Source organism: Dioscorea cayenensis, chromosome 1, assembly GCF_009730915.1.
Source record: "Dioscorea cayenensis subsp. rotundata cultivar TDr96_F1 chromosome 1, TDr96_F1_v2_PseudoChromosome.rev07_lg8_w22 25.fasta, whole genome shotgun sequence".
Classification (NCBI taxonomy): domain Eukaryota; kingdom Viridiplantae; phylum Streptophyta; class Magnoliopsida; order Dioscoreales; family Dioscoreaceae; genus Dioscorea; species Dioscorea cayenensis.
The window spans coordinates 22,625,875-22,697,963 of record NC_052471.1 but is presented as its reverse complement, the minus strand read 5'-3'; the positions used below and the strand labels follow the sequence as shown (position 1 = coordinate 22,697,963).

At 34.1% G+C, this 72,089-nt stretch overlaps 2 protein-coding genes, 2 long non-coding RNA genes and 1 other non-coding gene across 6 annotated transcripts in view; 3 read left to right on the top strand and 2 right to left on the bottom strand.

Moving 5' to 3' along the window:
- LOC120279517 overlaps positions 1-758 on the top strand; it is a 4,719-nt gene extending 3,961 nt beyond the window's left edge. For both annotated transcript variants that reach the window (XR_005541953.1, XR_005541949.1), the window contains one exon: positions 599-758. This is a non-coding gene — a long non-coding RNA (uncharacterized LOC120279517). The remainder of the gene's footprint in view (positions 1-598) is intronic.
- Positions 759-3,541: 2,783 nt separating this feature from the next.
- On the bottom strand, positions 3,542-7,503 carry LOC120257866. Its single transcript, XM_039265156.1, has 4 exons — positions 7,485-7,503; positions 5,054-5,108; positions 4,074-4,312; positions 3,542-3,768 (listed from the first exon to the last, which is right to left on the bottom strand). The coding sequence occupies exons 1-4, from the start codon at positions 7,501-7,503 to the stop codon at positions 3,542-3,544; spliced, it is 540 nt and encodes a 179-aa protein (XP_039121090.1).
- Positions 7,504-23,563: 16,060 nt separating this feature from the next.
- Positions 23,564-25,341, top strand: LOC120278425. Its single transcript, XR_005541735.1, has 2 exons — positions 23,564-23,752; positions 24,884-25,341. It is a non-coding gene; the product is annotated as an uncharacterized LOC120278425 (long non-coding RNA).
- Positions 25,342-41,879: 16,538 nt separating this feature from the next.
- LOC120265843 lies at positions 41,880-41,999 on the top strand. The gene has a single exon (XR_005537772.1). It is a non-coding gene; the product is annotated as a 5S ribosomal RNA (ribosomal RNA).
- A 16,286-nt stretch (positions 42,000-58,285) lies between these two features.
- LOC120257859 (receptor-like protein 38) lies at positions 58,286-61,515 on the bottom strand. Its single transcript, XM_039265147.1, has 4 exons — positions 61,364-61,515; positions 60,767-61,076; positions 59,801-60,149; positions 58,286-58,377 (listed from the first exon to the last, which is right to left on the bottom strand). The coding sequence occupies exons 1-4, from the start codon at positions 61,513-61,515 to the stop codon at positions 58,286-58,288; spliced, it is 903 nt and encodes a 300-aa protein (XP_039121081.1).
- Between the last annotated feature and the right edge of the window lie 10,574 nt (positions 61,516-72,089).

The window sequence follows — 72,089 nt, the reverse complement described above, 5'->3', positions numbered from 1 at the left end:
GGCTGGAGATAAAGTGAAAGCATGGCATACTATCGGACTTCCGGAGCTGTTGCTTCATTCTCACATCATCACATGATATGTTTAGGGTTTAGATTTGACAGTATTTTTAAAATGTTTTGAGATTAAAAATATCTGTATTTTTAGGATTTTATACATATATCATTCTTCATTAGAATTGTATATTGCTATATAAAATGTTCTGAGATTATCCCTTGGTGAAAGTTTCTATATATTACCTTTATAGGTTAAGAACCCATGGCCCAGTGTTAATATACTTAGTGGAGTATCACTGAACCATTTTGATTTAAGTGAAGATAGGTGAGAGCTAGCTTCACATCAATAAGTATATGCATTATCATTTCTAAACCTACTGGCTTTATCTCCTGACCTAACCAAAAAATTTGGCCTATTAAGAGGCCCAAGAGTGTGACCTTAGACTGGCTTGAAAACTACCGCAAGAAATCTGCTTATTGTCTGCAAATGTAGTAATTAATATCTGCAGCTTCCTGATTATCATGATGTAATAATCAGAGAGTTGTTGGGGAGTTTTGAAGGGTGCTATGGTCGTGATTTTGTGTTGGTTGTTTTGTTTTTGCAGGTTCCTGTTATCATGATGTGATTGAGCATCCAATGGACTTTGGGACAATAAGGAAGTAGCTTGACTTATGTGATGAGCCTGAGGAATTGTTTTATAGTCGTGTAGAAAACTCATTGCACGAGTGAGCACTAAAATTATTATTAATTAATTGGATGTTTTGTTATTATTTTCATTCAATTTCTACCTATTTTTTTTTTGAGTTTTGTCTTAAAGTTGTTAGTAAATTTGTGATTTTAGTAACATTTTTGCTCATTTTGCCAATAAATCAATACAAAATATATTTTAATAAAATTAATTTCATATAAATTATTTTTTTTCACAAAATAAACAAAAGCTTTCCTAAAGCTATAACAAAAAAATCTTGTTAAAAATTGTGCCAAATACCGTGAAAACACTATAGCATGTAAAATTGTGCTAAAAGTGTGCCAAATACCGAACCAATAAAATCGTGCAAAAAACTGTGCCAAATACTGAACCAATAAAATAGTGCCAAAATCGTGACAAATATGGAACCAATGTCTGTGCCAAAAAATCAATGGTAATGTTAGGCACAATAGTAAAAAAACCGTGCCAAAAATAGTGACAAAGTTTGGCACGGTATTAAAAAACGTCGCCGAAATATATTTGTCACGATGGCTATAGGCATGGTTATTTTTTGGTGTCAAATACGGTGCGAAACTTATTTTGCCACCGTTTTTAAATTCATTTTTGTGCCAATTTTACCGTGCCAATTTGAGATTTTTCTTGTAGTGGATCATAAGTTTCAGTATTTAATAAAACCATCAGAGTTAAGTTTTATTGGATGGTAGGTATGGTTTTTTCAATTGAAATAAAATCATTATAATGGCTTTAGAGCTATTTCAAAAGAAAGTTCCATAATTAATGAGTACCATTATAATTAGATGATGATATTTAGAGATCGCAAGAACATTTGTTAGATAATTCTTAAATTTATTATAATGGTTGCTATTTATTTAAAATAAGATGTCAATATTTTAAGATTCGACAAATTCTCTATTTGTTTTATTTCTCTCTACTAATTATTTTTTTCCTTTCCTTAATAGTTGATCGCTCAAGTAAAAATTAATAAATTGTACAAAGTTATGTATTGTGACATATGCCAACATAAGCAAGAAGAAAGCTTTTGAAAAGCCAGAGGAAGTGTTGAAATAGTGGCAAAATAATACGTCGGCAATTGAGCTACTTAATCTTGAAATATCTCTTTTCTGATGAAAAAAATATTGGAGAGGTGCGCCAGAAATCCACTTGCAAATTTATTCAATTCATGAACAACAAGAATAGAGCAGCATTAAAAGTCAAACAATGAAAATCGTATGAATGATTCCCACTCACCCTTTACCAAAGAATCAACAAATGGGAATGAAAGGTACTAACCCTATCTCGAGTCTTCTAATGAATTAAATGGTATCACGGCAGAATAGAGTGACTCCAAAACATCTTGCTAACCATTTAGGGAATTGTCATGGTGGACACAACCTATACAAGTTACAACAAAAACATTATATTGCAGTCAATTCATAGTGACTTAGATAACATACGGAAGAGGTAGATTAAGAGGAGAGATCATCTTGAATTGACTCAATTTGTAGTCTTACATCTCTCACAGTCCTCTACTGACATGGTGAAAATTTTGTCTTCATAAATCGGATTGATCTAGAGTTAAATGGAGTCTTACATAAATATCACATGGTGAAAATTATATGTACACAGATGGCAACTTATATCGACCAATTTAAAGTAATCAACGTACATGTGAAAGAGTTGCTTAGCATTATATTTGATACAAGATAATGGAAAAATACACTCAAAATCAACAATTTCCAATAGCCATTGTTAAAGGAAAACATCATCTGAAATTTATGCTTGATAAGTTTTTAAATGAACGTATTTGATTATTATTATTTATAGCACTTTGCATCTATAAAATTACTGAATATATGATTAAATTTGGTGCTTAATTTGGTTTTATTTAATATTTATATTGGTGCTTAATTTGGTTATATTTTTGATGCAGCGGTATACTTGAGACCGTTTGATTCGTGCACTAATACCCGATAACAAGCCTTCCAACACCTGTTGATCAAAGATACCCAGGAATCGGGGAAAGAGTAAAATCTTATTACTCAATGAAATGATGATCACAAAACTGATTTTCTCTTGCTTGTAAACTTACATTAAATAGGCGAAAATAGCACTAAGAAAGGAGATAATTTGAAAATTTACCAAAAATAGTAAATTCTCAAATATCAGGAAGAAATAAAAGATTTAACAAAATAAAGACTATTGCCACAAACGGGTCACAAATCAGAGATTTATATCCTAAGATATAACGAAATCAATTATTACCAAAAATGACAAAATTAGGGTTTTCGAGACCTGAACGATGGAATTTGGCCAAATTTTGATACGACTCACAAGTTTGTGGGACACAAACTCATGACTTTTGTTTCTTGACCAATTTCCCATCAAATAGACCCGGTATAACTGTAAAATCCAGTCGCCCGCCAAATTATCGAAATATCCTTGCCTCGAAAATTCTCCATGTGCGCACATGCCAATTCATCTATAGGCCCGTTATCATTCTTCCCTGGGATGGAGAGAATTCTCCCTCGAATTGTCATCGTCTAAGGAGTCACCGTAATAGGGTATCAAGTGATTGACATTGAAGACATCAGCCGTTCGGATGTGGCTCGGAGCTGAAGTCGGTATGCATTGGGATTGATCTTCTCAATGATCTCGACGGACAAAATTTTATTGGCTTTAAGCTTGTTGTACTCTCTAGTTGGAAAATGCTCCTTGGATAAGACAGCCGACACAAAGTCTCCAAACCTCAAACACAACATGGCAGCACCACTGGTCAGCATGTTGCTTGTAACATGTGTTGGAGGCGTTCAAGTTGTCGAGAACGGTCTTATGAATGTTCTATAAGCTCGTTACAAAGTCAGTAGCATGGTTGAGGCGTTCAAGTTGTCGAGAACGGTCTTCCCGTGGATCCGAGTCTTCGTCGGTAGGGGAATCAAGTCGAGGGGATCCATGAGGAATTGCTGAGTATACCACCTGAAATGGACTGAACCCCGTACTCCTGTTTGTCGCATGGTTGTGAGCAAATTCAGCCTGACTCAATCTCACATCCCACCCTTTAGGATGATCTACACAAGACAACGAAGCAAGTTACCTAATAAGAGGTCAACGACTTTAGTTTGTCCATCCGTCTGAGGGTGATAGGCACTACCAAGGTTGAGTTGGGAGTTCACCATCTTCCACACACTTCGCCAAAAGTGGCTAAGTAACCGCGTATCTCGATCGGAGACAATTAAGGATGGTAGGCCATAGAGACGATAGATATCATGGAAGAATAGCTGGCCTACATTGATAGCATTTATCGTCTTCTTGCAGGGAATAAAGTGCACTATCTTGGAAAAATGGTCTGCCACCATAAAAATAGAGTCGTTACCACATTGAGTACGCTCCAGTCCTATCACAAAATCCATACTGATGTTCGTCAATGGCTGAGAAGGTACTGGCAATGGCATATAGAGGCCAGCATTGGTTGCATCTCCTTTGGAGATCTGGCATATTCGGCATCGTTGAAAAAACTTTTCAACATCCTTAGGTATGCCCAGCCAGAAGTAGAAAAACTGAATCAACTGGAGCATTCTGTCCCTCCCCACATGGCCCTCACCGTGTAACTCTCTGATAATTTACACCCTTAAACTGTAATATAGAACACATAGTTGGTTTCCCCGGAACAAGAAAACATCCTGATGTAGGAAATCTGTCCGTCTTGCACCCATATACATCTAGGAGGATCTTTGAGAAATATGGGTCAGTCACAAACAAATCATGAAAAGAGTCAAAACTAGGTACCTCGACTCACAATGTGACTAGAAGATTGCTTTGCCTACAGAGTGCGTCCGCCACACGGTTAGAGACCCCTGCTTTGTGCTTCAAGACAAAGGTAAACTCATTCAGAAAATTCACCCATCGTCCATGGCAGGATGACACCTTATCTTGTTGATGTATATACATAGGGAGGCGTGATTTGTGTACAAGATGAACTCCTGATGAATCAAATAATGTCTCCATCGCTTGATGGCCTGCATCACAACATAGAATTCAACATCGTAGGTGCTATAGTTCAATCGTGCTCCCGACAGCTTCTCACTGAAAAATATAATAGGCCGCCCTTGCTGGCTAAAGACTCGCCCAATTCCCACCTTGGATACATCTTTGTGCAGCTCAAAGGTGTGGGTGAAATCAGGAAGTGATAGGGGCAGTGGTCAAGTGCTCCTTCATCAACTGGAAAGTAGCCTCGGTTTCAGTGGTCTATGTAAATTTGCTGCCCTTCATGTACTCAGTCAATGGTGCCATGATGATGCTAAAGTGAGCGATGAACCGCCGATAAAAGGATGTAAGGCCGAGGAAGCTTCACACCTCGGTGATAGTTGTTGGAGTCGGCACGAATACCCAATAACAAGCCTTCTAACACCTGTTGATCAAAGATAGCCAGGAATTGGAAAAAGAGTAAAATCTTATTACTCAATGAAAATGATGATCACAAAACTAATTTTCTCTTGCCCGTAGGCTTACATTAAATAGGGGAAAATAGCACTAAGAAAGGAGATAATTTGAAAATTTACCAAAAATAGTAAATTCTCAAATATCAGCAAGAAATAAAAGATTTAACAAAATAAAGACTATTGCTACAAACGGCTCACAAATCAGAGATTTCTATTCTAAGATATAACGAAATTAATTATTACCAAAAACGACAAAATTATGGTTTTGTGGCCTAAAGATGGAATTTAACCAAATTTTGGTATGACTCATGAGTATGTACTCGTGACTTTTTTTTCTTGACCCGTTTCCCATCAAATAGATCCGGTAGAATTGTAAAATCCCATCACCCACCAAATTAAGGAATACCCTTGCATCGAACTTCTCCTTATGCGCACATGCTAGTTCATCAATTTCATATTTAGGCTAGAATGATGACATATAGATCACGAGGAATAATTTGATGCAATTTGAGCTAATTTTGGAAGAAACACAGAGTTTTTAGAGTGACTTAAGGTCGGGATTATGAGTGTTATTATGGGGCTATTATTGTAGCAGTGTAATATTCATGGCGATGTAGCAAATCACTATTACGGGCACTGTTATAGATGTAACACTCAACAGAAATTGTTATGGGCACTGTTATGACTGTAAGCATCTGGTCATATGGACCTATTATGGTTATAAGAACTAGGGCTTTTGGGGAATCTTCTTCTCTACTCTTTGTCCGCCCTTTGGGTGGTGATTTGGTGGGCTTCTACTGCATATCTTCTCTAGTGGAAGAAAGCAAAAGAGAGAGACTACATGAAGGTTCAATACTTCAAGGGAGCCATTCGTGGAGAGATCTTTGCGGTGATATCAGGGGATCTTCGAAGAAGTTCATTTATCCAAGGAGATTATGAGAATTGAGAGAGTTTTATTATTGTCTTTAATTATTTAATTTCATTTGGATTATATTATTGTTCTCCATTAATGGAAAACTAATTTTCATGGTGTTTGGGCATAGATGAACTCTATTGTTAGATTTGATTGACATTGGTTGTGGATCTTTTATGCTTTACATTGTAATTGCAACCCATTATATTTGAAATCAATCACGTGTTATTGTTGTCATGAATGTTATTGAGGTAAAAGCCCTAGTTTCATATATTATTTTCTTGTGTGATGAGTTGTAAGACCCACCAGCATAGGCAAGCCGCGATGGAAGAGATTGTGAGTAAGCCTAGAAATAGGGTACTTTGCAGTCAAGAGTTCTCCTCCCATAATTCTTTCAAGTGAATTAGCAAGAAATTAAATGTTCTTTACAATCATAGGGAGTAGTTATTAGGAGAAATCACATTTCTATTTTGTATAAGATTAGGGACAATAGCTTCACAAGAAGCATTGCCTACGTATTGAATTTTTGTTAATTCACTTTGAGATTTCAAAGAGTGCAATGCAATTGTGGGGTGCTTGTATCAACACTTTACTAGATTAGTTACTATTCACCCTTGCAAGAGGATTAGTATATTTTACGATTTCTCTTGGTTTAAATAAGATTGCTAACTAACAACCTTTGTCTTGCACTTATAAAACCCTAGATAGATTCTATGCCCGAGCATCCCATTTCCCTTTTCTTATTCACCGATTTTATTTTCGTATTCTTAATTTCTATTTTTGATTTTTTTTTTTACTTTCACGCATCACAACTTTTGATAGGCTAGTTTTCAGAGTTAGGATTTATAGTAGTACTATCTAATTTTTAGTCTGGATCGATACACTGCTCTTGAGCACACTGTACTATTTGATCAGCTCTTACCCTTGCATCTCCTATAGCTCTAGGATAGCGACCCGTAAATTTCATGCAATGAAAATTATCTGTAAATACAACTATAATGTATAAGTGATCAAGTAAGATGATTAATTTCATCCTAAAGCTAGCATCTATTTTGTTAACTTACGTATACATAAACTGATAAAATACCCAGTACAAAGGCCTTCAACAAACAAAACTATCTTGTAACCATGCCATTGCAAGAAAAAGTAATAGGCACTATCCACACCATTAAACAAATCAAACTAACGAGCATAAAGTGTAAGAAAAACAAAGCACATGAAAACATCCCAAAAATTTGGCAAGCAAGCAAGGGGTTCTCCCCCACCTTCTCAGCCTTACTATGGCAAGCAAGGGGTTCTCCCCACCTTCTCAGCCTTCCTAGGCAGATATCGTTTAGAAGACTCGTTCATTTATTTCATCTCTACAGGACCAATCGGTGTTGAACAAGCTCAAAGCCAACTCTAATGATTTTATCCGTATGGATGGTGATACCATGGCCAAAGCCCGTCATCGTTTCCAAAAATCATTGTTTGGGAAATTTTTTGGAAAGCCACCGGCCTTCGATCAAGTCAAGAAGATACTGCTAACTATGTGGAGTAATTTGGGTGAAATTAATTATGATATCAGATCTACCGAACGGTTACCTTCTAATTAGGTGTGCCTCCCAGGAGTTGATGCAGAAGATATTATTTGAGGGTCCATGGGCTGTAAATGGTATTGTTTTGAAGCTTGCTCAGTGGCAACCTTTCTTCAAGCCAGCATTCTCCAAGCTTACTACGATGGTTGTTTGGCTGCAATTCCATAATTTACCTATGGAGTTTTGGGATGGAGAATCCCTGGAAACTATAACTTCTTGTTTAGGTCGATTGTTTAAAATTGATGAGTTTACTTGTTCTCTATCCAGGTCAAAATTCACGCGGGTGTGTGTGGAGATTGATTTGGCCAAACCACTCAAACAAAGCATCTGGATTGGAGATGATAGCCACAAAGTGGTTGTGGTTGCCCTCTATGAAAGATTGCCAATGTTTTGTTACTCGTGTGGTGTCATAGGTCATGGAACTAATACCTACAGCCGCCAAAACTTGGAAAACCAAAGCTTGCCATCTCTACCTCATTGTCCTGACCCTGGTGTCGGACAAAGGATGGCGGTTATGGAAGCACATGGTTTCTAAGGAAATGGCATGGAGGTGGGTGTTGGTTCTAGATCGATTGACCTGGAAAAGGTTCCAGAAAGGCTGAACAATTGTTATTGATATTGAATTTGTTCCAGAAAGGCTGAAAAGGTTCCAGAAATGGCATCTGGAGTCACGTGAGGCGCATGCGAGAATACCAATGTTGCTATCGTTCGTTCAAAAGCTGCGCATTTACCACCTGATGGTTTGGTCAGAAGGAGAGACGAGCACATCTCGCCTAGGTCTCGTAACTCGCTAGAATAGTGTGCTAATGCCTCTTAGTCACTTCTAAATTAAATCAATACACTGTTCAAGCTCCTCTTTCAACGGTCTTGTCTCCAACTGATGCTTTGGAAACAGATAGGGGTGGTATCTCTGCTCCTTTCTCTAGTTCCAAGGGTTCAGCTAGCTTCAAAGGTAGAGGAAAAATTGGTAATTATGATGATAATATCTCTCCAATACTAAGATCTTCAATTGATCCAGGTCTGGGGTTGGAGCTTGGTGAGCCCTCCGTTACTCATATTATGGCTGTTGATCGTCTAGCTAATATTCTCCAACCCTCAGCTCCCCCTCAATCTAACACTAACATTGAGATGAGTGACTCTGAAGATTCCTCGAGCTAGGTATCTGACTATGAGGAAGATGATTAAGAGAATGATGCAATGTCAGATGATGTAGATATTGATGAACCTGATGATTATATGACTTTGGATCATTTCTAGAATGGTATTTGGAAAGAAAATATTATCCGCCGGGTCCCTCCTCAGGCTTTGTCTTCACTGAAGAAAGGGAGGCTTGACATGGGTGTTGAGGATGCCTGATTTTTAACCTTTCCTTCTTGTGTTAGACTTATCCATATGTTATTTTTTAAATATTTTTCTTCTGGTCTCTTTTTTATCATGTCTTCTCTTATGATGACTGAAATTACTAATATTTTTTGTTGGAATTGTAGAGGTGTGTCAGGACGGGACACTACTTCTCGTATCTTGCACATGGTAAGGAAGATCAATCCTCTGATTTTCTGTTTGGTTGAGACTAGAGCAGATTCAGTTCATTTGGAGAGATTCTTTTCAAATTCTTGGTAATTGCTGGCATTGGACAGTGCTTCTTTCGTAAGGCTATTCAGGTGGTATTATCATTTTCGGAGGAATAACATAGGTATTGTGACTCCTTTGGCTAAAACACGGTTTGCTCTTCATCTTGTTATTACTACTTTTCAGCAACATTCTTGGGTTTCTCCATTATTTATAATTCTAATCATATTCATGGCCAACATATTTTGTGGAAGGAACTTTCTAATATTGTTGCGGCTAACTTACCTTGGATTGGTGTAGGTGATTTTAATGCAGTTTGCACTAATGATGAGATAAGAGGGGGTTCTTTCTATAACTATCATCTCAAAGCACATGAGTTCTCTAATTTTATCACTATTAACAATCATTTTGGATGTTAGATATATTGGTTCTGATCATAGTTGGTGTAATAACCAATTAGGATTAGTTAGGCGATGGGCCCGTCTGGATCGTTGCCTAGTTAATACTAATTGGGCTACTCACTTTAATAATTATGTCATCAAGCACCTTCCTAGAACCTGTTCAGATCATGCTCCTCTTCTCTTTACCATTTCTCCCAGATCAAGCTCTTTTTATAAGAAAATTTTTAAATTTGAGAATTTCTGATTAGATTACTTTTGCTGCCACTCTGCAGTTAGAGAGGCTTGGAACGTCTTACCCCATTCAAACCCCTCACATGCCTTTTCTCATCTCTTAGCTCGTACTCGTACTAATTTATTGAGATGGAAAAAACAGGTTTTTGCTCGCTGGATTCTGAAATCAAAAAGACTGAACAAGAGATTGACGAGGTGGAAGTAACTGAGGATATTAATAGAATGGATACAATTAATCATAGTAGTTTAAATGCTCTTTATAATAAGTTTTCTACCCTTCAGAGACAAAATTCTATGAAATGGGCTCAACGGGCCAGACTTCTTTTGGTTCAAAGCGGTGACTATAATACTTCCTTTTTTCATAATTCTATTCGTATTAGAAATCATGTAATCTCTATTATGCACATCTCTGATTATAATTGTAATTGTTTCACTGATCGGTTTGGGATTGAGAGTATTTTTATCAATTTCTTTTTTGATTTATGGAAGGACCCTAATGAAATATCTTTTAATGATGTTTTTCATGCTCTTCCTGATGATTTACCTTTTGTGGATTCAAAAGACAGAGATATGCTTATCAAAGAGGTAACTAAATAGGAAGTATTTCAAGCTTTGAATTCTCTTCCTTCAGGTAAAAGCCCGGGGCTAGATGGTATGAATGCTAAATTTTATCGTTTTTTCTAGGATAACATTGGTGATTCTTTATTTATGGCTATTAAATAATTCTTTGAGAATGCAACTTTGCCTAAGTCCTGGGGTCAAACTTATATATGGATAATGACAATTCCTCCCCCTCCCACCTAGAGGATGATATATAATCAAATTGGATATTGAAAAAGCCTATGACACTTTAAATTGGAATGCAATTCTTGCCACTCTTCACCGAATGAAGTTTCCTAGAATTTGGATTTCTTGGATCAATAAGTGTCTTAGATCCACTACTTACTCTCTTCTGATTAATAAACATCCTACTAGGTGGATTAATGCTTCTAGGGGTATTAGACAGGGAGATCCTATCTCCCCTTACCTTTTCATTTTGACTGCTCAGAATTTGACTGCAATTCTTAATTTTGCTTTGAATCATAACATAGTTCTAGGTTATAGCTCTTCTCTATCAAATTTTTTTTAACCATCTTATGTATGCCGATGATTTAATTCTTCTTACTCAGGCTTCTAGGAAATTTGCTCATAATATCAGGCTTTGTTTTTCCATTTATCAACGTCTTAACGGTCAACGGGCTAATAGTAATAAATCTGAAATTTACTTTCCCACAAGATTCAACAAGAGACTGCAAAAGAGTATTACTTCTATTCTTCAATTTAAAAATGGAACTTTTCCTTTAAACTATCTTGGTATTCTAGTTGCCCCAAAAAGACTAGCCTTAAGTCATTTTAACAACATGGTTGACAAAATCAGGAGGACTATTGCTTTATGGAATCATTCTAAACACTCTGCAACTGGTAAAACTATCATGATTAATTCCTCTATTTTATCTACTTCCCTCTATTATCTCTCTGTTTATCCTGTTCTGGATAGTATCTTAGATGGCATTGCTAAGTACGCTAGATTCTTCTTTTGGTCTAAGAGTGGCAATCGAAAGGGCATGAACTCGGTAAGTTGGATTCATACTATGCTTGATAAAAGCTGAGAGGGATTATCCATTAGGAACTTGCACTTCTCTAAAATCTCATTGATGGCCAAAAATGTTTTCAATTATTTGAATAAACAGAATGCTATTTGGGTTGATTTGCTTTATCATAAATTTGTGGATTTTCATTGGAACCTTCATGCTTTACATAATTTTTTTGGTGGTCACTTAAATTTTGATACTCTCCATCTTGGGAAAATTAGTTTTGATTCTGATAACTGTTTGGTGTGGTTTCCCAAATCCAAAAAATTCAAGCTTTCTTCCATTATTTACTCTCATCTTTCCAACTCTCATGTTCAGCAGGATTTTTGGGATGGGTGGGGTAACATTTGGAAGCTTCGTGTGGCCCCTAGAACTAAACATTTCATCTGGCTTGTATTTCATAACGGGGTCAAAACTTATGACTACCTTTATCGTTTAATCTGGGACCTCAAAATAATTGTCTTTTGCAGTTTGGAGTATGAAAACATTGAAACATCTTTTATGTCTTTGTCCTAAAGCTTTGCTTATTTGGTCCTATATCAAGCTTCTTACTGGTAAATCTTTCTCTTTTAAGGGTGGTTTTATGTCTGGGAATTGGCTTAGCCCCGATGTGGCTGGTAAGGACTTATTCATTCGATCTATTATTGCTATGACTGTTCGGTATATATGGAAGGCGAGATGCAACAAGATCTTTAAAAATGAAAATTTGGATTGTTGGTTGTTGGCATCTAAGGCTGTTGCTCATACAAAAGAATATTTTTCTACATCTGTTTCTAAAACAGGGAGGAACCTTTTCTTGAATAACTTCACTGCTCTCGACAGTCCTTTTCTTGTCATTTCAGCTGTTTGGCACTCTGAGGTTTTTTATTCTGGGGCTGGTTTCTATATATGTGATTATAATGCCAAAATATCTTTTGCAGTTAGCTTTGGTTTTCAAGCTGATACTTTATTTGAAAGCTGAGGCTGTGGCGTTATGCACAACTCTACATTATCTACAACAAAACAATTTGAAACCTAGGCAAATGTTCATTACCCATGAGGAGTTAGCTAGAATCATTAAGCAAGGGGTGCAACTACCATGCTGGAGAACCACAACTTTGATGGAGAATATTGGTGCCATGATGAGGACTCTGGGAGACATTCAACAGCATACCATTCCTAATAGCTGGGCCAGAGCTTCCTCTGGATTAGCTGTTCATGGATGTCATTTGCATGATTTGACTCCTTTTCATCAAGTTCGTGAGCTTCCAAAATGGATCATGAAATTATTTCAGACCTTGGGACTTCACTTCTAATTGTTTCTTATTTCTTTGTGTTTAGCTATTTTGTGTTCAGTTAGTTACTCTTTTCTTAGCTCTGTTCCTTTAGGTTTTGTTTAGATCTTCCTTTTTATTTGTTTGTAACTATGTAGTTGTATACTCTATTTTAGTTTTCTGCTAATAAAGAGCTTTTGAGCACTCTTTTTATCAAAACAACCCAAAAATTCATTTCACTGAGCAATATCTTTCATATATCATATATATATATATATAATTAGCTATAATAGGAGGGAAAATACCTAATGTGAAATTATTGTTATAAGCTTAAGAAATTAAAGCAACTAATGATGGGAGGAATAGAATCTTTTGCATTGAAGATACCTATAAGGTTGTTCTTTTGGTTTTGGTTCACAGAGTGGAAGAGAACTAGAGGTTTCTATATAAGTTAATGTTTAGAAATTCATGCATATATTTATATAATAGACACATAAAGGATAAGGTTCCCAATTAACTAGTAAAAATAATATTGCAAGAGGGTTGTAAATCATCTCTTGCACATGTGTTCTAATAAAGCATGTGGCAGTACTTCAGTGAAAATAATTATTTGGTCATGGACATGTTATATAATTATTTGCCATGGCATTACCATACAACACCCAGTGTGTACCAACTAGTAATCAGCACCTAGTCAGCAACATTATGTTTAAAATATGATACTGCTTGCTCTCATAGATATTAATAAGTTTACAATAATCATCTTTTTTTTTTTTTGAATAATAGACGACAAGCGTTTTTTTTTTTATGAATATAAACAGTACTAAACAGTACTGAAACCCGGATGTACAGTATATGTACAATATGAGAATAATATAGGAATCCCGGATGAACAGTGTATGAACAGTACAGGGAACAGTACTGTTGGGGGAGAGATTTGAACCCATGACCTCCCCTTTACACTTTGATGTCATACCATTGGGCTATCCAATGGTTGACTACAATAATCATCTTTCTAGATAAATCAAGCTTTACAAAAAATTTATATATATAAGAATAATTGAAAATAATAGTGACAAGAGCACCTGCATTAAACATAAGCATATCTAAGGTTCAAAAATACAAATTGCTATCATGGATCATACACAACATAAATTCAACAGGAAAAAAGTAACATTTAGCACAATGAACAAACTAAAACAATTAGTCTTTCACAAGTCTAGCAAATAACCATTAAGATACTAGTGACTTTCTCATGGGACTCTTCTGAAGGAACCACACACACACAAACCAAAAAAAAATAACTTAACATATTTTCATTTTCTTGAGATCTAGCGCTGGTCATCGCTAAAATATGACTAATGTAAAAGAAAATTTTAATATAATCCAAATGTTTAGAAACATCCAGAAATATGCATACTTCATAAGCTATGTAAACCATCTAAGTAGTAACATCCGTATTTCTTCTACTTTCCTTCGACTCACTTGAAAATAACTTGAATTTATCATACAAAGAATGTTAACTATCAATACATTATTATCAATAATGTTTCAAAATAAATGATCTCTTACTCAATTACTAAACAAGAAGGTCAATAACTTTATATGCAAACTTTTTTTTTTTTCTTTTTTGAAGAACTTCTCAACCAGAGAAGCTAAATTTTATTAAAAAGAAAGGAAACAAAGAAAGTAACAAAAACTCAAGGAAAACAAGACAAGTGAAACTAAATTAGAAGACAAATCCATTATCAAAAAGAGAACGCATGATCCAGTATGGAAGATCCTCTCAAATAGAAATAGATTGAGGCGCCGGTGCTTGAAACCGATGGAAGCCAGATTAGCTGCTGGAATCCCCCATGAGAGTGGAATCATATGGATGTTGGGACGGCTGCACATGTCCATTAAGAATTTTAAATTATTGATCTGAGGAGAAACCACCAAGCAGTGATGTGATCAGAGCTACAGAGGAACTCCAAGATGGTGTGATGGGCGCTGAAGATGTGATTGACTGGAATATGAAAGTAGATCACAGTCTGAAGAGCTACTTCAAGAACCATAATTTCATCAGATGAATTGCCGTTCATTGGCTGAGAAATACAACCTGTAAGAGAGATCACATAATTAGCATTGGAAAAGAAGAATCCAACCGATTTTACCAGTGTGGTGTGATTGGAGGTGGCGTGGATGAAGAGGAAGTAACCATCAGCACTAGAGAAATTATTTAGAATTAATTTTTTGCCGAGAGGGTTCATAGTGCTAATGGAGAATTCATGAACGTGTGCAGCAGCTTTGTTCACAATGACAGAATAATTGGGACGAAGGTTTTTGAATATTGCGTTGCACCAGCAAATCCAAATGAACCAATCACCTGCAGTAATTATAGCAAGAGTATGCATTGAATGTCTGTACTTGATGATCCAATTCCCTGAAGAAAAGCCGTCAGGGAAAGAAAAAGACAGATTCTCTCTAGTGTTGATCTGATCCGAAACATCTTCAGTTCTTGCACACTCACCCAACAAATGATCAATTGTTTCACGATGAAGTCCACAAAAAATACAGGGATTATCTGGGCTGAGATGAATACTATGAAGAAAGGCGAAAGTGGAAAGACGGCCTCTGAGACATATCCAAATGAAAAGTTTCAATCGAGGGGTGACTGGGATATGCTAGAGGAGATGCCACCCAGCCCATCTATCAGGAGGTAAATTCTGAGTGTTTAAGAAATGGTATATTGCTGGTGAAATTTTTGGACAAGAAGATTTAGGAGCCCAAATCCAATAATTATCAGCATCGAGGTCGATTGCAATCAAATCAATGTCTGAATTTTCAAAGAGATTACCAAAAAGGAAATTGAGGCTCTAATGATCCCACTGGTCACCTTGCACAAGATCAGAGAGATGAATTTGATCAAGGTTGACATTCATGTTAAGGAACGTTGGTTTGAGGGCCACAGGGATATCGAAACACCAAGGATTCCAAAGAAAGGATGCGCTGGTGAGATTAACTGAATTAATTTTACAATTATGTTTAATGAAAGCTGCGAGAATTACATAATCCACGTAAAACCAGGAACATTTAGCAGGAGCACGGTCATGCCAAAAATTAAGCTTTCTTTATTTATCGTTCAAAATTTCCACCCACAAGGTATCATGATTGTTCAAGTATTTAAAAATATGTTTGGACATTAAAGAATGTTTAGCAATAGCAAGGATTCTGATACCTAAGCCCCGTTCAGACTTAACCTTCAATTAAGATATTCCAACTCACATTATGGATGCCCGTTCCATTGCCCTCAGACTTACCTTCAGTTAAGATATTCCAACTCATATGCAAACTAGTTTTAGAGTAAGTTTTGAAACTAGTAGAAGAGAACTAAAATTCTTCTGAAAATTCTTCAATAACCAAGAGAAGATTCTAATTTTATTGGTAAAATATAATACATAACATATGTCTTAAATTTTAAATTTAAATTATAAATCTAGTTTACCATGTTTTATTTTTAAATATCATTATGCTATAATGCCATTTGATTTTATTTAATGTAACAGGAACAATGGACAACACAACTAAATAAAAAGACAATTAGATGTCACTATGGAGGCCATTTTACATTTTTACAAGGCAAAAAGTATGTAAATAAAAAAGTGAAGGTGTCTGATTTTGACGTTGATTTTTCTGCCATATTTTGATATGTTGGATTTCTGAAGAAGGAATGCGAATTTGACATTTTGAGAGGTGACAAGTTCTACTATCTAAATCCATCAAGCTCTTTTGAGAATTTTAATGCATTGGTATATACTAATTAAAGATGATGGAGATGTGAAAAACATGTTTGATTTCTATGCAATATTCAAATGGAAACCTATTGATATATATACTCTCTTGAAGTATATATTATGATATTATATATACCTAACACTTCTCTTGAGGAAGATTTCAAACAAAGTAATGCAGATGTGATAAACAAATTGAGCCAATATGTAAGGCATGCACACTGTTTACTTCAATCTCCAGATATTGCGCCACAAACCTGAAGTAAATTGCGCCAATATGTAAGGCATGCACCCTTGCTTGAAGTTCCTAGAGAATTCCAGGCATTCCATGCTGATGGTTTTTATGGCATCAGACTTGTTTCTTGATGTACATAAATGTCACTGCCGATAGGGAATTTCTTTTTAAATTGTGAGTGAAGCATAATTAAAGGGAAAATAAAAAGAAATCTTAGAAATCAAAGTACCACTAATATTGTAGAATATATATGTAAATATATGAAACCTTAGCTTCATAAAAATAAGATGAGTTCATTTAATCAGAGGTAATTTAATGTCCTCTTGGTGATGATTGGTGTTGAGCATACTGAAAAGCGCCGAGTATTCTGGTTTCCTCATATGTAGTTTGATTTCCTAAAATTTTCAAAGCATCAGGCGTATGAACACTGATTACACATGCATCATATGTTTCTTTCGAACGTTCTGCACCATGCACACAACAACCTGCAGGAACAATACACTTCAGCTGAAGAGTCTTCTCTTGTCCTCTAAATAATTTAAGGCAGAAATTTAATTTATTAGATGATTGTACAGTTAAGTTCATATCTCTGTCACAATAAACCTTTCGTTGGACCGACATAATTTTCACTCTCTAAGAACATGATATATAAATTAAACAACTTGTTCAAGAGACTTCTTACCAGCATATGTACTTGTTATGGATTTTACTTCAAATCCAGTTCTTATTTGGCATGATCTACTCTCCAGTTTTTCTCTGACCTGCCATAATTTTTACTGAATACAGATCATTCACAAAGAAAAATCCAGTTCTTCGAGAGAGTTTTCACCAACATATGTACAGTTTTTTTATTATTATTTTTTTAATTTTTGTTTTTGTTTTCAGTTGTTGTTTGTTTTGTTTCTTGTTTGTTGGCTTCTACGCTGTTAAAAAACAAAAAAAATTCAAAATGGAGGAAAGAAGCTATTTTTGGTCATATGAATGCTTTATATCGAAATTATAGACACAAAATGAAGAAACAATATTTTGATTCAAAACAATTTATCATAATCGCCAAAAAATAAGTCTAAGCATGTTACCGTGAATGATTGGAAGTATTTGATTAATCTTTGGAGTGATAAAACATTTCAAGTTACTACAATTAATCGAATTACTTGATTTGTTATTGTTATATAACTATATTGCTTTTATTAAATGAATTTTTTTTTCATTTTTTTATGGAAAATAAGCATGAAGAATAAAAAAAATAGGGAGAAGCTAGTGTTCAATGTCTCCATACATAGGAACTAAAAGTTATGCACTACTAAGATACCAAATAGTATGAACAACATCAATATTAATTTTTTGATTTGTTTATTGAGTTGGTAGTAAATTAAGTTGTGATTCATATACAATTTATTATAATGGTAAAGATTTTTTATAGCAATAATAGAATAATGTTTTAATATGTTGTGTAAATTATTTTTTATTGTAAAATTTCTTTTAAAGAAAAAATTAAAAAAGAAAGGTACCTTCTCGTGTTGAAATTTAAGGATTGAATTTTTGAAAAAGAAAGAAAGACAAATTAATTGATCCTTCTTCAGAAAATGTCATTGTGAGTATTATTTTTTATACTAATTTTCTACTAATATTCCCTTTCTATGTTTTCTAATATAGAATAACTACTTAATTGTTCTCGTATTAAAGTCATATCACTTGATTTTGTCCTTTCGTCTTAAAGCTAGTTAATGTGAGTCTACCAAGGTCATGGAATGTGTTTGGTATACTAATCCACTCATTGAAGTCACTTCCATGCATGGTACTGAATTGGCTTTTCCAAGCTTTTAGAATTGATGGGGTAATATCACGGAATTGGTAGCCCATCTGGAGCTGTCATGATCTTCATAAGGCCGGTAAAGAGGCTTTATCAACTCGTCTTTTATAGTGGGAGCCACTGGAAAAGCTAGAAAAAACTATAAATGAATAAGTTCCGAGGTTATTTTAGCAAAAAAAAAAAAGGCTAAGATAAAGGGAAGAAAAATTACAAAAAAAAAAAATACGAAATTTTTTAAAAAAATTAAAAATTAAAAATACCAATAAATATATTTTGAAGATGTTTTTGTGAATAAAATAATAAAAAATAATTAAAAATTGTGCAACAAAAAAAAATGCAACAGAGAGCAAGCCACTCATGGACTCGAAAAGCTATGGTTTTTCAGATAATGGATTAGAGTTATTCAATGAGAAGTGACAAGCTATGCTTATGTGAAAAGGCTACCATATGGTTATGGTTTGCATGAGATAGACAGGGTTTGTATGCGAAAGACAAGCAAACATCATTAAGGTGGAGTTTGGTTCCCGGGCTTGGAATGGGAATGAAGCTTGAATGGGTTTAATACTTTGTTTGGATGTGCAGGCATGGGAGTGAAGAAGGCATGATGGAGGAGTAAAAGCTTGTGTCAGCTGTAATCATAATGCCCCCAAAATTGAGAGGATTCTGCATTCCTGGCTGATACCTGATGATAAAATGAAACTTTTGCCTTGCATTAACATTTACATGAGAGCAAACTCTGTTTCCCATCTCCCTTCCTCTCTCCTTAATCTTTCCATTTTCTCTTCTCCTCCGATTTCGGCGAGCTCCGGCAGCGGTGAAGGACTCGTCTCCATCCATCCTCTGAAGGTACTTTGCCTTACCCTCCTTTTTTTACTTCTTCTTGGCTTGTACGTCTCTGTGCCGATCCACGCGCCGACGGGAACCGAGCGTTGATCAGGAACACTGGCTCGAGCTCTGTGATAGGTGCTGTATTTTTTTCTCAGAACGGATTGGTTTTTGTCAGTTATTTTTTATCTGTGTTGTGGCGGTGGAGCGAGCTTGGATGTGGACACATGCCGATCCGGTGGTGGAGGACCTCCTTGAGGTTGGATTTGGGTGCTCAATTGAGATTGTGATTTTTCACCATTTTAGAGGATTTAGGTTTTTTTTTCCCTTGGAGGTTCAGTCGGTTAGAGATTTGGATTGGTTTTTTTTTTTGACACCAATTTATGGTTTTATGTTAATTTTTGTAAAATAGATTGGATTTTGGATCTATTTCTTTTTGTGAAAACGAAGACGAAATCTTTCATTGTAATGTGGCTATTAGCAAGTGTGAAATATATAGCAAATTAATGTCATTTTTTCAGCTATATTAAGTTCATAAAGAAAGAATTGCGTAAAAACATTACTTATTATAGCATTTTTGTAATTTAATTTATCTTTTTATTTTTAACGTTCAATTGTTCATGTTAAAGCATAAAAAAATTTAAAATATAAAAATTTATTATTAGCAATTTAATTTTTATGGAAAACTTCTCATTTTTAATTAACGATAATTAATAACTAATTAATGATTCCAATGAGCTATTAAAATTAAATATTTATTTATAATAATTAACTAATTTTAATATTTCAATATTTAAAAAAATTATCACTTAAAAAACTAATTATTATATGTATAATAATATTTATTTGTAGAAGGGTAAAAAGGTCATTTTATCATATTTTTCTTTATTTATTTTTTCATTTCCAATACACTACCCTCCCAATCCTTCATAACCAAACATAGTTTTCATTCCCATTACTTTTCCAATCCCCTCATTAACGTTACTTTTTCACTCCTCTCCATTCCATTCCTTGCAACCAAACGCCTCTTAGGAAAAAAAGAAAAGGACAAGCTGCATATGGGAGTCAATAGATTATGGTTTGTAACAAAAAAGTAAATAAATAATAAATAAAATTGAGAGAAAAAGCTTCCGACATAGTCCAGGTGAGCAAAATATCATATATGGTAAAGATAATATTAAAATATGCAAAAAATTTAAAATTGAATTTCAATAAATTTGAAATTCAAAAAACAAAATTGAATTTAAAAAAATATAATTTAAAAAATTGAATTAAAAAAAAAAACCAAATCTCGTAAGAGAGGGGACATGCGAACAAAAGGAGTTTGAAAAAAAAAAAAGGAAAGACAAGAGAAGAGAGAGGGGAAAAGACATGGTGCTTGGTCGGAAAAAAGGAGAAAGAATCCTCGGAGAAGACAACAAAGGTGAGAAATTGGCAAAAGTGTGACTGGAGTTTATTACACCTAGTAAACAAAAAGGTACATCTTTATAGAGTAGAAACATGTATATAATTGCATAGATTGCATGGATTCATGATGGTTCCATGTAAGGATTAGTTTCCATGAATGGAGCAATGCACACATGAATATTGGCTCCATCCAATGCTCTCCATGTGTCACGCCCTAAACCCGGCCCGCTAGACCTGGTGCGTCAACAAATGGCGCACACCTACAAGGCCAAGGCTGAGACCCTAGTAGTGGTGCAAGGCCTCAAAACCTGATTCTCAAAGCGGTAAGCTATTAAACTCCTGATCTGAAAAAAAAAATTAAACAACAGATTATGAGCTTGACAGCCTAGTAAGTACTCACTAAAAATATCGGGATCATGAAAGTTTCAAAATTTCAAAACTCAAACAAGTATAATAAAATACAAGTTTATTAGAATCAAATTTAGAATTCAAGTTTTTTTCAATAAAACATAACTGATCAAAAAAATCAAGCATATATGTCCCACAAATAACTATTGCCAAAACAAAATGTCGGAGGTCATATGTTTACCGTTGGTGCCCGGGCCAGAATATAAGAGGTCATATGTTTACTCTTGGTGACCCGAGCCAGAATTATCAGAAGCCGTTATTCTTCACCGACGGAACGGTGGGAAACTATAGTTTCTATTTTACAGATACATGTCGACACGGTCAATGTTTAACCCCCAATGACAGGGTAATTATAAAGTTAGTTGGGGACTACAAGTTGTTATGTCAAAATACGTAATGTGCAAACAAACATTTATCAGAACAGAATACGGAAATTTAATGATCCCATTTTCAGATTAAAATAATCCCAATTCATTTCCAAAACTAAATGCTTACATACGAATTGCAAATAATAAATAAATAAGTAATTCAAAATATAAATTGAAATAATAAGTATTTTTCTCAAAAATTCAAAAATTCAAAAAACTAAAATTTTCAAGTATATACATATACTTGGATATATATATATATATATATATATATATATATATATGTGGGATACTTACACGATTAACGACCATATTTCAAATTCTTTCACCAATCGAGTTTTCTTAGGAAGTCCTATATTTGGAAATTAACCCATCAGAATTATAAGTAAATCAAATTCTAAAATTTACATGAATGCAAAAACATTCGAAGCTACAAAAGTCGAGACTAATAACTAATTCTCCTTAAGATTGAAATCGGCATAGCTTTGCGAATCTAACTCAAATCAGAAACTTCTAAAAAACTAGACATCTACATTTATAACATAACCAAATCTCACAAAGATTTGAGAACTGCACAATTTAAGCGATCACTTTTAAAAATCATAATTATGCAAACCAATAATTTCAGACATGCCTCTTCCAATAAACGTATCTCACAACATATAACTTCAAATAAGATCAAAATTTAATATTATATAATTAACTCAAAATGGAACAAGTTTCTTATTAAACATCAGTCCGGATTCAATCTCTAAGATCATCAAATTCTCAAATCAATCTTCATGCTTTCGGCAGAAATGCCATTGAGCACACTAATAGAAATCTTATCATACCTCACAATTTACAAGGGTAAAAATTCTAAATTTTATAGAGCCAAAGATAACATCTTATTCTACAACTTTATCATATAAGTCTAAATCTAAATAAGAATCTAAAATCATGAAATAAATTAAACAATTCTTAAGGGCTGAACAGAAAAGATGTCCGTGTCACTTGAGTTTAAAGGCTATAATTCACAGGATACTACTCCAAAAATTTTGAAATTTCTAAGGTTCTTATCTAACGTCAAACTCTACAAGTTTCTTATTTTACTCTCCTCCAAATTATGCCCTTAAGACCCCTAAAATAAAAGTGGAGTTTCTACCATTATCAAAAATGAAATCTGAAACCTATCAAATTATTCTCAAACTCATCAAACAAGAAGCTAACCTTACCCATCCATCACTAATATCTGACATTAACATATCAAGATCTACAAAAATAACAATAATAATTCTACAATATTTTTCAAAGATCCGAGAAAGAGGGTTCTTATCTCATCAATAACAGTGAATCAACCAAATCCATGACAACGATATTCTTCTCTTTTCCTCGTCGCTGACACCACCTGCAAATAGGGAGAGAAGGATAAGAATAGGTCTTTCTCTTTTCCTAACGGCGATCTAAATCGAAGGAGCCAAAGAGGTGTCTATGGTTTTGAAATTGAAAACACAATCAACGGCTAGGATTAAAAAAAAATAATATCAATGGCTAGGATTAAAATTAAAAACAACAGCTAGGATTTAATTAAGTGGTGGGGCTCACACCATGGGTCAACATGTAATGTATTTATGCACTTCAATGTAATAATTGTCATCATGAATCCCTTCTGTTGTAAGCATTCATGTCTCCTAAAAAAATAAAATTTTAAAAAGGGAAAGCCATACTACTACTCCATAATGTGCTAAAACAATCTTTTGATCAATCTGAGCTTTGCCGAAAAGTCATCAGGTTTCATAAGAAACTTATCAGTGGAGGGAAAGAAAATGGAAGCAAGGAGATTGAGTGGGTGGATCTGAACAAACAAGACAAGATCAAGGATCATTACCTGACAAGTGGTTTAGATTAATGAGATGAGAATTGTAATATTGGCCATTTGTTCACCACGTTGACTAAAGCATTGGAAACCCGACAAGCCCTCCCCCACATGTTTGGCATTATCACCAAGATTTGTGGATCTGGTTGAAGCCTTGAGCTGTAATAATTGAGGGTTTATTAGATGTTTATTGAAAACAAGCCTCTTCAAAGAATTCTTCTCCTTCTTCAAATTAGCCCATCTGTCTATGGAGGCTTTTGGTGGCTGAAGAAAGCAGCAACTCAACATTCTTTATGGAAGTTCGGTGACTGAAGAAGAAATCTCTCTTCTGGTAGCTCATCAGCGAGTTTAGAGGTAGGTTTTGTGGCTGATCTTCATGTGTAAAACCAGCTTGTTGATCTTGTCTAGTTGTATCTCTAAAGCCTATGATGCATGCTTAAACTTTAGTTGGTTTCATGTTTGAACTCTAGATCAGTTGTGTGTTTATACCTTGTATTTGTGTGTCATATTTTGATTTTGTTATCGGATGTGGCTGTATTCCTTTGATTTTTTTTCTCAATGCATTAGGCAAGTGATTCTTGGTATTCTGTTGAGACTTGAACATTTTTACACACTTATGTTATTGGGGCAGGATTTGCATCTTAGCATGAGAGTTGTAAAGAAAATATTTTTTTCCTTCAAATATTTTTAGAAACTCTTGTCTTTGCTTTGCCATTGATCGATTTGAACTTCAATGGTTATATTAAATGCTTTAAGTAATTGAGTTTATTAGTTTTTAGTAAAGTATTGCTAGTGTTATTTTGATTTCTTCCCCACAACTATTTGTTTGGCTGGATCCACGTTGAAGGCATGGTTTTAAATGCTTGTTTATTTTATTTTACATTATTTTGTGTTATTAAATTAATGTTGTGGTTTAAGTGAATGGATGTTTAAAATTGTAATATTATCATATTTTCTAATTCATCCTCTTGGGTTTTCATTGCTTTGATACATTTATAAGTTTTGATTTTTTGGTCTTGTGTATGAGAGTTGTTGATTGCTTAGTTTGACCCTCTTCAGGCCATGGGCTTTAGTTGTAAGTTTAGGTCCGGCCCAAGGTTTGTTATCTAAGTATAGCTTCTTCTGTTTGGGTAGATCCCGTAGCGAGCCTTAATTCATGGCATTTGGTGAACCAAACTTCGTAGTTCGGAACAAGGTAGGCTTTCACACCCGATCAACTCTGTATTTTTGGTGTATGGGTAGTTATCTAATTATTTAGAAATTTATTTATTCTTGAAATTCTTGTATAATTTCTATTGGTGCTTTTATTGTTATTATGTCACTTGCTATTTATTTATTTATTTTATTTAATTATATTGTAAAATGATTTATTCGGTATTTCACTGTCTATACTCTGTATTTACTGTGGTTTTATTACATCTCCATTTATGGCAAATTGCCAGAGAGAAGGAGTAAGTCCTAACCATGTGCACATGTTTTCTGTAGTAGCGCTACCGGACATGCGTGTCTGTTTTGACTGTGGTTGAAGATTTGGCTTCGGCTATTGATATTCTATTTATTCTGACTTCACAGTCTAAGATCCAGCCTTGAGTTGTTGATTCTGATTATTGTCAGGCAGATGTACACTTCTGGTTTCCACATATTTTTTGTATTATGATTATATTCTGTATTTCTATCTGTTGTATTATTATTTCTACAGTTAACTTGTATTTTCTGTTATTTTGTGATCCTACTGGGCCCTTATGGCTCATGTACTCTGTCGTTTTTCTTTTTTTGGGTAACGAGTAAGCTTAGGATCGGAGTGTGCTTGGGTTTGTTTGTTGTAGTTGTAATCTTTTAAATAACTGAACATTGAGGTTGTATACTTCGTAGTTTATTGTCTATTTGAGTGAGACTTGTATCCTGGATCATTATTGTTAAGTGTGGCATATTGTGTTTTTGTAGGACTGTTAAAGCCCATACTTTTATTATTTCTATCTTCAATGACTTGTCTGTATTTATGTATTAATATTCCCTATTTTATCTAAGTATGGTTATGTGATAAATGAAAAGATCAATTGATAAAGAGTTTAATACTGTTATTATATGCATTTGTTTGATCAACCAATGTGGAATAGAAGAAGCTATAAATAAATTTGTATGTCTCAATAGTTAAAATGAAAAAATTTATATCTTTTAAAGCCTAAATAAATATGTTTTATACACAAAATGAATATTGTTGCCTCAAAAAAACATTTTTTTTGAATATTGACCAAAAACTTCAGAGACCCTGTCATTGTCAAGATGAAGTGCATTATTCAAATATCAAGATGAAGTGCATTATTCAAATATTAACCAATAATTTTTTTTTTTTAACAAAGGAGATAGATGTAGCCCTATATTAAAGGTTGTTAAGGGACATGCAGGTATGGTGGTGCATTATTTATGGTGATTTATAGACATCTAGTAATTTATTGATCTGGCCATACATCACATGAGGAGATACCAGTGGACCTAGATTCGACCCTGCACTTTGACCATCATTGGTTGGTAACAACACCATTGGGTTACCAGTGGCTTGTTAAGCGATTAGTATTTTATTATCACATCGTACGTTGTTGTTGTTGTTGTTGTTGTTGTTGTTGTTGTTATTATTATTATTATTATTATTATTATTTTGACAATAGGCAACAAGCTCTCTTAACTTAAAGATTTGTCAAGGGACAAGCAGATACAACGCTGCATTACTTATGGTGGGACTATTGACCCCTAGTGACTTATTAACTTGGGCAAACATCATATGGGGCAATGAAAGTCCGTAACATGTATGTTTAAAAGATTTGCAAACATCCTGCCAAGTTACTAAATTCCTCTTACTATGCAACCAAGGAAAAGAGGGAACCACACCTGAGAAACATTTAAACTGTGAATAGTACTTGCATTAGGAAACATTTGATGAACAGTACCATGAGCAAAGTTTTGACCCTATATCGGTCTATTCATTGCCATGTGACAATCCACGCTTAGTGGTTGTCCATATGGTACAAATTCAATAATTTTTATAACTTCCTTTAGTCATTTTAATCCGATGAAATATACATCTTTAAAATAACACAATAACACAATGGCATTTAACTTCCCCTATGTCTTTTGGATCGAGCGAATCAGCCAAGTGTTATTAATATATATATATATATCAACAAAGTGCCTACCGGCCGCATTTTAACTTTTTTTTTCTTGTTGCTTTTGAGTAGAAAGAATGATTAATGTATCTAAAAATGATGTATCAATAAAGTGTCATTAAATATATATCTTTAATGTAAGGCAATGGCATTCCACTTTGTATAATGCTTTTGGATATAGAGAATCAACTTAGTTTTATTAAAAATAAATAAACAAATAAATAATCAATAAAGTGACTACTAATGGCACTTACATGTTTTTCAGTGCTTTTGCAAATAAAGAATCAATAAAGTGACTACCAATTTAATTATGTGCACCGGGATGCTTGAAGAAACTAGTAAGATTTTTTTATTTTCTTTTACGAAATCAATAAGTGCTATATACATTAGGGGCCTACGCACATGTTTGGAATTAATCGTTCAATCCATACACCCTCAGTCGGGGACGAGAGGATTAAGCTGTGAGCCAGCACCCACAACCAGTGACCCGTTACCATTATTGTTTCTAATGAGTGTTGAGTTTGAGACCTTTTGAATATCTCACTTTTATTTTTCGTAATAAGGTCAAATATTGCTATGCTATGGACCCGTTGATTATTTTGCCTATTTTGTTTGAAGGAACTTTATTCTATTGTTCCATATAAAACACTTATTTTTGTTCATTGGCAATCATATAATAGCTAATAACTGGCCATAATTTATTCAAAATTCATATATAAAAAATGAAATTTACTTGGAAATATAATAATTATTTTAATACTCTTTTAATCAATTTATTTATTTGAAACTTTTTGAGTGAAAATTTGTTGATTGGAATGTCTTTGCCCTAATTAATTTAGAATTGAATTAGACAATGGCATGCAAAATTGGAGTTATTGCTAATTTTTATCCCTAATTAAAAAAATTATTTTGATCTTTAAAATATATAATACTGTTTGTTAACTCATTAACTTTATAAATTTATTTATTTTATCCATTCCACTAAGCATAACTGGTACAATTTTATGACATATTTATATGAGTTCATGTTAGTTCATATTAAATTAAAAGATATATGGCCGTTCATATAGGACTATATATATTGTTATAAAATTAAGAAAAAAAAAGCACAATCCCAGGGTGGACATAATAGGCAATTATTCACTTCATTTTTCGTGTATAGAATATGGATACAATGCATCTGGCTAGTATATAGCACATAAAATATCATATCATTGATGTGGGGAGATGAAGGAACATGGAAAGATGAATGGTTAGAAGAATTTTAGGAGTTTAGAGAAATGAAATTTTTAGAAAGGTGAATAAACCATATGCATTAGAAAAAAATACTTCAGAACACAATTTAGCATGTAACAAAATTTTAAAGCTATAAGGAAATGGAATATTTGGGACTTTTGGGACGAGTCTTAATTAATAGGCATCTGTTAAATAATATTAATTTCATAACATATATTTATTTAGGAGATTCAAAATTTGAAGGGTCAATTCATAACATATATTTCACCCCCACTCTTCTTCCTCCTTTGACAGTTTTAGAGGTCCTTTTATCTCTTTCTGGTGATCTTCTACTTTTTAGTTGGGGTGCTCTCTCTTTTTCTTTCTCGAGTTGTTTTTTGGGTTGTTTGTATGTTTGTTGCTAGAAGCACATTACCTCTGGTGATGGCTTTCTCACTTAGTCTGTTATTTGTTTTCTATGTTATCTGCTCCTATTTGCTTTTGTTCCCCAAATTTGTTCTCCAGTTTCTTTCTTTTTTTTTTAATAAAGTTGTAATCTATCTATTTTAATAAAAACAAATTGAATGGTCATTCATGTCTTTAATTTTTTTAATTTAATATGCACTTGTTCCCATCATAAACGGCCTACAAAATTTTATAGGAGTGATTTGTGTAATAACCATTTTATGCTTGAGTCAAGTAAAAAAATCACTCCAACTTATCCGACCTTAAGAACCAAATGAGTCTTTAAACATGTGAAACATGGTTTCTCTTTTTATAGTGATTCACTTGACCCAAAACATTACCTATGAATCAAAACATTAATTACTCCACAAACGAAAAACGCATAGGAATGTGAAACAATGATCGATCTCTTTTATAAAAAGACTAAGAACTCCTTGTTTATGTTACACGTGATTAAAACAGTTTCATTTTTTTTTACTGCTAAAAGCATCCTTAATATTTTAAATCCATAAGCTTTCTTTAAAAAAAAATTGAAATATAATAATTTTTATGAAAATTATTTATCTTTTGTTTCTCTTCCATTATAACACTTTGCCTATCTTAAATTTGGAGTATTTTTAAACTAGTGTTTATATAGAAAACCTCACCATCACAAGAACGAAATTGTAACTAAATCAATATAGTCTGTTTAGGCATGTATGTAATTTATAGTGGAGTGGCCAAATTTAGTCCTGTTGTAGGCATATGAGCCACATTGTTGGCAGGAGAGATGAACTCGCCTAACTTCTCTCAAGTTTGTTCGAGACCGAGTGAGACTTCAGACTGAGTGATGTTGCCAACAAATAAATAAATAGATAATAATAATAATAATAATAATAATAATAATAAGGGTAAGAGAGTAATTTTGAATGAATTAGAATGTGGGAAACTTCCCCAAGGACCTCGCTGTCATTTTACTCTTGTTTAAATCTGCTTTATATATAATATAATGCATGCATTTCATCTAATCCCATTCATTCGCTTCTCCACAGACATTTGTGAGAGCTTCTCTCTTTGATCTCATGGTTTGTCTGTCATTGTTTGTTTTTCTTGCTATCCTTGTTGTCTCAGCATTCCCTCCATGTTATGTCCAAGGTATAATAAGCTGCATTGAAACTGAAAGGATAGCCCTTCTCAGCATCAAAGCAGGAATTATTCAGAGCGACGACCAAAGCTTGTTCTCTTCTTGGACTGGCCATGACTGTTGCAAATGGCAAGGCGTGAGCTGCAACCATGAATCTCGGCATGTCATCAAGCTTAATCTCCCACAACACCCTTCTAATATCTCCTATAATTTTCTCATGCCACGAAGTAAGTTGAACTCTTCTCTCATTCAGCTTCATCATTTAAAGCACTTGGATTTGAGCATGAACAACTTCAACGACTCCCCTATCCCTGAATTTATTGGCTCTTTTGCTAACCTTGAATACCTTAATCTCTCCAATGCCAAATTCAGTGGTGCCGTTCCTCATACCTTTGGAAATCTATCATGCTTGCGCTATCTTGATGTTAGCATCAATGTATTTCTACAACCTAATAACCTCCACTGGCTCTCTGGAATGACTTCTTTGCATTAACTTGACTTGAGTGGAGGGAACCTTTCCAAGCTGCATGGTTGGCTTCATGACATTAACAGTGTGCTCCACTCTCTACTTGTGTTGAAACTTTCTAATGCTGAACTTCAAGATGGTAGCATTTATGCTACTACTATGACTCATCACGATTACACTTTGTCACGCCCCGAACCCAGCTCTATGGACTCGGGACGCCGACAAACGGCCGTACACCTACAAGGCCGAAACCAAATAGACATACAAGGCCTCAAAACCTGATCCAAAATAGAACAAAGAATCAAACTCAGTGGATTACAAAAAACAATATAAACTTATTCAAATAAAACATAGGCCCACAAAAAAGGGACTTATTACATGCTAATACTCGACGATTGCCTAACGATCACTGCTAACCTATCAACCTCTCAACTCTACTCTTGATCTGAAAAGATATTAAACAACAAATTATGAGCTTAACAACCCAGTAAGCACCCACTAAAAATATTGGAATCATTTACACAAAATCAAAATTTATCAAAATAAGAAAATCGGAAATCAGAATTATTTCAATTAAACAAAGATGTCAAAACTGAGCATATAGGTCCCCCAAACAACTATTGCCAAAACAAAATCACAAAATTCATATGTTTACCCTCGGTGACCAGAGACAAAATTTAACAAAAATCATATTTTTACTCTCGGTGACCCCGAGCCAAAATTATCAAAAGCCAATATTCTTCACCGACTGCAAGCGGTGGGAAACTATAGTTTCTAGATCAAAATATATGTCGACACAGTCAGTGTTTAATCCCCAGTGACAGGGTTATTGCATAGTTAATTGGGGACTAGTTCTATGTCAAAATACTCCATGTTCACAAAACAATAAACTAACAAAATTCGCATTAGGCATAATACGAATAATTTGCCAAACAAAATTTTTATCAGTCGCACGATCCCATTTTATCATAGCAAAATAAACCAATTACTTGAATCCAAACATGAACAAATAATTTTTTTAAAAAATAATAATTATTAATCAGATATTAACTAAGACATATCTGAAATTCATAATTGGAATAATACATATTTAGATAAACTATATAAAACTTTAGAAATTAAATAATCCGAATTTAAAATAAATATTTAAACCTTTCAAGTAATTCTAATCCAAAATAAAATATCATTAACTCAAAATTTCAAATAATTTAAGTAATTTCAAAAATAATAATAAATAAATAATTCAAAATATATATGTCACAATAATCAATAATTTTCTTTAAAAATTCCAAAAGTTCACAAAACTTGAATTTTCAAGTATGTACATATAATAGGGTTTATATGTGGGATACTTACCTGATTAACGCCCAAAAATACTCTCAAACCTTACACCTTTGACATGTCCTATATTTGAGAAGAAATCCTATTATCTTTAAATAACAAAATCGAGGCTAACAAGCAATAGTATAGAAATAAAAGATTTTTAGAAGGTTACAAATGCAAAGTTCAAAGTATTATTCTACACTCCTAGATATTGATTATTGTGAGGGTACAATAGCAATTACCCACTCTAAAAGCCATATCAATAATTCCAACATGATCAATGAGTACTAAAACCCTCATAACTTCACTTACACTTTTCTAAATCACAAATTTCAAAATTATGGGAATAATAGACACCTAAAACTATGGCATATCTGAAATTCACATAATTTAGAGTACTACTCAATTTATAACATTCAATTGAATCTCCAACTATTTCTGCAAACTTATAATTCAGACATATACTTTTAAAATATGCATATATCTCAACCTACATCTCTAAAAGTAATACAATTTTACTGACAATCAGACAACCCAAAAATGAACGACTTTCTTATTTTTCACCTTATCTAATTCTATCTCCCTGATCATCAAAATTGGCCATGATTTTTCAAGTTCTGACCAGAAATATCACCCGAGATAATTATACTAAAAAACCATATCTCACAGACTACAGATGAAATAAATCTGAAATTTTGCAGGTATTTAGGTAACATCAAAATCTACAACTTTCATTTTTTACTCTCCTCCAAATTCTTCCTCTAAAATCCCTAAAATCAGAGAGGGATTTCTGCTATTGTCAAAAATGAAAATCTGAAACCTATCAAATTAAATCAACTAACAATTCCTTTCTCATGGCAAAAGGTTATACTTCAATCAACTATACTTCATATTACATAAAATATATCCTACAAGATCTCATCCTTGAGACATAAACATTCAATTGAATCTCCAACTATTTCTGCAAACTTATAATTCGGACATATACTTTTAAAATATGCATATCTCTCAATGTACATCTCTAAAAGTAATGAAATTTTACTGACAATCAGACAACTCAAAAATGAACGACTTTCTTATTTTTCACCTTATCTAATTCAATTTCCCTGATCATCAAAATTGACCATGATTCTTCAAGTTCTGCACAGAAATATCATCCGAGATAATTATACTATAAAGGCTATATCTCATAGACTACAGATGAAATAAATTTGAAATCTTGCAGGTATTTAGGTAACATCAAAATCTACAACTTTCATATTTTACTCTCCTCCAAATTCTTCCTCTAAAATCCCTAAAATCAGAGAGGGATTTCTTCTATTGTCAAAAACGAAAATCTGAAACCTATCAAATTAAATCAACTAACAATTCCTTTCTCATGGCAAAAGATTATACCTCAATCAACTATACTTCACATTACATCAAATATATCCTACAAGATCTCATCCTTGAGACATAATTTAATCCATAAAAACATCATGATCAAGATCCTAAGAGTATGCTTAGGTGCACATCAAAAGAGAAACAAAACTCCTTCAAACTAAAAATTGGGAACAAACCCTAGAAACTCAAGGACTAAATCTAAGGATTAAAGGTGAATCACAAATAGGAACAAATTTCAGGGTTTCAAAAAGGAAGAAATCAAGAGCCAACAAGCATCAATAATAATCGTTAAAATTATGCACAAAGCTCTAGGATCCTACCTTGAAAGAAACAAAACAACTCTCGATAAGAAGATCCACCATGAAGTAAAGGAAAGGGGGCTAGGGTTTTTTTTTCATACAACAATATGAGATCGTAATATTTGGTAACCGCAAGGATAAGAACAAGGGTTTTAAAATCTTATAAATCAATGGCTTTGATTGAAAAAGTTTGCATTGACGGCTAGTATCTAATTTAAGAGGTGGGGCTCACACACTTCTCTTCGTGTGCTTGATCTCTCTCATAATTACGACCTGAACTTGACTCTGCCTCAATGGTAGTTCAATCTCACTAGCCTTGTTGGTCTTGATCTCTCTGCTTGTGCTCTGTATGGCAAGTTACCAGTCACTGTTGGTAACTAGAGTCGCTTGAGAGTCCTCAGCTTGTCTGGTAACTTATATGATATAGTCATTCCAGAGTCCTTTGGAAATCTTGGTAGCTTGGAGAAACTTGATTTGTCAATAAATAAATTCATTGGAAGCATTCCGGAATCTCTAAACAATCTTACAAATTTAAAATACTTTGATTTGTCTAATAATAAGATTGGAAAGTTGCCAAAGATCATAGGAAGGCTGTAGAAGTTGCAGATATTTGATTTGTCCAGTAACCAAGTTCATGGATGGATGCCTACAAGCATTGGCAATCTAAGAAACCTGCAATACTTGGATTTGTCATGGAATTTGATCAGTGGACTGATTCCTGAATTTTTTGGTAATCTCACTTTTGCAGCATTTTGATGGGCTATTAACAATCTCAGTGGCCAATTGCCTGAAATTATGGGGAATTTTGTTCACCTTTAGTTTCTAGATTTGTCTCAAAATGTGATAAGTGGAAAGCTACCAAAAAGTTCTGGAAATCTTAGCCACTTGCAATAGTTGAGAATGCAGAGCAATGGCATCACGGGGGATTACCAGAATACGTAGGAAAGCAGTCTCGCTTGTGGGAGCTTGATTTATCCAACAACGACATCAATGGATCATTGCCAAAAGTCATGGGGAACTTATGCAAGTTACAGACCTTGGATTTAACTAGCAATATGATTAGTGGAGGCATTGATGACCTTGTATATGGATTGTCTAAATGCAGGAAGAACAAGTATGGTTCTACTTTGGAAAGTTGGGAGGGTCTAGGTAAGTTGAATCTGGGAAACAACATGCTAAATGGAACAGTTCCAGAGAACATAGGCAAATTATCTGAACTAATTGAATTATATCTCTCTTCAAATTCTTTTATGGGTGTCTTAACTGAATCTCATTTTGCTAGTCTAGTAAGCTTGACACTTTTGGATTTGTCCTACAACTCGTTGCAATTGTGAGAATTGGAAGCCTCCTTTCTTTTGCTTGATTATCGGTATGTGTTTTGTTAAAGTAGGCCATGTTTTTCCCACTTGGCTAAAAACTCAGACATATTTGAGTTATCTTTTCTTATCAGATGCTGGAATTTCAGGCAACATCCCTACATGGTTTGGATATCTAAGTCCCACCTCTGGCTATTTTCTCGATCTATCAAATAAAGATTTGGAGGGAAGGCTACCAACTTCTTTAAAAAATTATACTTTCTATCACATAGATTTAAGTTCAAACAGATTTGAGGGGCCATTACCTGAGCTTGATCTTACTTTTTCGCTTGTTATCTATCTCAACAACAACTCATTCTTTGGGTCTAGTCCTTCTTACTTTACTAATCCTACTTTCATTCAAGTTTTCTCTATATCTGATAATCTCATCAATGGTAGTATTCCGTCATTCTTCTATAACCATACTACCTTGGAATTGTTTGATATATCTAATAATGATATGTCTGGAAGACTTCTCAATTGCTGGAATTCAACATCAATGTTGCTATTATTAATTTGTCTAACAATAATTTTATTGGTAAATTTCTTGATGGCCTTGTGTCCTTGACCAATCTCTGATCTTTACATTTGAGAAATAATTACTTCTCTGGAGATCTCCCCTTGTCCTTGAAAATGGCCAACAAGTTGGTCACTCTAGACATTGGTGACAACAAACTCTCAGATAGAATACCAACATGGATTGGAGAAAACCTTTCATCTTTGATAGTGCTTCGCTTAAGATCAAATTTATTCCAAGGCATGATTTCAAAGCAATTATCAAAACTCTCCTTCCATTAGATCCTTGACCTTGCACACAATAACCTATCAGGTTGCAATCCTCATTCGGTTGGAGATTTCAAAGCCATGGTAGTTACAAACAACACTCAATGGTGGTCTGTGTTCTCTATTTTGGTGAGGAATGTATCGAGGAGCTAGCCTGCGCATTCATGCAGAAATGGGATTCAACCTAACGGAGGGCATTTTGGTCATTTTTCAGGTGTGGAATTTTTGGGTTTTATGGGTCTAATTTGATGGGAAATGGGATAATAATCAAAATTAATGAGCTTGTTGCACAAGCTCATGGGTCATACCAGAATTTTGCTGAATTCCATCATTTAGGCCTCGAAAACCCTAATTTTGCCGTCTATGGTAATAATTAATTTCGTTATACCTTAGGCTAGAAATCTCTGATTTGTAAGCCGTTTGTGGCAATAGTCTTCATTTTATTAAGCCTTTTATTTCTTGCTGATATTTGAGAATTTACCATTTTTGGTATATTCTTAAATTATCTCCTTTCTTAGTGTCATTTTCATTAGCCTATTTATTGTAAGCCTACGAGCAAGAGTAAATCAGTTTTGTGATTATCATTTTATTTGAGTAATGAGATTTTACTCTTCCCCAATTCCTAGTTATCATTGATCAACAAGTGTTAAATGACTTGTTACCAGATATTCGAGCACGAATCAACAAGTTTCAAGTATACCGCTACATCATTTTGAGTGTTGCCGAACCATAATTTTCCTTTGAGATCAATGATGTTCAAAATAGCTTTGCATACTCAAAATCTCTCTTAATAAGCATGAATGGTCTTCAAATGGAATACTCCAAGGTTCAATCATTAGCCACAATCATAGACCTATCAAACAATAAGCTTTCCTGTGAGTTGCCTGAAGAACTTACCAAATTGTATGGGCTGCATTTCTTGAATCTTTCTTACAACCTTTTAAATGGAAAGATACCAGAAAGTATTAGTGACATGAAACAGCTAGAGTCACTTGATATATAAGAGAACAAATTATTTGGTACCATTCCTTCAAGCGTGTCTTCTATGAACTTCTTGAACCATTTGACCGTATTGCACAGCAATTTGTCATGAAAAATTCCATCAAGCACCCAACTTTAGTCTTTCGATCCATCAGCCTATGATTACAATCAGGATCTCTGTGGATCGCCTCCTCAGGATTGTGTTAATAAGACACATTCCCCAGTTGTATATAAGGAAGAAGAAGAAGATTGGGTAGAGATGATGAGGCTTTACATAGGTCTTGCAATGGAATTCATAATTGTCTTCTGGATGATCATCGGTACCATTATCATCAAGCAAACAATAAGAATTGCTTTATTTTTTTGATCCATTGACAAAGTGTAAAGTGTATGATTGGATATATGTGAAGATGGTTGTGTACTCTCGGAGGCTAAAATCAACTTTCTCAAAGAGGAATTAAGGTTAGACCTGAGCTTTTACATTTCTACTGTTGACATGTATATATATAGTGTAGTATGAGCTAATTAATTTTATGACATTCAGTATATAAAATTAATATGATAAAACTGTTATCTTTACTAATATGCCATCACACACTCCATAAAACTATTTTTGGAGATTAAAAGATTTATTTTCCAAGATTTACAAAATGATTTATTAGTTTTTTTTAATGATTTACTAATTGTGCTAGAAATTTTCCACATAAATGATACAATGTGTGAGTTCTGCTTAGTTTAAGAGGAAGGGAGCAACAAGATTTTTCAAATAAGTTGTCTTTCATTTTTCTATCTATCTTAATTTCTTAATTCAATCAAACAAAAGAAAGCATTAGTCCTAAGGTTAGGCCTGAGCTTTTACTCTTCTATTATTAAGATGCATTTAGTATGGTATGAGCTGATTTTATGATGTCCAGTAATATTAAATTAATATGATAGAAAATTTATCTTTATTAGTACAAGTAATTGCACAGACATAACAAAACCATTTTTAGAGACCATAAGATTTATATTTTAATATTTACAAAACGATTTGCTAGTTGCGCTACATTATTTCCACAAGATAGAATGATGCAGTGGTTAAGTTGTGTTTAGTTTAAGAGGAAAGAAGGAACAAGATTTTGACCAATATGTTGCCTTTCATTTGCCTATCTATTTTAATTTTTTAATTCCATTAAACACAAGAAAGAATTACTTGTAATTTCCTTCCATCCAAATACAGGTATATGAAATGCTATCACCTTAATGTAAGATTTAGAAAGCAAGTCCTATCATCTATTTTGAAAATATATTTCTAGTAAGATTGTTTGTATATTATATTAAAAGTTTTGCATAGTTCAAATAATTTTTATATGATTGCTTATTAGGTTGTCCAGCTTATGAATTTTTTGTTCTCAATTTTTAGGTCACAAATAACAAGTCGGGTGATGATCTAACTAGTTTGTATCAATAAAGCAATGTTAGTCTATTATGTTGCTTATGTTGCTTTTGTTATGAGGCCTTGTTTAGCTTGTATTTGAATTATGAGTTTATAATTTATTATTGGATATGAAATCGTAAAGTGCATGACATAGTTGTGTGTTATTTGAAGATATAACATTTTGTTGAGTTATTTGATGATGTTAAAATTTTTTTATTGATATTTGAAAATTTGTTTCTTTGATTAATATTATACTGTGAGGATCACGTGTAGAGGGAGCGCCTGACCCTGGATGGAACCTAGCCCTCCAACACACCGGCTAGGCATCAAGGGCCCCTGAGCATCACTGGGCCCTTGTGGGGTCCTTTTTCCTTATTTGTTTGTTTTCCTCTACTATGTGTAATTCCACTTCTAGTGAAACTGAACTTTGTACGTCACTTATGTTTGTTCCTTACGTTTCTTAATGAATTGTGGTTTATCCATTTAAAAAAAAAACAATATTATTATACCATGAGTGTAACTGTGTCTTTTCAGTGCTTGCAATTTAACAAGGTTCACACTCTGTAGTGCTCATAATTGATGTACTTGAAAAACATTTAAACTTTACAAACTTGTTAGTCCAACCTGCATAGAATAGAAAATTATGAGTATTATTATTATTATTATTATTATTATTATTATTATTATTATTTTGACAAGAGGAGCTATATAGTAGCTAAAAAAAAGAACAAAACTAAGAAGGAAAATTCAGCTTAAGCAATAAACTCCATAAGCCATCTAGGCAAGTCCAAGCCCTTATGAAAGAGGGTCCTTGCTGGGTTCATCCTCCCAAAGTTGCCAAGTGCATCAAAAACACTGTTAAGATCACGGGGGATATAATCCAAACATGTATCCAAATTACATCCTAACAAGTTTTTAACTCTGTGAACTCCATCATGAAATCTCTAGATGAGGTTGGAATCATGACAATACATCAACTCCAGTATTTCTTGGCTATCACAGAAGATGTGGTTGGGGTTTAGACTCTTATTCTTGTAATGGTGCAAAGCTTCCTCAAGTGCCGCAAGCTTAATGTAAAGATTGCTCTCTTCAGTTGATGGCATAGCTCCAGCCAGAATAATACAGTTATTATGAGCAACAATTATAAAACCTAGTCTACATAGAGAGAAACTGTTAATCCAAGAAGCATCACACATAATAGAAATAGAATGTCTATGGAAAGGTTGTTGAATGTATTCCCTGAGTTTGTATTTCTTCAAATTAGAATACTCTTGAACAACTCTCAAACTATTCTAAAGAATCTCCTAAGCCTAAGGGACAATCAATCTCTAATCCAGAAAACTAGCTTTGCCTAACCTCTTAGAACATGCATAAATCTATCATGGCATGGGCATCATCAACATGGGAGCATAACCTCCTCATCCACATCAAAATGTAACAATCAATTATGAACATGCAATGATTACGAAAATTAGAACCATGTATATTAATCAAGCAATATGAATATAAATAAATAATCGAGGGACCTAGACATACAATTCCGCTCGAATTAGGTTCTTATGAATCATAACAAGAAAAGCATCAAAGAACAAGAGAACCACAAGATCAAACAAGAATAAATAAGCTTTTAATGTATTCCTAGACTAACTCCCTCCAATGGTTCTCTGAAGGTTGGGGATTAGAGGATGCCAAGATTGTCCAGATGACATGTGTCACTCATGCCCCTCTAATGATGATCTTTGAAGATGCCTGTCATGTGCTTTCTTCTCCGATGATGCTCGTTGATGTACTCTTAAGAAATCTGTCAGAATCTATTGGAATATTGAAGAAACATCATCTCCAGGTCACTCAGATCTCCAGAAATATGGCTGTCGTAGGTTGTTCGGCAAAAGAGTCTCCCTAAATTTGGAGAATACTGGGGTATTTATAGTAATAGGCTCCGCCACTGCCTCACCATGGGCGTTGTGATACCTTTTCTGAGTAAGTTGTTGCTTGGGCTCCAAGTCACGTCCTGGCATGGTCTTTGGGCATTATGTATCTTGATGAGTTGTGAGGCCATTGTGGCTTCTTTGTTGCTCTTGGTGAGTTCATGCTACCATGACTTGATCATGGTAGTGGTGAGTATAGACAACAGGCGTGATGAGTTTCCATAACCCCCATTGTGAGTCATGGTGCAGCCTTGATTCAGCAGCTTGTTTTATTTTCCTTCAAAGCACCCTCGAATTTGTTTCTTTCTTCCTAAAACAAAGATAAAGGTCATTGTGAACAAAAGAATAAAGTTTCGTACTAATGAGGTATGAAACAAGTAGATTTTCATTCTAAATGCAGTGTAAATGACATAGAAAATATAGTTAGTTTAACACTTATCAATTCTTGAATAAGATTAAATGCAATAAGGTGGCCATATTTGAAAGCATCTATAATGAAATTGGGGATCTTAGTGAGGTGAACCATGCATTTATCACACTGACTCCTATGGAGCAAAGAAGATCTCCAAGTTCATGCCAATAACATTTCTCAATGTTATTTTCGAGGCATTCTCCAAAATTCTAGCAAATAGGACAAAGCTACCAGTCAAAGGGCTCATTCAACCGATGACGGTTACCTTTTTCTGTAACTCATAAATTGAATAATATCATCAAACCCCAAAATAATTGGACAAATATAGCTCCATTTTCAAAAATTCATGTCAATATGGTCATTATTGACCCTTATTGACAAGGTTAACTCATGGCTCATTTAGAGACTAAAAATAACTATAACAAAATAATTTGTTGGATTTCTAAAATGTCCATATGTTCCAAGAGCTAGATGCCAATAATTAACGTAAAATATTGCAAAGTTTTTCCTTCTAAAAATGACTACGATAAAAGACTTCTCTCTAGTTCTTCAATCCCCACAGTCTTTTTTTTTTTCATTCGGCTCCTCTAAAAAATCTCACAATTCTTGTCAATTATTCCAACTTGCATCAGCAAACAAGACGATGTTAGAATATAGAATCTAGAAAGCCATAGACGGTTTTCAGTAAAGTCTTTCTATAGGTTCCTAGTGGATGGAAGGGTTCACCCCTTTATCCTCAATTCTGGAAAGTGGGTTGCCCTAGTAAAATAACACTTTTCTCTTGGCTGACTTAAGATAACAAAATTCTAACCCTGACCACTTTAGTTAAGAAAGGTTGCAATCTTCGTTGTGAAACGGATACTTGTGTTATGTGCCACAGGATCTCAGAATCTGTCAACCATCTCTTACTCAATTGCTGTTATTTAGACCGCATTTCGCATTTTTTTCATACAAATTTTAAGCCTCTGCTCCAAACTTCGGTCCATTTCTGACATTTGGACCACTTGGATCCCATCTTTGCATGATCATCAATCTACCCTTTGGGATCTTCTTTCGAGGGCCGTTTTCAAGAATATATGGCTTGAAAGAAACAACCATATTTTCAATTTGCATGCCCTTTGCCTCACATTCTATTATTACTAAAATTATTCACATGCTATTTGCTTGGTTTTTTGTAGCTAGAGACCCCTCCCAGTGCTCTCCAGATGACTCCATCCAAAAGCTCAGACGTTCCCTTGTTTTCCTGAGTGATAGATCAGACGACCCGACCAACACTTCATCTTCGCCCACTTTTTAGGAGTGATCAACTCCGGTCACCAGCCTGAGGAGACCTTGGATACTAGATTGTGGACTTTGCTTCCTCAATTGTTTTTAATCCTTTGTTTTTGCCTTTCGTTGTATTTTACAGGCTCGATTCATCGCTGGTGACTGCGTTTTGCCTCTTGTTCGTGTGTTTGTTTTATGTTTCCTTATTTCTATACGTTATTTTTTCTATATCTGTTTGTCTTTTCTTCAATAAATTAGTGGTTTATCCACTTTTCTTTTTAAAAAATAAGTTCTTATTTGAGCAAAGATAATGCAAATTACACATAAATACAAAAACATGCATGATCCCACTTTTCAAAGAACTAATTTTGTGGTTTTCAAAGTAAATAAATGGATAAGTAATCAAATAAATAAGCAAGTAGTTGAAGCTTTATAATAAAAATAACCAAATAATTTTTATGTCGATTATTAACCTGGATATATCTCTCAATTCTAACTCACACCCGAAAGCCAAAATTAATCCTCTTGTTTTCTATAGGAGCTCAGCTGGATAACTCTTTCAGTGGCCGGTGCAGCTGTATTCCTTATTGCTAATCATAACTCCTCCATCATGTTAGCTGGGAGCAGTCCAATTTCTCAAGCAACAACGCCTAAATATTGACATCAAAGCCTTATTTCTCACTCTCAGCATCATCGGCAACAAGCAGTTTCCCATTCTTCATATTTTCATCACAAATAGGGACCTCTTTGAAGCTATTACTGCTAGTTCCCTAACTTTACATTGGACTGCCGAGAATTGGAGTGGATACATCTTAGATCTGCTGTTGACCATTGGTAATCCTCAAATTCATCTTATTTTTTTGTCAATGTAACTCACCAGCTTATAAACTATCAATTCACGGCTGGGTGCGATCATAGCAACAATAAAGAACCGGATCCCATCAGAAACTCCGAAGTTAAGCGTGCTTGGGCGAGAGTAGTACTAGGATGGGTGACCTCCTGGGAAGTCCTCGTGTTGCACCCCCTCTCCTTTTTGCCAACGACCTTCGGGTTTATTAGTACACGGGTCGCTGATAGAGCTCTCATCGAGTGGTGAGAGTTTGATTCTCGGCTGAGGGCACATTTTGTGGGAGTTATGAATAGTAATTGTGTACGGGTGGTTCCAGCTCCCACGTGAGGATGGCCCCGTCCCCACTTGTTCCACCGAGGCTTGTGCACATCCCTGGGGTCTCTAGTGGGTTCGCCCCGCTCCTCTTCCCAAAAACTAGCAATTCACGGCTTAAGCCTCCATCATCTTACCTTTTTTCATCAGGGCCGAGACCTTCCTCGCTGGATGATGAAGTCTTTTAGTTCTTATGGCTTTGTTATGTAATTTTCTTTTTCTCTCTTCATTTCTTTGTTTGTTTCTTCTTTAGTGTTTTAGTTGTTTGCTGAGTTTCAGCCTTTGTTTTCTATTGTTTCCGTTTTGTCAGTGTCTCTAGTTAGTGTCTGTCAAGCTTCTATCTTTGTTTTTTAAAGTTGTTGCTGTGTTTCCTTTTCTAATAAATAGCCTATATTACTCTTTTTAGCAAAAAAAAAAATCCTTCTTTGAAAGATTATAAGACGCCCAAATTGCGCATTAATAATCTAAATGTTACTAATCCCAAAATTAAGCAAAATCCAAGTCTATAGTGTGCTTACTACCAGCTAAACGTAAGACACAAGATCAACAAATAAATGTTTTAAAGCCAGACAAAGTCATTTCTCGAGCAACCTTGCTCCCCCCTTGCGAGAACTTTGCTCCCCCCTTGCCATGGCAAGCGGGGGTCAACCCTCTTCCCTTCCTCCTCCTAAAAAATCGTGGTCTCAAATTGCTGCTTCCCTAAACTCCCTCCTCGGACAATTCTCCTCTTCATAATGAGCAACTCCTCAATAAACTCAAGGCCTCCACTACCAATTTCGTCCGGCTGGATAAAGATGCTCTCAATAGTGGTCGCATGAAATTTCAAATATGCTTTATATAGCAAATTGTTCGGAAAGTCCCCTCCTTTCGAACAGGTCAAGTCGTCGCTGCTGGATAAATGGAATAATTTTGGAGAAATATTTCATTTTCCGACATTCCAAACGGGTTCTTACTGGTCAGATGTCCTACAGAAAAAGTCATGCAGAAGCTCCTACTTGATGGACCTTGGTCTGTAAATGGGATCATCTTGCAGTTGTCCCCGTGGAAACCTTTCTTCGAGCCTAGCTTTGCCAAGCTTCCTACTGCGGCTATTTGGGTTCAGTTTCACAATTTACCTGTTGAATGCTGGGATGGTGATACTCTTGATTCTATTACCAGCAACTTTGGCAATCTTATCAAGGTTGATGAATTCACGTCCACGTTAGCAAGATCAAAATATGCTAGGGTTTGCATTGAAATTGACTTATCTAAACCTCTCTATCGGGGGTTTTAGATCGGTGATGAATCTCAGAAGATGTTTGAAGTAGTGATGTATGAATGTTTGCCGACGTTCTGTTACAACTGTGGGCTTATCGGTCATGGCAGCAAGTCGTGAACTCGGGTTGCTTCTTCCGGGGCCGGTGGTTTTTCTTTGCCCTCCCGTGATGAGCGAGAGCAGGTAGAGAAAACCACCCATGTCTCGCATGACAGCGATCAGATCATGGATGCTGCCGATCCCATCTTTGTTCCTTATCCTGATGAATGCCCGGAGTCAGACTTTGGGCCGTGGCTTTTAGTGTCCCGCCGGTGTGGCAGTGCTTGGGGTCGCGGAGGAGGTGCTTCACGTGCCTCTCACGTGACTCCACGCACGCAGACGGTGTGGAAGGTGATTACACCGAGTCCCGAGGTACTGGCTCACATGGATTACGTGGCGGATCAAGACTTGCTGGACGTGGGCGGTCATCCACTTTCCATGCCTTTCGCGACTCCCCACATCCCGATCTCGCCGAACATCACAACGTTCAAAATTCCGTTGTAGATCCATCCGTTGATCAAACTTCCATGATTAACGATGTTAGTGAAATTAACCCTTCGAAGACTCCGCCCATATCCTTTGGTTGGTCCCCAAAAATCTACTGTGTCAGAACCTTTAAGTGTTTGTACTTCTCAAGATCGCTCTCACCCTTTTCGAGATCACTCACCGCCAAATCCTTCCAATCAGATAGTGCCCCTTTCGTCGTTCTCAAGAAACCCCTCAGACATCTGGCCCTTCTAGGCCTAGCCCTAGACCCACTTCACCCCCACCCACTCTGAGAACATCTGTCCCGGTTGTCTCCACTAACACTCTTTCTACTGACCAGTCTCATGACTCTCTTGTTGCAGAGGTTTCCTCTGCACTCGAATCCAGTGAAATAGAAGAAGACAGTGACGAAGATGTTGGTTCTTCTGACGACGAAGATGATGATATGCCAGACGATGAGAATGAACCGGATGACTCTATGACCTTGGTTTAGTATCAAGCTGGGGTAAGACGGGAAGCTCTCATTCGAAAAGGAAACTATGTTGAAGAAATCTCGCCGAAAAAGGGCAGAACGGAAGCTGGGAGCTCTGGACCTTGAATATTTGCTTTCATCTTTTATCCTCTCCTTTTTTAGGATTTCCTTTTCCATTTCTATCTATTATGTTGATTATGAATGCCACTAAAATATTATGTTGGAATTGCAGGGGCATCTCTGATAGGGATACTTCTTCTAGACTCCTCAGACTTATCAAGAAGCTTATAATCTGTTTTGGTTTGCTTGGTTGAAACTCGCGCCAATTCGGATCGGGTTGACCGTCTCTGTAAAAAAATTCCCAAAAACTGGGAGTGGGCCTCAGTTCTTGCTGATGGGCTTTCAGGTGGTATTTTCATCCTTTGGAGCTCGATCATTGGTCGAGTTACTCCTATTTCCGTCTCTCGTCGTGCTTTACACATTGTGGTTTCCTCTACTTTGTCTAAAAATTTTATCATTTCGGTGGTCTATAACTCTTCTCGTTGTACCTCTCAAAGATATTTGTGGTATGAACTCTCCAAACTTTCTTCTCTCAGGCTTCCTTGGCTCATTCTGGGGGATTTTAACACTATCCTTTCTAGAACTGAGCACAAAGGTGGCTCTTTTACTTATTACAGACGTAAATCTAGATTTTTTAATGATTTTATTGACGGTAATAATCTTTTGGATCTTAAATTCATTGGCTCCCCTTTTACCTGGTGTAACAACCAACTCGGTTCTGCTCGTCGATGGGCTAGACTCGATCATTGTCTAGTCAATCTTGAGTGGAATGACATCTTTAAATCTTACACCTTGAAGCATCTCAATCGTTCCTTCTCAGATCATTCTCCTCTCTTTCTTACCGCTTTTATTTCTACTGTTTTCAAAAAAAAATCTTTTAAGTTTGAAAATTTTTGGTTGGACTATTTTGGTTGTCATTCGTGTATTCGTGATGCTTGGGATTTTATTCCTCGTGGTAATCCAATGCATGTGTTTTCCCATTTGCTTTCTCGTTCTCGGTTTAATCTTAATCGGTGGAGTTCTAACGGGGTTAATAAGTTAGTGCTTGCTATCTCCAAAACTGAATCTGAAATTGGCTTCTATGAGCTTTCAGAGACTGATCCCAATTCTCAAGTTATTCTCAGAAGTCTTTATGCCAAATTGTCCGCGTTGCAGCGTCAGAATTCTATTAGATGGGCACAACGTGCTCGTTTAACTTGGATTTCTGATGGAGATAAGAATACAAGCTTCTTTCATGCTACTTATCGTACTCGCTCTCATATAAATTATATTTCTCAAATTGAAGATGCTAACGGGATTGTTTTCAGTGATCCTTCAGGTATTGAAAATGCTTTCATGAACTTTTACAAACTTCTCTGGAGCGGGCCAGATAGTATCTATTCTAACAACCAAATCGACATTCCCCCTGACCTTCCTATGATCTCTGACGCTGATGGTGCCTTCCTCATCAGTAATGTTACTATAGAGGAAGTACATCAGACAATACTCGATCTTCCTTCAGGTAAGTCCCCTAGTCCAGACGGCTTTAATGTGGAATTCTACAAAACTTTTTTGCCAATTGTTGGCAAACATCTTTTTGAAGCCATTCAGTATTTTTTTAAAACCTCTTTTATTCCTTCTTCTTGGGATAAAACGTATGTCGCTCTTATTCCCATAAAGAAAAATCCTAAGTTGGTTTCCGATTTTCGCCCGATTTCTTTATACAATGTCTGTTTCAAAATTCTTTCGAAATTGCTTGCGAATAGAATTAAAAAGGTTATTCCTTCTATCATCGGCCACGAACAAGTGGGTTTTGTTGCAAATCGTAGCTCTTCTGATAACATTATCACTATGCAAGAGGTTGCCCATTCGATTGAATTTGATACCCATAGCCCCCCTAGGATGATTATCAAACTCGATATCGAAAAAGCATATGATACCCTTAGCTGGAGTGCAATTCTTACCATTCTTATTAAAATGAATTTTCCCCCTTTGTGGGTTTCTTGGATTAAATCTTGTCTTCAAGCTTGCTCGTTCTCCCTTTTAGTTAATGGTAAGCCTACAGCTTGGTTTCCCTCCTTCAGAGGTGTTCGACAGGGTGATCCCATTTCTTCTCACCTTTTCATTATCGTAGCTCAAGTTCTTTCTACTATGCTTAATTTTAGCCTTCAGTACAATCTTATTCCAGGGTTTAATAACAATTTGTCTCACAACTTCAATCACTTAATGTATGCTGATGATTTGATTATAATTTCGCTTGCTACTCGTAGAGTTGCTAAAAACATTCAAGCTTGTTTAAAATTTTATTGTATCATCTCGGGCCAGCAACCTAACATTAATAAGTCTCAAATATTTTACCCCTCTTGGATGAATCTTCATATTCTCAACCGTATTTGTGTCACTCTGAATCTTAAACAGGCCCTATTTCCCCTTCAAGTATCTTGGAGTTTTAATCTCTCCTAAAAGATTAACCCCTATTAATTTCCAACCTATGATCGATAAAATTAATAATCTTGTTCTTAAATGGTCCAAATTTCATCTCACTCCTACTGCGAAAGAAGTCCTGATTAACTCTATTCTTCTCTCTGTTCCAGTCTATACTTTAATTGTTTATCCTATTGCTGATTCAATCCTTTCTGAAATCACCAAAGTTTTGAGAAAATTTTTTTGGAATAGGAATGGTAATGGAAAGGGCATCCACAATGTGAGTTGGAACACTATCACTGAAGGTAAGCCTGAGGGGGGCTTAGGTATCAAAAATCTTTCTCTTGCTAAACACTCTCTCATGTATAAAAATATTTTCAAATACTTAAATAAGCATGATTGTCTTTGGGTTGAAATTTTACTTTACAAGTATGGGAAAATTAATTTCTGGATTGACTCTGTGCCGGCCAAATGCTCTTGGTTTTTTAGAGGCTTATGCAAATCTGCTGCTTTTATTAAACATTATTGCAAAATTAATTCTGTCAATCTTACGAATACCTCTATCCTTTGGGATCCCTGGCTTCATGATATTCCAGTTGCTCTTAAACCAACTTATCTTAATATGGATGTTGATTTCGATCAAATTTCTTTTTCTGATTTCACTGAAAATGATCAGTGGTCTACTCAGAATATTAATCATTTTTTTGGCAGTAATGTTGAGAACATGGACAAGAATTTTCTATCTTTTGATCAAAATTCTGATAATCATTGGATATGGGTTCCTAAAGCTTCTTGCTCCAAAGTCTCTTCTGATGTTTATCATACTTTAAGCAAACAATCAGCTTTTTCTGAAACCTGGTTTGGTTGGAACACTGTTTGGAGCATTCCTGTTGCTCCCAGAATTAAATTTTTTATTTGGTTGTGTTTAAGAGGTCGTTTATCCACTTTTATATTTCTTAATAGCATTCATCTTGGCCCTAATAACCCATGTGTTTTTTGCGGTCTTCACAGTGAAACCATTGATCATTTGTTTGGTCAATGTGACAGACTTACTTCGATTTGGGATCAGATCAACAGCATGTTTAATACCTCTATATCTTTCACTAACGGTTTCTCATCTGGCAATTGGGTTACTGACTATGGTTATTCCATGCATATCCTTGCTCTCATTGCCGCTTGCGCATGGTTCATTTCGCTGTGCCGATGTGATGTTATATTCAGAAACTCTCGCCCCATTTATAATTATATTGTGTCCAGGGCGACTGCTCATGTTGAAGAGTTCTCCAGAGTCAGCTTTGGTCTTGTGGGAAGGAAATTACTGTTGTGCAATTTCTCCTCCAATGATGACAATTTTCTCTTCACTCATGCTACTTCAAATCTTGATCTGATGCTGAGGTATGCTGGTTTTTTCTTTGTTGATGCTAACTATAAATTTCTCTTGCAGGCTGCATTTCTAGTAGTTTTTCGGAGAGCTCCTCTGAAGCGCTGCTTGCTGTCGAGGTGGCCCTTCAAACTCCGTTGGATCTACACATTCCTGTCAAGCATATCTTTAGTGATCAACATGCAATCCTCCAACTACTTCAGTGCTCTGACCATGTTTCCTCCTGGCGATTTGAAGCTCAAGTCAGCAATTTGAAGTGCTTATTGGACATGTGTGGACAGCCCCTTCTACACATCACTCCTTCCTGTTGGGGATCTCCGGCGGTTAACCTTGCCATGCATGGCTTTCAGAACCAACATCTCAACCTATTCCTGTTTGGAAAAGACCTTCCTTCATGGCTGATGAAGTCTTTTAGAAAGTTTGGTTTTAGTTTTTAATTTGATTTCTTGTTTCTTCTTCTCAGAACCTGTAACTTAGTTTCTTCATGTTCCTTTTAATTCAATAAATAGCTTCTCTACTGAGAGGTTCTTTCAAAAACTTAAGACACAAAACCTTAAGGTCAACCAGCTTTATTATAGGACATTTAATAACTCAACTTTGTGAGATTGAAACACACATATACCAATTAGATGCTAACATGAAATTCCCTTGGTAAGATAACAATGAAACTAATTTAAGTGTAAGTGGTGCTGCTAAATTAGGGTGAAGTTTCTACTAATTTAAGTGTAAGTGGTGCAGCTGAATTAGGGTGAAGTTTCTAAACATAACAATTTTAGCTTCCAAGCAAGTGAACAAATTAACAATGGATGAGGGATATAATAAAAGACTAAAAAAAAATTTGAGTGGGAAGATAGCAATGGCCTAAATTTTAACAAAAGATGGTTATGAAAGATTTAACCTATTAAGCCATAAAAATGGTAATTTCAATTAATACACAGTAGAATAAAACAACAATTAAGAACCCACTAATGGGGAACAACAACACATAGTAAGAAACAAGAAACCAAAATTTGAGCAAAACCAATTTTCAAGTAATTATTCAAACAATTGTCCATAGCATTACACCTGCCGATCTAGAGCTTTAGAAGCATGGATTTACAAATCAAAATCTTGGATTAGCAAAACAACCCCAAAACATACTAGAAAAACATATAAGCACTAACCCATTGCTAATTATGACCTGGAATTTACTTTAAAACAAGACAAACAAGTTATTAAACTAATTAAGGTTGGAGTATTCTGCAAACCTACACAATTAACTAATATTGAAAATGGTAATAGTCTGAAATTAAGCAACAAAAGATTACACTACAAGCATTACTAAGCCTTGACCACATTAAGGAACAACCACCATAAAAAAAACAACCATCACTAAGTATTGGTACTCATGCAAAAGCTTCAAAACTACACATCCAATCACTAAACTATTGACCCATATGATATGCATAAAACAAGGTTCAAGAGCATTACTAACAAACTAGAAGTCAGATTGCCATTTTAACAAACACCTTAAAAAGCATAACAATAGACAAAGTAATTTACACAACTAACCAAAAAGACCCCACACTAACAATACAATGAGCATTCCAATGGCAAAAACATAAAGAAAAAAAAATCTAACAAAGATTAGAAACCCTAAGATCTATGATACAATATCCACAATATCATCATATTGGTATCTAAGAATACAAGGATCATCAAAACACATAAAACCTAGCTCGAGGATCTCTATCTGGGGAGTGGTTGAGACTCATTAGCATCTAGTCACCCAAAAATAAAATAAAATAGAAAATAAATAGCATCTAGTTACTCAATAATCAACAGTAATAAATAATATTTTTACCATAAATAAAATAAATTTTGTAATGTACAATATATAATAAAAAATAACACCTAGTTACTCAATAATCACTGACGGTAAATACCCTGTTCCATTTGTGGAGGCATCTGCTTTATGACAGTCCGAAAGCTCTTGGTCAATCCAATGCCTGCACAAGCACCCATCTCCAAATATGTGATACAAAAAAGAAATAAGAAAACATTATTAGAGCTGCATGTAATTGATTCATTGCTTTCTGCTACTAATTTTCTGCAGTTCAGAGTTGGCCAAGGAGTTTCTTTTCTAACATAATTTGTGTAGGGTTATGAGTAATAATTTGTTCCTTGGATCAATCCCAAAAGATATCGGTCTGTTGAAAACCCTCACAGTGTTGGATTCTCCGGTCACATTCCTGCTGACATTGGGAATTCGACCAGTGCTAGAAAAATGTAGGGAGAAAAAAATGCTCCTTAGAATTAATTTCCTTCCACTAATTTGGACTTTTTTTTAATGGTTTGTTCTGATGTGATTCTGGAAACTTGATTCTGTAAAGATTTGTACTGTAATGGATTGACTGGTGCAATACCATCAAATATCTGGATTCTTGCATTAATAGAACAACAGAGACAAAAATGTTCATGTTATTCTATTAATTATTATGATTTATGATCAGGAACATCCCTTTGTTTGTTGGTAATGAATTGGAATTGAGTACGAATTGATATAGTTTAATTAAATTTTGTGATACTACATGATAAAATTTGTATCAGATGGTACTATATTAATGTTAGAACATGTGGATGCTTTTTATCTAATTGGATACCACATTATCTGTTTCAGCGTTACTTTTAGATATATTTTTACTTCATTCTGTCTTGCATTTCTCTGACAGGACTCCCTCCTATGAAAGTCGAACTTGTTTACGTGGGCTAACTTCATTGAAATTTGCTGATTCTTCGCGCAACTTTTTTGTTGGAAAGTTAACACCATGTCTCAAGTATCTGCCAAGGAATAATGTTATAAATCAGTTCATATTTAAGCTTGTGTTCAGTAAACTTCCTTTGGTTTTACTGGGTCATTTGTAGAAACTCGACTTTCTGGGAATTGTTTTCAAGATAAAGAGTCCATCACGCCGTGTTCTACCGAGCAATGTAGTGTGCCTTGTGTCTGGATTTCTTTTAGTTCTTCAATTTATTATTAACAGTATACTCTGATTAACAACTTTCATCTCTGCCTATAGGTAACTCTATCAAAAGCCAAGCAGCCAATGAAACCTATGAATACTCCAATGTGGCATTGTAGTGTGCCTTATTTTGCAATATTTATGATGAACAATAATGGCTCTTATTTGCCAACGGCCAAATAGTCTATTGGTATACGGGTCATCGATAGAGCTCTTCACCAAGTGGTGAGAGTTCGATTCTCGGCTCAGGGCACATTTTTGGGAGATGTGAGCGGTGGTTGTGTGCGGGTGGTCCCAGCGCCCATGTGTGCACGGGCCCCGCCCCCACTTGCTCCACCGAGACTTGTGCACGCCCCTGACAGTTTAGCAGGGATTTCGGGCTGTCTGTTCCTCTTATATAAAAAAAAAATAATGGCTCTTATTTATGATGCTTCAAATAGACAGTGAGTTGTTGAAAAGTGTGTAGAGGTTCACCAGGCCGGATCTTGAAGTTGCTTGAGAAGATTTCAGTAACATAATTGGGGTCTTCTATAGATAGTGAATTCCACAAATGTACAATGATTGATGGGCCTGAAATCGTTGTTTTGTCACTCAGTATTTTAGAAAATCAATGGACAACCTACTTCAAGCTTCAGTTTAAGCATGAGGTGATTATTTCATCAACAGTTTTCTGCAAGAAAAGAAATTTAGAGTTGATCATTGTGTGAGGAAACTATTTATATTTAATGTAGGTTGCAGGTTTTGCAATGTTAAATAATGAGAACACAGCCAAGTTGTTGGGGTATTTCATAGAAAGCTAACCATTTTCAAAGATGCTTGTTTTTAAATATGCATAAAATGGAACACCATATAAGCATCTTCATTGTAAGTGTTCTATTATATTGCTTATCGACTGATATTTTAATCACCTCAACAATATTATGAGTGAATTCATTATAAAAGGTGAAGAATCCCAAATTCTCTTGGCAAAGACAATGGAAAATAGCTATAGGTATTGCTCCTGGACTAAAATATTTGCACACTAAAATCCATACTCCATTCATAACATCGGAGTTGAATTCTAGTTCTGTGTATCTTACCAAAGTTTTTTTTTCCCATAGGTGTGCAAATTATATTACTTGATGATACTTACTGAAGATTTTCCATGGATAGATGACATGTGGATGTTCTGGGCAACACATTTGCTTTCAGAATACTTTTACTGGAGTTAATCATTGGAAGACCTTCATATTGCGGAGATAGAGGATGCTCATTAGATTGGGTAACAAACCTTTTATATAATGGACATCCAAAACATTGATTACTGACAGAAATCAACCTTCTTTTACTTATTGATCTTCAGTTTTCATGTAGCTTAAATAAGAAGGCAATTTGTTGACATTATCATCTGAAGATTATCGATTTTGTTACAGCTATGGAGTATCTCCAAAAACCCCGAAAAATGAGCCAAATATTAGAACCTCATTTGAAAAGTGTCAAGCCGGCCGGATGATCTCCATGTAGTATGCAGTACATTTAGTCATTACATTGACCCTGAATCATCTAACGGGGCGTTTGGTTGGATGTAGTTGAAAATGCAGTGGATTTGTATTTAGAAATCCTTGGATTTCTAAATTCAGAAGAGTCAAATCTAGTGTTTGGTTGGATGTATTTGTAATACTGGATCACAGAATTTTGTGTTTGGTTAGAGAGATTTGTAAATTTGGATATAATAATATTATATTATATTAATAATTAATATAAATAATTAATATATATTATATCAATAATTAATATATATTATATAATTAATATAATTAATATATACTTAATTTATTCTAATAAAATATAATATATTAATTATTTATTAAAATGATGGATATAATAATTATATCAATTTTATATTATATTAATAGGTAAGGTTGTTAAAAAAAATTTAAAGATAAAATCTCACTATATAAAATTTTCAAATGTGTTTTAAATTTTTTAAATAATTATAGTTATTTATTTTAAATTTTAATTAATTAAATATATCAATTATGATAAAGTTAAAAATATTTAATTGTGATAAAGTTAATGTTGGAGATAGTGGGTTAGTTATTTTAAACATAGATTATAGTGGAGATAGTGGATTCAAAACTCATGGATTTTGGAATTCGGCCATTTTAGCCGAATTCCAAAATCCCTCATTTTTGGGATCTGGAAATACATGGACTTCTGAAATCCTTTCAAACAAACGGTGGATTTCTTAAATCCAGGGATTTTCACATCCAAGTATTTGCAAATCCTGCAAAACAAACAGACCGTAAAAGGCCTTCCATGGAAATAATTACCGGAATGTTGGAGGATGGAATTGAGACCTCACCAACTGCTCTTCACAAGGACTCTCATCTAGCATGGTCTGAATTGGCCTGAACATCATAACAGGTATTTGTTTTCTTTTCCAAGTGCAAAGCATGGTATACACACCAGTTCGCTATTCCTTCATTTGTGTTTTGTTACAGTTTTGGTGATTCATTTTCTGGAAAGCATGTTCATGACCATGTGGTATATATTAAGTGATTTCATGTTCTGTATTAATGTATTGATATGGTAAAGATTAGTAAGCATTGTTATCATCTTGATTATTATAAAAAAGCAACGAAGGGTTATTTCCTGGTTCACATCATTCTCTTTCTTATTATTGAAAAATAATTTTTGGACACATGACTTTCACCCCTGAACTGAGGAATGAGCTCAAGCATGAGACAACCATGCGCAATAATTTAAAACTATCCCATAGGCGTGCAAGGTCTGTTCAAATCAATACCTATCCCTCTAGATATCTGAATAGAAATAATTATTAAAATAGTTTTCAATCGTAATAACAACTATAATTAATTTATTCAAAACTAAGTTTTCTTGAAAAGTGTGTAATGTACGATCTCAAAATTTCCAATTAAACATAATGTATTCAATAGATCTGTCAATAGATCTTTTCATAGTAGCTCATAATTTTCAATTTAGGCAAGAGTAAACAAGACTACAGAGTAGAGTTTTCATGTCTTCTAAAACAAGTCGGCATTTGATAAATGACAACATATCCAGAATGTGAACCACAATGTATAATATCAATCACAGGAACTAATGGTTGAATATCAGTAAACAACTTTAATATCCTCATGAAACATAACAAAATGTTATACCTTCAAATAACAACATAATAATGATGGTCTGCATCTTGTGATTTCAAATACAATAATAATTTAAATAACACATATAATGATTGTCTGCACCTAGTGATTTCAAATACAATAATAATTCAAATTGCAAACCATGATTCAATTATGGAATGAATAGGGACTCGTAATAAAAGCAATATAATATGCTAACATCAAAGCGATATAAAACTAGTTAGGCCATCTGACTTGTTACTTGGTCCTGAAAATTGAGAACAACAAAGTCATAACCTCGACAACCCAATAAGAAATCAAATTAAAATTATTTGAACTGCTCAAAAGTGCAATATAAATATGAAAAATAATCTTAATCAAAATATATTTCTAGAACAGATGAAAGCATAAATATATTGGTCAAGAGTGATAAGCATTTCTATAGCCTATGTCTGGATTGAAGGAAGTTAGGACTAATGCTTTCTTTTGTTTGATTGAATTCAGAAATTAAGATAGATAGGCAAATGAAAGACAACTTATTTGAAAAATCTTGTTCCTCCCTCCCTCTTAAACTAAGCAGAACTTACACATTGTCATTTATGCGGAAATTATCTAGCACAACTAGTAAATCATTTTGTAAAACTTGGAATATAAATCTTATAGTCTCCAAATATGGCTTTATGGTGTGTGCGATGACATACTAATAAAGATTACAATTATATCATATTAATTTTATATATTGAATGTCATAAAATCAGCTCATACTGCACTATATAAATACATGTACAACAATAGAAGAGTAAAAGCTTAAGCCTAACCTTAATTCTTCTTGAGAAAGTTGATTTCAGCCTCCGAGAGTACACAACCATCTTCACATATATCTAATCATACACATTGTAAATGGATCGGAAATTAGCAATTCTTATGATTTGCCTAATGATAATGGTACTGATGATCATCCAGAAGCCCGTTATAAATCCCACCGCAAGACCTATGTAAAGCCATAACACCTCTGTCCAATCTATGAGGGATTTTAAAAATGAAGAGGTGTGTCTATTAATTACTTCATTATATGAAAAGTCATATAGTAATTTTTCTATGACAATTAATCAAGACACAACACTACACTAAGGGTAGTTAAAACTCCAAAAGACACTAATCTAACAAGCACCACTTGTAATACAACTAATGAGAGATTGTCATTTGTAATTTCATTACTTAATGAATGGTTGTTTTATTTGAAAAGATGTCTCATTAGTGAAGTGGTGTGTCTCATTAATGAAATAATGTGTCTCTTTATTGAAGTGGTGTGTCTTTTTGAATGACACTCATTATTCAGTGGTGTGTCTATTTTCTAAACACCACTTCATTCCTATAAAAATAATCTCCTACCATCATTCAGGTAAATTGAATGAAAAACAAACTCTTTACAAGTATATTTGCTTTGTTCTTTGAGTGCAAAAAATGATAGAAGCAAACTTTCATTATGTAAAAGCCATTGTTGTCTTTGCTTGAGTTTGGAATTGCAAATCATACTCAAGTGTCTTCATTGTATCCTAAAGAAAATTCGCCATTCAATCCATTTTGCATCCAAGGTTTGAAATTAGGTGTAGGTGAGTTAAGCCAAAAGGAAAGTGTTTCCCACGCCTTGAAGACTTGTGCACTATTTTCTTTCTTATCTCTTCTTCTTTATTTCTCAAAGAACCATCCCCATCAACAATCTTTAGGCTTAATCACTCTTGCAAACAAATAGCTTCTTTGAAGGATTTGACCATGAACTTTGTGAAGTTGGAGAGGTTTGAAGGCGGAAATTTTCTAAGATGGCAAAAGAAGATGAAATTTCTCCTCATTACATTGAAGGTGGTGTATGTCCTCACTACTTGCAAACCAGAAGAAATAGAAAGAAAGACCGTTGTGGAAATTAGAGAAAGGCAAAAGTGGGAAAATGATGGCTTCATTTGCATTGGACATATTCTCAATGGGCTTAATGATGCACTTTTTAATGTCTATTAAGACTCAATCTCGGCAAAAGAACTTTGGGAGAAACTAGAAGCAAGGTACATGCAAGAGGATGCAACAAGTAAGAAATTTCTTGTGAGTCATTTTAATAACTTTAAGATGATTGATGGTAAATCTATCAAGGAACAAATGCGTGAAATTGAATACATTTTGAATAACTTCAAACAACATAACATGCATATGGATGAGTCTATCATTGTCTCCTCAATTATAGACAAGCTTCCTCTATCATGGAACGATTTCAAAAAGAATCTCAAGCATAAAAAGGAAGATATATCTCTTGAGGAATTGGGAAATTATCTTCACTTGGAAGAGGAGTATATGAAAACAAGATGATACAAAAGATATCAAGGCTCATAAGAAAGTTCATGTATTGGAAGAAGAGGAGTCCCACAAACACTCCAACAAAAAGGAAAAAAGGAATTAATGTATCTTCATGGAATATGCTAAAAATAGTAAAGCATATGGGTTCTTGGTAATTGAACCAAATGATTATTATCCTATAAATACAATTATTGAGTCAAGTGATGCTATTTTTCAAAAAAATAGATTTAATTTAATTTCTAGGCCAAAGGACATGTTATATTCAAATAACAAATTCAATCTAGGGGATAATATTTCTACTAATGATACATTAGAAGAAGTAGAACCTAGAAGAACTAAGAGGGTTAGGAGGGCAAAAACATATGGCCCAGATTTCTTCATGTTCCTTATTGAAGGAACAAGTGAAAGAATTTAAAGTCATGCACCTATTTGTTTTAATATAGAAGGTGATCCTGAAACATTTGAAGAGGCTATGAAATCTCAAGATGCAGCTTTTTGGAGAGAAGCCATACAAGATGAAATGGACTTAATAATGGGGAATAAAACATGAAAACTAGTTGATCTCCCCCCTATTCCAAACCAATTGGTTGTAAATGGATTTTCAAGAAAAAAATAAAAGTAGATGGAACCATTGATAACTTTAAAGCAAGATTAGTTGCTAGGGGGTTTACACAAAAGGAAGGAATAGATTATTTTGACACATATGCACCTGTTGCAAGAATTACTACTATTAGAGTGCTTATTGCACTTGCTTCAATGTACATTCTTGTAATACATCAAATGGATGTTAAAACAACCTTCGTTAATGGAGAATTGGAAGAAGAAGTGTGTATGAAACAACCGGAAGGGTTTGTTTTTCCTGGTAAAGAACATAAAACGGTGTAAACTAATTAAGTCTCTTTATGGTCTTAAGCAAGCCCCTAAACAATGGCATCAAAAATTTGTTGAGGTGATTCTAGCAAATGGGTTTAAAATTAGTGAATCTAATAAATGTTTATATAGTAAATTTAATTACAGAAAATGTGTTATAATTTGATGTAGATGACATGTAAATATTTGGCACTAATATAAATGAGGTTATGAAAACAAAGAAATTCTTGTCTAATAACTTTGACATGAAAGACATGGGAGAAGTAGATGTCATTCTAGGAATTAAAATAATTGAGGATAACAATTGTCTTAGCGTGTCCCAATCTCATTATGTTGAGAAAATATTAAAGAAGTTTGATTATTTTAATTGTTGTCCTGTTTCTACACCATTTGATTCTAGTATCAAGTTGGAATAAAATAAAGGTTGTCCTGCGAGACAACTAGAATATGCTAAAATAATTGGATGCTTGATATATGTCATAACATGCACAAGACTAGATATAGCTTATGTTGTAGGAAGGTTATGTAGATACAATAGCAATCCAAGTAAAGACCACTAACATGTTGTGTATAGAGTTTTAAAGTATTTGAAAGGGACGATAAATTATACTTTGATCTATAGTGGTAATCCTTCAAATTTAGAAGGATATACAGATGCTAGTTGGGTAAATTACACCGAGGATCATGCTTCTACAAGTGGATGGGTCTACACACTTGGTGGGGGTGCTATTTCCTGAGTATCAAAGAAGCAGACATGTATTGCAGCTTCCACCATGGCATCTGAGTTTATAGCATTGGCTACATATAGTAAGGAAGCAGAATGGTTTAGAAACTTATTACTTGAAATTCCTATATGGCCCAAGCCAATTTCACCAATGGCTATACATTGTGATAATCAGTCTACAGTTTCAAAGACTTATTGCCAAGTTTATAATGGAAAATCTTGACATATTGGACTAAGACATAGCTCTGTAAAAGAGTTGATTATAAGTGGGGTAATTTCAATTAATTATATACGGTCAGAATTAAATCTTGCTGATCCTTTGACGAAAGGATTGACAAGGGATATGGTATTAAAAACATCAAAGGGGATGGGATTGAAGCCCATAAAATCATAATTACCAATGGTGGAAACACAACTCACACTTGAGTAACATCAGGTCTTGAGTTCAATGGTGAAAGTATACTATTAGAGTAATTGCAAGTACTTGATTTCATATACATCCCAAGATTGAAAAGTAGTTGGTTACCATGAGTTTACAAGGGGAAGGTTGAGCTTTAGCTCTCAATAGACCTAAAAGCATATGTTTGTTAGAGTGCCTGCCATGGTGGTGCTCTTAATAAAGTCTACCTATATGAGAGTGAGGTGGGGCCGCTTCTTGGAGTCTAAGGGCTTGACTCTAAAAGCTGTCATGAAACGGATACTAGACACAAGGCCATCTTAATTGTGTCAACTTAAGTGACATATAATAGTTTCGAGATCTTATGCGTAAGATATGTACACCTGTTTAAATGGGATAATTGGTTCAACGCTTGTCTACCACATTATTTCGGATGGGTGAAACTATGTTTTGCTAGGTGAAAGTTCAAGTCTTAAAGACACTTTTACTAAAAGCATGAGATTTCCAAAGTCATTGGAATTTGTGTTCATTTTCAAAATGGTGGGGGATTGTGAGGGATTTTAAAAATGAAGAGGTATATCTATTAATTATTTCATTATATGAAAAGTCATATAGAAATTTATCTATGCCTATTCATAAAGACATAACACTACACTAAGGGTAGTTAAAACTCCAAAAGACAATAATCTAATAAGCACCTCTTGTAATACAACTAATCAGAGGTTGTTATTTGTAATTTTATTAATTAATGAATGATTGTTTTATTTGAAAATATGTCTCATTAGTGAAGTGGTGTGTCTCATTAATGAAATAGTGTGTCTCTTCATTGAAGTGGTGTGTCTTTTTGAATGACACTCATTATTGAAGTGGTGCGTCTCTTTTCTAAACACCACTTCTCATTCCTATAAAAATAATCTCCTACCATCATTCAAGTAAATTGAATCACAAATAAACTTTTCACAAGTTCATTTGCTTTGTTCTTTGAGTGCACAAAAGATAGAAGCAAACTTTCACTTTCTAAAAGCCATTGTTGTCTTCGCTTGAGTTTGGAAGTGCAAACCATACTCAAGGGTCTTCATTGCATCCTAATGGAAATTTACCTTTCAATCCATTTTGCATCCAAGGTTTGAAATTAGGTGGAGGTGAATTAATCCTAAAGGAAAAGTGTTTCCCATGCCTTGAAGACTTGTGCACAATTTTCTTTCTTATCTCTTCTTCTCTATTCCTCAAAGAACCATTCCCACCAACACAATCTCCTTTTCCTTCTTCCTCATTTTCAACTGGAGGATTTGTCTTATTAGCACAATTCAGAAGAGATAGTCCGTAGAGACCATGATTCCATTTATAGAGTGATGGATCAAAAGGCTGAAGTTGGGTGCCCGTTGGAATTTTCCAGACAAATTGTTGTGTGATACATTCAGATAGTCCAAGAAGTTCAAAGTGGACAAACTTGAAGGAATGGTACCAAATAAATTATTCTCTAATAGATCAAGTGATTCCAACTGTTTCATGTCACCTATGCTTTTTGGTATTCTTCAATTGAAAAGGTCACCAGAAAGATTTAAGAAATGTAGCCCATGCAGTTTTGTCAGTTCCTTAGGCAACTCACAGGAAAGCTAATTCTTTGGTAAATCCATGCTTATGACTAATGTTAGAACCTTGGAGTATTCTATTTAGAGGCCCTTTGTGACTATCATTAGAGATTCCCAGTATGCATAGTTAGCATTCCTGCTTATCCTAGTAGAAAAATCTTGTTCAAAAACAAAAAGTGATTTATTGTGATTTATGACTGCCATGGCTTTAAAATCACTAATAGAATGAGGAATGCAAACCTATCATGCAAGGTCTAGGATCTGAGGAGGAGAGTTTTGATAATTGCTCTAGAATGATACCTTCAAAATAATTTGATCTCAAGCAAGGACTATTAAAGATGAAAGGTTTTCTCCAATCCATGTTGGTATGCTACCTGAGAGTTTGTTTTCATCAATGTCAAGAGAGTCAAATTTGTTGGCCATTTTCAAAGACAAAGGAAGATCTCTAGAGAAGCCATTGTTTTTCAAATGTACGGATTGGAGATTGGTGAAAGACACAAGGGCATCAAGAATTTTACCAGTTAAATTATTGTCTGATAAATGAATAATATGTAATGCTAATCCTGAATTCCAACAGTTGGGAAGTGTCCCAGACATATTATTATTAGATACATCAAATAATTCCATGGTAGTAAGGTTGCAAATGAATGATGGAATGTTGCCACTGATATGATTATCAGATAAAGAGACAACATGAATGCCATTGGACCCAGAGAATGAGTTGTTGTTGAGATAGATACCAAGAAAATTAGTGGGATCAAGCTCAAGTAAAGAACCTTCAAATCTGTTTGAACTCAAATATATGAGAAAGAAAGTGTAATTTCTCAAAAAGTTGGTAGCCTCCCCTCCGAATTGATGTTTGATAGATTGAAAAATAGTAGAGAAATAGAACTTGTATTCCAAAACCATGCAAGGATGTTACCTAAAATTTTAGCATCTGATAAGCAAAGGTCAGCTAATTATATCTCAGTTTTAAGCCAAGTGGAAAAAATGTGACCTACTTTGCAAGAACAAATTTTGATATCACTGTAATTAAAAGAAAGCTTCCAATTGTCACTTATATTCAGTTACAATGAGTTGTAGGAGAAGTCCATATATTCCAAGTTTACTAGATCAGTAAAATGAGATTCAATTAAAGCACCCATCAAAGAGTTTAAAGAGAGATCAAGTTCCTTCAGTTTAGATAATTTGCCTATGTTCCCTGGAATTGTTCCATTCAGCATGTTGTTTCCAGATACATTGCTTCTAGGTCCTCCCTTCTCTCTGGAGCATAACTATCCTAGTTCTCCCTACAATTAGACAACCCATCAATAAGACCATCAATGCCTCCACTGATAGAATTGCTTGTAAAATCTAAGATCTATAACTTGCAAAAGTTTTCCATGCCTTTTGGCGATTTGCCAGTGAGTTTATTTCCATCCCCATAAAAATCTTGCAATAGTGTGAGATTACCAAAGGATTTGGGAATCGCTCTAGTGAACATATCAAATGACAAATCAAAGTATTGCAAGTTTCTTAGATCCCCAATGCTTGCAGGCATCAATCCCTAAACCTGGTTTTTAGACACATCAAATGACTCTAACATCTGTAACCTTCCTATGCTCCTTGCAGCTTTCCAAAGTTATTATGAGACAAATCAAAGTAAACTAAAGTTGTAAGATTGTTTAAAAACTCCCAGAATGCTTCCATTGAGTTCATTTCTTGACAAATAAAGTCTTTCCAAACTACCAAGATTTCACAAGGACTCTGGAATCACTCCATCAAAATGGTTTTCAGACAAGCTCAAGACTCTCAAGATACTCAAGTTTCCAATGGTAACAGGTAACTTGGTAGACAAACCACAAGTAGAAAAATCAAGATGGACAAAGCTAGTGAGATTGAACAACCATTGAAATAGAATGATGTTCAGGTCATAATTCTCAGAGAGATCAATCACATGAAGAGATTTGAAGTTGAGATGATGAAGTAGAGTAACATCATGAATACCACCAACTTGGAGGTTAGCAATAAAGAGTTCCAAGACAAGAAGAGATGGGAGCATATTAATGTCATGAAGCCAATGAGGCACATTAGAAAGGTCCAATCTAGTCAAGTCAAGGTGATGCAAAGATCTTATTCTGAAGAGCTAGTAGTGGTCATTTGCTTGCAGAGGGGGAGACCAATTATAATAAGATGAGCCAAGATCAAGGTAACGCAAGAGTGATAGGTTTCCAAGGGTATGAGGAATGATTACATTGAATCGAGTATAAGAGAGGTTAAGGTACTCAAGATTGGCAAAAGAGCCAATGAAGTCTAGGATAGGGGAGTTATTGAAGTTGTTCATGCTCAAATCTAAGTGCCTTAAATGGTGAAGCTGAATGAGAGAAGAGTATAACTTACTTGGTGTTATGGAATCATCATTTAAGAAATCATAATAAGGGTATTGGAGGTCAAGCTTGGTGATATGACCGGTTGCATGGTTGGAAGACACTCCTCTCCAATAACAGCAGTCATAACCAATCCAAGATGAGAGAAAGCTTTTGTTGGTGTTGTTGTTGCTCCACATGCCTGCTTCAATGTTGAGAAGGGCTATCCTTTCTATTTCAATGCAGCTTATTATTTAGTGGACATAATAAGTTGGAGGGAATGATGAGACAACAAAGATGGCAAACAAAACAGACAATAAGAGACAAGCCATGAGATCTAAGAGGGTACCTCTTACAAGTGTCTATAGAGAAGTAGATGCATGGATAGTAGAAATGCACGCCTTGTATAAGCTAATTTATTTCAAGGGGCTTTTACATATAATCTTACCCTTGGGGCATGCTCATCTTTGCACTGATCATCTCGACTTATCTATTATGCTAGAGATGTCTAATTCTTGAGTAAGCGCTAGATTTGGACTATAATTAAGCTGATGGTACACAACGTGTTTGGTTTAAACCATTTTTCAAGAAATTAGATGACACATGTCCACTGTGTCAAACATATAAATGCCCCTAATTACATGTCTAATTTATAATTTGAAACCTCTTTAAAAGTACATTGGAAATCTCCCATCTAAAATATATATCAAAACTTTGAGGCCCCGTTTGGATTGCGGATTGGGAATCGGAAGGGGGAAATGAGAAGAAGGGAGGAGTGGGGATGAGAATAGGGGAAAAGGGGAGGATAATGATGAAGGTGTTTCGTTGGAGGGAATGAGAGTTTGGAATAGGAAAAAGAAAGAGAGAGAAATAAAGTAAATTACACTTATTTCCTTTTATATAAATAGGATGACATTTTAGAAAACAATGGTTTATATTTAATTGAAAATAGTTAACATGATTATTATTAAATATTTATAATATAATTAATTAATTATTTTAATTTATTGTTATTAAAATCTAATTAATATAACTTAAGAAAATTTTGATATATTAAATAATAAATAATTAGCAATATTTATTATTATTAACTATTTGCAATATAATTTATGGAAAACAACAACGATCCATCCGTAGTTTAACGATACACTTGACTCAATCTCATATTTATGGTACATGTACTCATATTGTCTACCATGCCTAGTACATGTTGACTCAATCTCATAATGGATGACATTGTCTAGATCATTTTCCTCACTTATTGCACAAATAGCGATGATGATGTTCACAACGAAAAAAATGCATGCATAAATCATGTGAAGTAATTGCTCCGTGTGAACATCTTCCACGTTTTTGTTAGCCATATCTAAAATTAACAAATGAAGCAAGATACGTTTTGTAAGAATGATTAAACTATGAGTTAAACTATGATTAACTATGCATATATGTCATTACTATAAAATCATGTTAGAAATATTGCTATACAATCATACATATATGTCATTCCTATACAAGATTAAACTATGATTAACTTAGATTCTCAATGTTTGTCATGAATAAATTCAACTAGGGGAAAAAACCAAGAAATTGATAATAATCAGGATGAACTACATGTAAAGAATGACATTACAAATCAAGAAACATCATAACAATAATTTCTCAAAAGCAAAACCTGTCATGATCTTTGGGTACATACATCAGGAGTACTCTAGAAATTAACAAACATTAAATGGAAAATCTTTATTTACATTCAATCTTATGAAAAAAATAAAAATAAAACCACTGAAAGCAAACATAGTTCTCCTTGCATCAAACTCTATTTATTTCTATCATATTCAAAGCAAAGAATAGAAACACAGAAAAAGGGAAATACCGATTGAATGAACAAAAAGGAGAAAGAAATTTTAAAAAGAAGGAAAAGAAAAAGGAGACTAGAAGAAGCAGCCACTAGAAGAAAAAAATTACTGAATTCATGCTTGACTGTTGACATAAGAAAGACCTAAAAATAGTTATTAAAAAATAATACAAAATAAATAAATATGATAATGACATGGGAATTATTGCACGATTCATGTATCTTATGATATTTTCATTTCACTTCATGGTTTCATCTCATTTTTTTTCTAAAATTAATGTAACTAGATTATCAAGAGTGTTTCAGATATAATAGTTCTATAATAATATGTGAACCATGAATTTCACAGTACCATTCCATGTTTGGATAATTGTTTCCAAATTATAGCCACAAAGAATTTATCATCAACTAATGATAAAAAAAAATTAAAAAAAAAACAGAAACAGTGCATCACGCTTCTCGGGGGCAATGGTCAAGATCCAATTCATTCTGAAGCGTTTCTATGACTTGATATATATACATATATATATTAATTTACTCACATCCTTCCAATGTAGTTTTTTTGCTACTAATAACTAAGACAGATCATGCTTTTACAATGATAATATACAAAAATTGCTAAAGAAAAATATAATAGCTTCAATATGTTTTTTTTATTATAACAACAGTTCCCAAAGCACAATTCCATTGGAATTTATTTTTCAAATAATAATAATAACACAACATCAAGCAACCACAATGAATTACAAATGTCTTATGAAACTATTTTCTTAGGTCTTAATTATGAGAACTAAGAATTAATTAAAACATGGATCTCAGCATATCATGCTCTGTTTGTACATGGTTTCTAGTGATATTCTCAATGTTTAAGGTCAGTTCCAAACCTGAAGCTCCAAAATCCCAACAAAACACACCCATTATAAATACATTCAAGATAATGAAAGCAGAAAAAGACAAAGATAGCTTTTCTCTTCCTCTATTTTTCTTCAATCCCAACAATCACAGACGGAGCAAAGGTCAAACCAAAAACAAAACTAAAAGCTCCAAATTTAATCCCTAAGAAACACAGAAACAACTAAAATGGTGAATTATAGAAACATAAAAAAACCTAGTTAAACGTCGTTTGAGACTAGATCAGAAAGGGAGGGAGAGGAGAAGGATGAGATCGTTGTCGGCATGGATCTGAAGCTACGGAGAAGACGGACAATCGGAGAGCAAAGAAAAGGGAAACGGTGGATCTCAAAGAAAAATAGAAAAAAAAAGGTGGAAAATCTTTTCAAAAGAAAGGGCATAATAGTTATTACATAACTCAGGAGTCTAACTGCCCACAATTTTGACAAGATTGGGAAGATCCCACATGAAGCCTTCCCATTACCATGCCAACCCTTTACTCACTCCTTTCTTGGTTGCCAAACAAGGGATTAAACCTTATAGGTGCATATCATTCCCATTCACAATGCATGAATCCAGGTGCCAAACGCCCCCTAAGTAGGATCCCTACTAATTTCCATGGATTTGCTAAGAGTTAATGTATAAAAAATTTCCAAAAAAAGTTTTTATAGCGTTTAAGATGGAGTATAAGCATAACCGGAGCCTTGGCCCATGAAAATATTTCATTATATATATATGATAAATAAAAAAAATCTAAAATGAGACTCTTTATTTTTATTTTTATTTTAATTCTACCCCACATTATTTAAAATAAATTAAATAAAAACAATAAAATTGATATTAAGTGATAATAATGAATAATATGACCGGTCAAACATGAATTTTCATAATATTTTTGGTTTTAAACATTATATCTTAGATATATTTTTTTATTGTACTTATAGATTCATAATTATCAATTTTTTAGAATATCAATTAAAAAACAATAGCATTAATAAATTTAAAATAAAAATAAAAAAACCCGTAAAAAAATTCAACAATGCAACTTCTCTCAAAAAAACAAAAAAAGACAATTTCCCTCTATCTCTCCCATCATTAGACAAGGTTCATGTCATAGTGCCACAATAAAATTTAATTTTAGATTGTTTATAGGTTGTGTCGATTGATGAGTTCTCTCTCTTTGCATAATTCCTTCCAAGTTTATGTTTTATTTTTTTATTGTAAAGACATATCCTACTATTTATGTTTGCATTCTACCTAATTTAATTTGTTTAATTTTTTGTTGGATTATTTGTAGTGAAAAAAAATTGATATTTGTTGAACAATTGTTAGATATTTGTTTGATTATTTGTTATGAAAAATTTTTTTGTGAAAACTAATTGTGAAAATTTTTTAGGTATTTGATTGATTAGTTGTTGTGAAATTTTTTATTATTCATTAGATTATTGTTGAGTAATTGTTGTATTGAATAATTGATTATAAATTTGTGTTACATTATTTTTTAATTTCATTGTCTGTTGCTTTGGTTCTTAATAATTTGTTGAGTTAATTGCTAATTATGTAAATATAGAGAGGTTTTTTCCACTTAAACCAAAAAATCATGAATTGAGAACACATATTTCTTTTGAAGCATGCACTACAACACAAAAAAAGAAATTTTGAAACATTGATTATTATAATCCCAAGCTTGAATTAATATAACTTTTTAACATTTATGAATTAAAAAAAATTGAATTCAACACCCCTTTAATTTTGTTTATAGTTTCGTCAATGCAGTATAAGCGCACATCTTAGTCTTTTATATAGGTGTTTGTTTCAAAAGGAATCCGAGATTTGAACCCCAAAAACTCAATATTAGGGCATATATGTGTTGAGATTTTAACTCCATGGCTGTGTACACCCCTAACTTCCTTTAAATAGGATTGCTTGTTGTTTATTTATAAAAAAAAGTATAAGAGCACATGAAAGCAATAACAGATTAAAGTCATCAGAGGAAAAATTTAAATTATTTTTTATTTTGAGCTTTGAATTGAATAAGAAAAATCCACTTATTATCTCTAAACTATAAGAATTTGTTTTATTTTAGTTTTAATCCAATTTAAACTCAAATAAATGTATTATTGATTGTGTCTGCTTGTGCTGAGAAATTATTAAACAAAAAAATTTGTATAATTCAAGAGCTAAAACAAATAATAAAGTATTTTTTTTAAAAACTAGTATACTAGCCAATAAGCTCATAACTTAGCAGTATGGTCCCCATTTGAATAAGGTGAGGGTAGGAGACATTTATTACCCGAGTTCAAATCCTCACGATTGCAATGTGGTGGAAACATGACCTAATGTGAGATCGGTCTTGCAACCCGAGTCCCGCATCCTCAGATGAGGGCACAGATGATCAATCCATATGCATCCAACTACAACACTTTTTTGGTAAGCACTTTGCTTGTTTTCCCAAAACTAGGAGAAGTTTAAATAATTTTTTGTAGAAGATAAAATATTTTATTGAATTAAAATAACTAATGTGAAAGGGTTTATAACCCAATGGCATCGGCCGCACTACATAAAGTATTGGTGTGGGGATTTAAAAAATTCCAATCTTACTAGGCCCAAGTACTAATTATGATAATGTTTAAATGGATTCAAGGTGGGTATTGTTGTTAGAGTTGTATCTCTTTGCCAAAGTTAATGGCAAGGGAGATTTATTAGCTCATTATGATTTCTACAAATGTTTTTGGCATATGAGCATGTAGCAGGCTTTCATTGCTCCATGGAGCATCTGACCAACATAACTAGTGCATCTCTGTACATGTATGTCCTTTGACAAACCCTTAAATATCATATATATATATATAAATGTTTTAAGCAAGCTTTGGGTCAAGTGAAATAGGCACAAAGATTTCATGCTACTTTTATGAATAGGTCATTTTTGCCAATATTGGTATGGATCATCCATATGAGATGTCTGAAATTTGAATCCCTCCTTATTTATCGTTGATAGTGTAAACTATAGTTTGTCCATTTTATTAAAAAATAAATAAAATCATTTTTCATATTCATATACAAGCTTTGGTTTGTAGGGTTGGATAAGTTAGATTAACTTGTTGACTTGACACAAACATAAGTTTTTGGGTCATGTAAAATATGGACAAGTAGTTCATTTTTCTTTTATGTCATATTCATATATATGTTTCATTGGTAGGGTCGAATAGGCTAAACTGGGGTAAATTTTTTAGTAGGTCACTAAACTTTGGCTCATTTTCACCTTGATTATCAAACTTCAATTTGTATTAATTTGTTTTAATTTTATTTCACTGGATAGTAAATGAAGGAATTTAGACCCTCAAACGAATGATGCGGCTCTTTTTCGATGACATGGACAACTCCAATAGATTTAATAATGTGTTATGGGGAGGAATGAGTCGGATTTTCAGATAGCCATGTAATCATTTGAGGGTTGAAATCCTTAATTTATTACCCGGTGAAATTAAATTAAAGATGAGTAATCAAATTTATATAAATTGAAGTTTGGTGATCAAAATAAAAATGAGTCAGCATTTAGTGATCTACTTAAAAATTTACCCGGTTAAATTTATTTGTTCATTTGACTCAAGCGTAGGAGTTAGTAAACATAAAATCTCCACGAGATTGTAGGACATTTGTGATGGGAGAAAATGTATATTAAACTGCTGAATTAATGTCATCAATGGAAGGATTGAAGATCACGGAAGCAAGTAATGCAAAAAAGAATAAGCTCCTTGATGGTGCCAATGGGAAACAATGTTTGTCTTTAGTTCTCAAGCCAGATGTTCATAACTCACATAAATATATGATTTCTAGATCATGAAATAATGCCGAAGATATATTAAATTTTTATAATTAATTAGTCAACAAACAATATTGTATATTTTAAAGTCAAAATAAACATTTTTTATTCATAGGTGGAAAACAAGAATGACGCAAAATTTTCTAGCCACTCTCTAAATTTAATCCTGAATTAGTTGGGGGTAAAGATGTATAGTACCAATAAGCAAAATTTCATTCAAAATTATCAAATAAAAATAATAAATAGTATTAAAATAAGAAATATTTTTCAAAATAAATTTCAAGCATAGAAATATCTGTATAATCTAGTCAAGTGAAATCCTTGACATCGAATTTGAATAAATTATGGATGGCGTTAGCTATTATATGGTTGTCTATATATAAAAGGACAAGATTTTTAACAAAAAAAAAGTAGAATAAAATATTTTAGTGTACACTAGACAAGAAATAGCACCTAGTTACCCAATAAACACCCACAAACAAACCATGCCGAGTATCTTCCTAATGAGATTAGAATATCTAACAGTGAAAAAAAGTCATCAATGACTACAGAAGAACCTCATGGTGGTAAAAACATTTTCTTTTGACTAATAGGCGAAAAACACCTCCATTTAAGAGATTGTCAAAGAGATAGATAGGTACAGAGGTGCACTAGTTATGGTGGCTTACAGACCTCCTAGAAAAATCACCTTGCCCTGCAACTTTCGAGGAGTGAAACCTCTATTTCTCCCACAAGGGAGCTATACCCAGGCCATGAACAGTACATGAACGTTATTGGACCCCGAATGTACACTGCATGAACAGTGTCGGAGAAAGAATTCGAACATTTGCCCTTCCTCTTGCACTCTTGTGTATACAACAAACTATTTGATTAGAGATAACACTAAAATAAATTCTAAAGCTACACCTATTCAATTGTTAGCTCCAGAAAAAAAGAATAGCACCATAAAATCAAGAAAAATTTAAATGTCAAGGATGTAATAAAATAATATGATAGAACCCCATTTTTAAAATTAACATTCAAGGCATTCAAGTAGTTCCCTAAATGAGATGCAAGGTATGCTTTAGTTAATATTATCATATACCCCATTTGATGCAATTCAGATAATCAACTAAAGATAGTACAAATCAACCATCTAGGTGTCAAGCCATCCATAGATATCATCAACAAAACAATGATATTGATATTGTTAGCCAATAAGAAAGGTGCAAGAAAATAGCTTTCAACTAGCATATTGCAAGAAATAATCAAACTAAAAATGCAAAATGGCCTACTGCGTAGATGTCGATAAGGATGGCGAATCTCCATGGTGCGTTCCTAGATGACGGTCACGGTGGATCTCACGGCGGTCGGAGTGTCTATGTAAGCAAGAGAGCATTCAGTCATCAAGAAACACCTCCTTGGTGAAGAAAACCATTGCTCATCACGAACTTTGCCCTATTAGCACTTTCGAGATGTTTCAACCACAAAAATGAGGGGTTTGTTAAGATATGCAAATCATATGCCAAAATAGTTAGTTTAGAGTCCTTGAAAGCTAGATCTCTCTCCTCATGGAACTTCTGAGCAGTTAGTGTGTGTGTGTGAACAAACGGGCGTAGATCCACAGGGCCTGAACTCCATAGGCCTACAAGCACTCATAACCTGATTCAGAACAGACAAAAAGTGACAAACCAGCTAAGTTACAGGATTATAGGCTCTATAGAGTATAAATGCGGGGATACAAGAAGTCCAAAATACAAAATACTGGGACAAACAATGACAAGAACTCAAAAAATACAACAGAACAAGATAATATCTACAGACAGTCTTTCAAGGTCCACACTGGTTTACCCCTCTTGATTTGAAAAGGATTTAAAACAAACCCATGAGCTCACTAGCCTAGTAAGTAATCCAGAAATTGTTTTAAAACAACAGGGTTTATAAATCTCAATTTAAAATATTGAGAATAATTCAAAGTTTAAATATAGTTTTAAAAAATACAAAATAAATAATCCAACATAGGTATAGCTCCTAAGTAGCACCGTTGTTCAAGAATATTGTAATCAAAAGAATATCATATTTCAAAGCTATAAATCAGAAATATAGAAAACCGCCAAATATGAGCATAAGCCTCCAAATCATTGTTAGACTAAACCAGAAATTTCAGAAGTGCGTTTCAAGTATACCAGATTTTTCAGAATAATACAAGTCTCTGAAATCATAATTTAAACAAAATATAAAATATAATATACTAATAAAAGAATATTTCTAAATATGTAATTCACAAAAATTTGAAACCTAGAAACACTATATAAAAACTAAAGAAACTTCAAGGTAGGACAAAAAGTTTGTATCTTTGTAGAAAATCAAAATCAAAAGGGCAAGGCAGAAAGTAACAGATTTTAGTGTATGTCTCCAAATTCACTATAGATGCCAAAGGTCATTTATTTACCCTCGGTGATCCGAGACTGAATATCAGGTGGCCGTTAATTATTTCACCGAATAGAAATGGTGTAAAACTATAGTATTAATTTTTTCAAAATTTCTTATAGACAAGGTCAGGGTTTAACCACCCCACTAACAAGGTTGCATATCACTCATTTGGAGACCAAAACATTTAGATACAAATTATTTGCAGAGTACAATTTCATAAATTTCTAAATTCTTCAAGTTCATATATACTCAGAAAATACTAATAAATATCAAGATCTCACTTTATGGAAAATAAATGGATAACCATAAATAAAATATTAAAGTTTAAGCAACCAAAATATTTAAAATTATTCAAAATACCAGCTCCTTGAAAACAAAAGTAAAATAGTTATATAAATTAATTAATTAATAATGGAAATAACTAAATCAATCCAAATGATAGTAGAATCACCAACCCACGCCTGTAAACAA

Bases quoted from the DNA above. Each gene is read 5' to 3' on its own strand.
- LOC120257866 (XM_039265156.1), bottom strand. The intron at 4,313-5,053 runs GTGTGAAGCTTC...GTAAATTATCAG, and splicing joins CTCCAACAACTATCACCGAG to AGAGTTACACGGTGAGGGCC. The intron at 3,769-4,073 runs GTAACGACTCTA...TGTCTTGTGTAG, and splicing joins ACTGGAGCGTACTCAATGTG to ATCATCCTAAAGGGTGGGAT.
- LOC120257859 (XM_039265147.1), bottom strand. From the start codon at position 61,515: ATGCTGAATGGAACAATTCCAGGGAACATAGGCAAATTATCTAAACTG. The intron at 61,077-61,363 runs GTAACTGAATAT...GAGTTCAAACAG, and splicing joins GACTTCTCCTACAACTCATT to ATTTGAAGGTTCTTTACTTG. The intron at 60,150-60,766 runs GTACATTTGAAA...CATTCCTTCAAG, and splicing joins CTTTCACCAATCTCCAATCC to TTTGTCCACTTTGAACTTCT.